Genomic DNA, 72089 nt, shown 5'->3' with positions numbered 1-72089 from the left:
GGAGCAGGCCAGCCCTTTAAAGTTTCCCTGATGCATCTGGAAATGTAAAATTGTGCTTTTCCTCTGGTAATTTGGAATCAATGTCCCAGTTTGTCTGTAATTTAGAGATTCTATTTTTGTTGCAGAAGCAGCATCCATCCCAGGTCTGGTACCCTCTTTGTTTGGGCCTCGCAAAAGCGTGAAATCGCTCTCAGATGTGATGAGGGCCAGGTAATTATTACCAGCAGAGGCAGAGCACAGAACTTGGAGTAAGTTCTCCGAGGGGAAAACAAGGTACTTCAAACAAAATGCAAAGAACATGTACAGGTCACACAAGGACAAATAAGGCACTGTCTGGGCTCGTTATTTCAGCACGGGGCCAGCAAATCTTTGGGGAATAAGCCTGTTGCTCAAGCAATAAGGAGTTGAAAGGTGAAGTTTTCTCCTACAGCAAATTCATTATAGAGCCCCTGAGACGGGAAGGCATGCTTTGCAACAACATGAGAAAATTCTACAGACAGATGATTGATAGATAGGAATATTAATACATAGACAGACAGACAGTTAGTTAGATAGATAGATAGATAGATAGTTGGTACCATTTCTAATAATACACAACAACAACAGCCAATCGTAGGTAACATATGCTAGCGTTGTTTGAATGCAGTCATCTGATATGGGCTATTATGGGTTACTAGACCTGGGGAAAGCGTGCCTCTCCAGTTGGCTTAGGGATACTACAAAAACAATAACACTAAATAGGTGACCGTATACAGACTGACCCATATGGTACTCTGAACAATAAGCTCACAGGCTCAATAAGAACGATACTGTACGAGAGGCAATACACATGTATTGTCAGCTTTGTATAATTCCAATCATTCACACAGACCTCCTTAACAACTTTAATAGCAAGAAGTGAAGAAGAATCCCTTCAAATGGAAATTTTAGTCTAAATGGACCTCTCTGACATCTCTCTGATACATGACCAAATGGTTAGACAGTATGGTCAAAAATGCCTTACCAAATTCAGGTTAGAATGGCCAGCTGTACAGAGCACAATTCAGCAACACAGCCCAATAAGTTTGCTCTATAGACTATACAGAGAGATATAATACAACTGAACAAGCAATGGCCCCTATACCAGCAGCGTCATACTGGCCCACTGGTGCTGCTACATCAGGGGCCTACAAACCCCCAGAACCCCCTCTGCCAATCCCACAGGCCCACTGCTCCAGCCACAACCCCGCCTCTGTCCCCCTCTCCATAGTCGGACTTGGGGTTCCAGGCCCACCAGGGCTGACATATCAGGGGCATATCAGGGGCCAACATACATCTGCCCCAGATAGGGTTGCCACCTGGCCGGAATTTTACCGGCCTGGCCAGTAAAAATGATGGCTGATCCCAATGTTATTAATAGGGAAAAAAGTTAAATATATAGAAAGGCCAGAAAAGGTGGCAACCCTAGCCCCTGACCCTCCCTCGGCCAACTTCAAGGCCCCCCTAACCAGCCACAAACCTCCTCCATCTGCCTCCCCCTATGCCCCCAACCAGCGCGTACCTGCTGTTCTTCTATCTATACCCAGTCCAACCCTGTGTCCGTCCAACCCTGGGGAGCCTGCAGCAGTGACAAGGGGAAAACCAGTTAGGGTTAGATTTGAGAAAAAAGCCTTCCTACTCTCAAAGATAAACTCAAAAGCCCAATGTGAAGGTCAGCAGCCTTGCCCCCTGCTGCCATATTCTATACAAAGAAAAAGTCACAGCACTTTCCTGTAACTGATACAACACAATGGAACAGGGTCTTGCAGGAACAGACCTGTCTCTGTGGAGCATTCATTTGTAATTGCAATCAGAAAATGGTAAGCGCTGGCAGCTAAATATCATGCTTTTTCCCTGGCCTGTAGGGCTGTGTGGGCAGATTGTGCATCTTGCCAGCTAACAGTGATGTTTTCAGGCTGATCAGCACAGCCATTCATTTGTACTTTGGGAACAAATATCACACAACACTGAGACACTTGTAGGCAGGCGTTCTGGTACTGCTAATAAAATAATGAAGGAAAAACACTGCCTCTGTGCTTGAGATCCATGATAGATACTCCTATTAAAGTTCTGAGGGCTATGGCATATGCAGCATTTTCATTCTCTGGACTTAATAGTAATAAGTAAATTGCATTTACCTGCCCTGGCTCCCTTTCCATTCACTGTAAGATTGTGCAGCACCTAGGTTTAGTGAATATGCTCCAATTTAAGCACCAATCATGGTCACTGGCATGTCCTGGGGCAGGTAGTAGTGTTATTGTCCCTTCGGTTTGCAAAATACCCCAATACTCCATAAGAACATCAAACCATCAAACACCAAACTGTTTTCTAATATAGAAATTGGTCAGAATACGCTCACTTAATAATCAATTTTCCCCAAACAACAACCAGCACAGGAACATTTGGAAAGCAATTCTCTAAATTGTATGAAATAACTGCAGCATAATAATTCTAAGTGACAATTTCCATTATTTATACCATGTCTAGATGCTGATACACAGTGTTGCTACTGAAGAAGTTACTAATAAATATTACAGACGTAATGAAAAATTCCTCAGTAAATCTGTGGCTAAATTGTGTGTAACAAGCATGTTCCCTAAATCATCCCATATCATTTCTAATGGTTTCATATCTCTGCTTCCTGCGTACAGAATATAATCCAATATAAATAGTTTGAGACACAGGGAATTTGTGTGGCTGCAGGTTGAGTTATACAGGGAACTCTGAGTATCATTCATGTATTATAAGGGATAATGTACCCACTACTGTAAATGATAAGCATATTAGAAGTCACTGAGGGGTTCTGTGACCATATAAAGACACAAGGCTGCAGGTTGAGTTATACAGGAAACTCTGAGTATCATTCATGTATTATAAAGGCTCTTGTACCCCCTACTGTAAATTATATAGTGAACCCCATTTTGTAAATTAGAAGGATATAAGTTACCGAAGGTCGAAGGCCTTTATAAATTACTGAGGCCGAAGGCCGAGTGTTTTTATACAGGTCATGGAACTCCGAGGTGACTTCTAATATCCTCATATTTTTCAACATGGGTACTTTATTTATTATAATACACAATTTTTAGTGAGTCATGTGACAAAAATGACATCACTACTCACCGTCAGGACCGGAACTAGGGTTAGGCAGAAGAGGCAGCTTCCTAGGGTGCAAAGATGTGTGGGCGCTGGGCAGGTACCTGTTGAAAAGTTTTCTGCCTACCCCTATTCCGGGTCGTTTGCTCCCCTGCTGCTCTATTCTCTCCTCTCCTCCGTCACTCCCCTCCATCACTACCTCAATATGCCCCTCAACATTCCCCTCCATCATGCACCTCCCTCCGTCAATACCCTGACCTTCCCTTTCTTCAGTCTCCCTCTATGGCGCATGCGAACTAGCGCATGCGTGCGGTTGCGAGCGTGCATGTGCGAGGTCGCGAGCGTGCGCACACTCACAGGGGAGAGGCGACTGGGTGCCTAGGCTGTGCATGCGCAGTAGTAGAGGGGAACGAGGGGAGAGCGGCTGTGACCATATAAAGGCACAAGGCTGCAGGCTGAGTTATACAGGGAACTCTGAGTATCACTCGTGTATTATAAGGGATAATGTACCCCTACTGTAAATTATAATGATATTAGAAGTCACTGAGGAGTTCTGTGACCATATAAAGACACAAGGCTGCAGGCTGAGTTATACAGGGAACTCTGAGTATCACTCGTGTATTATAAGGGATAATGTACCCCCTACTGTAAATTATAAGGACACTGAGGGTTTCTGTGACCATATAAAGGCACAAGGCCACAGGCTGAGTAATCTTGGCCATAGATGTGCAGATTATAGCCTATTGTCCATGCCAATCTTCCAAACTTCAACTAACCATTCAGATTAAGTAGTAAAGAGAACAATGCTTGGGCCATGTCGGGCCACTCCACACACAGTATCACTTGTGTATTACAAAGGAAAATGTACCATCTCCTGTAAATAATAAGTATATACCATACAATAGTAGAAATCAGTGTTATGTTAAAAAAGGATTGTATTGTATTGTATTGAATGTATTTATCAACTGTTATGCAACCACTTGGCTTTAAACAGTCAAAAGAGTACAATTACTAACTAAGAGGTCATGTATAGGATTACAGCATATACAGTAGTACTATACAAATGGTGCTGTGGATTCACAGAATCACCTCCCATCATAGAGGTAAGAGGACGCAAACAAAGCTATGCTGATAATCCAGTGACGATTATCTGAGACTTTAGAGCAAGCAGAGGGAGGCTAGAGCTCGAGTCTTGTTAGTGCAGTGTAATTGGAAGCTTAGATTGCAACAAGTCCGTAAAGTGCAGCCCTCATTAGCTTTCAGAACTTGTGAGCGATCACAATGATTAAGTAACGTGAGCAGCCCAGGTTTAATTTAGGATCCTTCAGTTTATTGTGTCCTACGCTATGTGAAGCTGCCAAGCCCCTCTGTCTGTGTGGCAACCGGCCCACGAGGAACATCGCCCAGGAAAATAGTGAACAGATGTCATGCTAGGAGGTTCGTAAATATTTAACGACAGCCTGTGAAAGTGCATTGTGGAAAGGGAAAAAAAATGGAAAAGAGAGAGTGAAATTGAATAAGGCTGCAAGAATGGATTTTATATAACAACTGCTGCCGGTAAATAAATAAGAGGTGCACTGTGCAATTTCAGGTACATTGGAAAAGGGACATCTATAGGGTATGATTATCTACAGATTACTGTAAACTGCTTGTACGATCTCCCTGAGATTTTATCCCTGAGAATGCTAAATTTGAAATTCTACAAGAATGAGGAATCTTTAATCTGGAAACCTGTTATTCATAGAGATCCGAAACCTAGCAATGCTGTTTCCCATAGTTCTCCATTTGTGACTGATTTGCTTTTTCTCTGTAAAATTGCGTCAGTACCTTATATTTAATGGTAACAGAGGTGTAGACATTTTTTTTAGTAGTATAACTCAGCCTGCAGCCTTGTGTCTTTATATGTTCACAGAACCCCTTAGTGATTTGTAATATCCTTATAATTTACAGTAGGGGGTACATTATCCCTTATAATACATGAGTGATACTCAGAGTTCCCTGTATAACTCAGCCTGCAGCCTTGTGCCTTTATATGGTCACAGAACCCCTCAGTGACTTCTAATACCCTTATACTTTACAGTAGGCGGTACATTATCCCTCATAATACATAAGTGATATGCAGAGTTCTCTGAATATCTCAGCCTGCAGCCTTGTGCCTTTATATGGTCAGAGAACCCCTCAGTGACTTCTAATATCCTTATTATTTACAGTAGGAGGTTCATTATACCTTATAATACATGAGTGATACTCAGAGTTCCCTGTATGACTCAGTCTGCAGCCTTGTGCCTTTATATGGTCACAGAACCCTTCAGTGACTTCTAATATCCTTATTATTTACAGTGGGAGGTTCATTATCCCTTATAATACGAGTGATACTCAGAGTTGCCTGTATAACTCAGCCTGCAGCCTTGTGCCTTTATATGGTCACAGAACCCCTCGATGACTTCCAATATCCTTATAATTTCCAGTAGGGGTACATTATCCCTTATAATACATGAGTAATACTCAGAGTTCCCTGTATAACTCAGCCTGCAGCCTTGTGTCTGATATGTCTGTTGTAGGTACCAAGACTTGCTCATAGTTTATTTAACACTGTGTTGAAAAGAAATGGAAGCATTTACCTTACAGTATTCGTTCCAGTTGCAGTTATGACTTTTCATGCTGAATGCACCCAATATTTTTGATATTACAGGATACATTGCTCAGATATAAATTGGCAGGTCCTGGGCAAGACACAGACACCAGTTACATGAGGAATGATAGATGCACAGAGGAACACTGGATGATTTATTGCTCATTTCAGATACTGTGACGTTATTCTAACCATGATTTGTTTTTCTTCAAAAATGGAAATTTGGAGAACTTTAGCAGTCTCTGCGCACGTTTGCTTATGAAAAGAAATGTATTCTTTGGTATTCACACTGCTGGTGCCTCTATGAACAGAACCAAACAATTGGTACTTACATTTGTGACATTTTCTGCCTTTGAATAAATAAACCTACAGGCAAACAGCACAGGGCTAGACCAACCTGTAGCCAACCAGATCATTCGACCAATCACAGGGCTAGACCAGCCTGTAGCCAACCAGATTATTAGATCCTTCACAGGGCTAGACCAACCTTTGGCCAACCAAATTATTAGACCCTTCACAGGGTTAGACCAAACTGTAGCCAACTAAATTATTAGACTCTTCAAAGGGCTAGACCAACCTGTAGCCAACCAGATGATTAGACCATTCACAGGGCTAGACCAACCTGTAGCCAGTCATATTATCAGACCATTCACAGGGCTAGACAAACTGTAGCCAACCAGATCATTAAACCATTCACAGGGCTAGCCAACATGTAGCCTACAAGATCAGTAGACCCTACACAGAGCTAGAGCAACCTGTAGACAGACAAATCATTAGACCATTCACAGTGCTAGAACAACCTGTGGCCAGCCATATCATTAGACAATTTACAAGTCTAGACCAACCTCTATCCAACAAGATCATTAGACCTTACAAAGGGCTAGAACAACCTGTAGCCAACCAGTTCATTAGACCATTCACAGTGCTAGACCAACCTGTATCCAGCCATATCATTAGACTATTCACAGTGCTAGAACAACCTGTAGCCAACCAGATCATTGGACCCTACACAGAGCTAGATCAACCTGTAGCCAACCAGATCATTAGGCCATTTACAGGGCTAGACCATCCTGTAGCCAACCAGATCATTGGACCCTACACAGAGCTAGATCAACCGGTAGCCAACCAGATCAATAGGCCATTCACAGGGCTAGACCAACCTGTAGCCAACCAGATGATTAGACCATTCACAGAGCTAGACCAACCTGTAGCCATCTGAGCCCCAGAACTTCAACAACCAAAAGGTAAAGAGAGTTCCTTCCAGTTGAAATAATAAGATAACTGTAATGGGATTCTGTTGCATGCAGCTTATGTACATTTAGATCATGGACTCATTGGACCAGTATTCCTTGTAGCTAAGATTGCTGCACACATTTCTCCCAACATACACAATCTGCCCCTCTCCTGTTAGGATTCCGTGCTTGCTGAGACTGCAGAGTGATGAGGAGCAAGTTTAGGACGAGCCTTTCATGGGACGAGAGAGTTTATTTTATATGAAAGCAGATCTGTTAGGAAAATAATCAAAGCCCCTTTCTCTCATCAGTGAGCGTCTGATTCACAGCTGGGCAATCATAAGGCTCCAAGTGCCGCTTTCCTGAAGGGTGCACCCCTCCTGATTCATGACATGTGGATGTAAGTGGGGGGTTGGCACACAAAAACAAACAGCTATGATGGCCTCCTAGTAACTGCTAAGTGGCTATTGGCCTAATTGTTAAAAAGGAAAATTTGATGGCAGATAGAAGGCACGTGGCCCACACAGGCAGGGCAAAACTAATAAACCCCCCAGGTTAAACAGCATTAAGCTATAGCTAAACACATTTTTATGATCTGGGATACTAGGATACACATAGAGCATCAGACTCAGCTCCAGCTTATGGGAATGGGTAGCAGAGAATTGTGGGTAAGAAGTGCTAGATGCAGATATTAGGAGACTCTTTGTGCATCTTTAACTACCCTGTGATTGCCCAGCCTTCCTGCACTGCCTCCTACAGGATAACCTTGGTCCTGCACAAAACCAACCATTAGGTGTTCTGGTATCCCAAATCCCCATTAATCGATCATTCCCAGACCCAATTCCCTTACACTTCCTTCTGGGAACTTGATTGCAGGGGTCAAGCCTTTAATTGCAGGACAGGAAACTCACAGAACAGCTGCCATAATGCCCCTGTGTTGGCTTCTATAGATCTATTGTGTTTGCTCCCTGGAAGCTGTATAATTATCCCAAAACGTTTATTTAGGAAAAACTGCCAGAGCATCACATTGGCGTGGGGGGTTGGAGAATGGATCCCCCTGTCACAGCCATAGATAATTAAACCGAGATTATGAGATGGCAGTTTGGGCCCCTGTGCCATCAAGAGAATCTAATACAAGACTGGTGAGCACCTGTGTAAAAAAATTAGAGCAAGTGATATATCTCCCCAAAATGCTCTCCCACCGGCAATAATGTAACTCACAGGTGGGAAAATATAGTTGCTTTGGTTTTCCAAAATCGCCCAAATTTGTCTTGCAAGGAAACACCTTGGAAAATAAAGCTACGCATATGATTTCCCACTGGCGATTTGCATTATTGCCAGGAGAAAGCATTTTCGTGAGATCTGTTACCCACAGTAGCTCATTTTTGGTGAAAAATCTCCCCCATTGACCTATAGGGAGCCCCAAATGTATAAGGTGTAAATTGTAACATTAAATGGTAATTTTGCAGGGAAAATTCATTTATGTGTGCATGTGTGGGCCGCTACCAAGCAATATATATAACCTGACTGTGAAGCAATTAAACCAATGACAATTGGCCAAAGCAAAACATTGGGTTCAGTGCAGAGTCTTATCTATATATCAAACAGAATGTATGCATTAGCGATGCTTCATTTATTAAGCAGACTGGCAAATATCCTTAATATTCCCAATCCCTGCCCATGGGCATGAGCTCATGCAAATTTCCCATTTATTTCCCAAGCAGAAAGCTAAGGGGCATTTCTTCATTACACAATTGTGCTGATCCAATGATCCAAAAGCTCCATGCGTCAACAGTTCCCATTTATATGTCGGGCACCAAAGCTTAAATCGTGAAAGGGGTCTGAGGTTAATCAGAAATTACCATATTTATCAATTTCTTCCAGTTTTGCTGCAGCCAATGGTTAATGGGGGATGCTGGGATCAGTAGTGCAGTTCTGGCCATTTACTATAAGGCATGCCCTAGATTTCAGACAGCTGAGATGGGGCTGTTCCTTCTGTAGCCCGCTAACACTTTCCCCTCTGGATGGGACCCAAACCAGTTGCTAATTTCCTACTGAGGAATATAAAAGTTCTGCCCTGGTTCTATAAAGAGATGGTTGTTTGTACAGGTGGTGTGAGTAGGCAGAGGGTTTAGAACAGGCTCCTAATTTTCCAGCGGCTCCCCCACATGCCCTGTCATTTAGCGAGTTAATAATCAGGGGGTTAAGTGCCATTAGTACCAATCTGCCTCTCTGCGGGGTCTCCATAATCAGCTTGGTGCTGAGTCAGCGGGGGCCATTCCATTCCATATGGTCAGGATGGCAATATGCTCAGTACTTTGCAGCAACTACTCAGCTACTTTACTGATCTGCGTTTTCCATTCAGGTCCTGTCTGGGGGAGCAAATAGAAATAGATATTTAGGGGAAGGAGGAAGCTTTGCTAGGGTTGGAAAAAAACAGTGGGGTCCCTATTTCATGGTGACTTCTTTAAAAATCAACTTAAATTTCCATATTTAGGCATTATACTGTATTTGCTTTTTTATTTGCTTTCCTATCCAGCTTCTTTAAATTTAAAATGGTATTTAGTTATTAGGGTCACTGGCCCTTAGCGACCAGGATGCAGATGAATCACAAGCCTAAATATTTCTTGTTTTTAAGCATACTCTGTTATAAAGATAGCTAGAATCTCAGCCATAAAGCAGGACATGACTGCTGCTTACAATGGGGATCAGAGAGGATTTCTGTCACTGTGATAGAAAGTTCTATTATAAAGACAGACAGGACCGCTGTTTCAGTGGGTTTGGGAAACTGATAGTTGCTAATCCTCGGCAAATATGGCACTAAATCTGTGGTCTCTACAGTCTAATGAGGCCCAGATCTGTGCTTTCCATCACAGGGCACCAGGGCAGCCATCAGGGGGGAGAATTGTAGGGGGCCCGAGGGTAAGGGGGGCCAGACCACACCGCACTTTCTTGATTAGCCGGGCCCCCATGCTTTCTGAGAGCTGCTGACTTCGGGAAGGCATTGCAGGAGCACAAGGGGAGGTATCTTCTGTCCATTACTTCCCCTTATTGGTCACTGAGTTTAAGTCCCGGTTGAGCTGCTCAGGGATTGGATAGCTGAGGTTTGAACTTCTCCTCCAGCTCATCCAATCACCATGCAGCTTTACCAGGACTTGAAATTCTGTGACCAATAAGGGAAGAAAATGCTGTCACTGGAAGAAGATGCAGCCACCTGTGCTCCCCTCCATCCTTCTGAAGTTGGCAACTCACTGACAGCAGGTGGGCCACACTAATGAAGTAAGTGTAACATGGTAGGGCCCCCCTAAAGGTAACCCTTTGTGGTCCCTGTTGCGTGAAGGGGCCCTGGGCACCAATTTTTTTTTTAAACTTCTGGGGGGAGAAGTTTTGTTACATGCACGTTCTGGGGGGAGAAGTTTTGTTACATGGACGTTTATGGGGGCCCTGGCCACCAATTTTTTGTTAACATGGGGGGTCCTAGCCACCAATATTTTTTAATTGGGGGTCCTGACCACAAATGTTTTTTTTTATGGGAGGGGCCCTGACCACCAATATTTTTTAATTAACGTGTGGGAACCATAGCCACCAATGGGTTTTTTTTTTGTGTGTGTGGTGGACCTGTGGGGTGTGGAGAACGGACCTATAGGTGGGGCTTGTGGTGGGTGCAACCCAGGGGGCCCAGGAAATTTTTTCATATGGGGGCCCTGCGATTTTCAGGTTCAGTCCTCCTGGGGCTTTATCGTGCCCCCCACTTTTATTCAGCAGAAGTCAGAAATTATTTCAGTTCTGTATGGACACTGGGGCTGTAACCTTAGACAGGTGTGGTCTAACCCGATCCATTGATCTTCTCTTCCTGCAAGCCCTATTGCCAGTAACTAATTAAAGTATCCCATTAATAACCCTGCCCAGATAATCAGTTAATTGGAAAGCATTAACCCTTGTCAATAACTGCCTCCCATGAACCATATTGTGATGCCTTTAACTCTGAGTAACAGTTACACACAGCTTGGTCCCTTCAGATTGAAACAGGAGAATGATGGGTGTTAACTGCATTGTGCCTCCATTGGGGGCCATCTGCCACTGGGCCATGTTGCTCTCCCAGAATCCTTTTGGCACTCAGTGGTGTGTGCATCATTGAGCATCTAACTGCCCTTTGGTATGTAAATGCCAGCAGTGTCCAAGCAGATGTGAAACATTTGGTTCTGTTCTTGTTCTCTTGTAAAGAACTAAAACATCCTATAAAGGCTCAATGAGAAAACAATGTTGGGAACAATGGCTTTCTCCCTTGGTGGGCCTTTCTAATCGAAATGATACATGGCCGGCCTGTGCCAAGTGTTTATGACAAGCTCAGCCCAAAGGGAAGGTGTGGTTCTAAACCGACCACTTCTGAGAACAGGACTGTAGCAACACAAATTCCTAGATTTTTGTCTCTTTGGTTAGGAAGGATTGCTTCCGTCTGAGGAATGTAGTTGTGTTGACTTTATATTAGCTGCACCTGGCAAACCCGCAGTATAGAACATAGGATCCAGCCAAGGTATTTTTGATTCACACACACATATTTATATACATCTATGTGCAAGCAATAGCAATACACAGGGCCACCATTAGAAATCACGGGGCCCCGCCAACCCCAGCCCCCAAGCACCACCCCAGATCTTGCCCACCCCAAACCACAGTAAAAAGGCCACACAGACATCAGTAACCCCCAGACAAATTATAAAAAGCCATTCATTGTCAGGACCCCCTTATAAGTAAAAATAAAACAGTGGCGCCAGGGCCCCCCAACAAGTTAAAAAAAATAATTGGTGACAAGGGCACCCCTATAAGTTTAAAAAAAAAACATTGGTGCCAGGGCCCCCCGTAAAAGTTTTCAAAAAATCATTGGTGTTTAGGGTCCCCCTACAAGTTAAAAAAGAACATTGGCGACAGGGCCCCCCATAAAAATGTTGTTTGTTGTCTTTTCTTGGCTTCAGGACTTCAACTTTGGGTCTTTTTGCGGCTTTGGCTCCGTTCGCAGCTTTGGGACTTCGGCTCTTCGGGACTTTCAGCTATTCAGGACTTCAGTGGTGCTGTCAAGGGGGTTATTTTAGATCCGGGCCCGGTATCTGAAACAGGTGCCCCCCCCAGTGTGCCCAGTTCGAAACTGCTCCCCCACTTCAGTCTGTGAGTTTGGGTGTTTAAAAGGGCCCACAGGTGTAGGTGGCCTGGAGGTCTCAAGCCATGTATTAAAGACACACACACATAAATATATATGATATATATAATATATAGCCAGAATATTCATGCCTATTTCAATCAGCCCTCCCAACAGCCTTAAGCCAACTCTGAAAGTGGGAGTATATAAGTGGGGTATATAACTTGGGCAGAAAATAAAGGGCTGGAGATGTCACTATGTGCAATATAAGATTTTTTGCCCACCGGGAAGGGCTTAGTGTGCACATTTTAACACTGCTGCCAGTGTGTGTCAGTCTGGTTTTTTTTTTTTTTTTTTTTTACAATTTAACGGAAAAAAAACTGATTATGGGTAATGGTAGAATTCCAGATTGGGGGCTTGTCCCACTAACCCCCACAGCCTGACTGATGCACGAGGCATTTGCATATAAATCACGCTAATTCATTTGTGTCAGCACTTGCCCAGTCTCGTGTCTGATTCACTCATTTGCCTGCGTATTGTAAATTATACATATAGATTACAGTCATGCGTTTCACTGCAAACTGATAAATTGCTTGTGAATTCTGCCTCTGAACATCCATTACTCCCGGCTCCTTCATTTAACCCTTAATGTGTCTGTGACAGTGCGCCCTGATGGGTCCAATGATGTGAGAGTATTTTCAGGGCAATGTGCGAGCACAGTCTAATTGGGAATATCTGAGCCCATATTTCACTCATCTGATGTGATTGTTGCTTATTTATGTGTGTGTGTGTGTTTAGCTCACACTGAAAGCTGAATATATAATAATTATGCAAATGACACCAACTGAAAGCTGAAAAAATATTGGGAATTGCTTAACAGTGCCAGTATTTGTACTTTCAGTCTGGAAGAGCTCAGCAGAGAATACTAACCAAGTATTTGAAGGCAGAATAATAAAGAGCAAGAATAGAAACACAGGCTATAAAATAATAAAATAATAACACTCTACTCTCATAAATCCTCTCCTTTTTGGCTGTCACATAGTACCTTCAGTGTAGCACTGAACATGAATATAAATGGGAATTCAAAGCCATGCATAGTAGTGGCTGGGGATATGAGGCCTTGCGTTGCAGTGGCTGGGGATATGAGGCATTGTAGTGACAAGTTATAAGTACATGTATAAGTATGTGTAGTACTTATCCCATACTTTATAATACTGGGAGGAATAGACACTCTTTAGTACAGGATGGGGACACCAAGCACAGTATATATGGCAATAGAGACTGGTGATATGAGACCTTGCATTGTAGTGATTGGGAATATGAGGCCATGCATTGTAGTGATTGGGGACATGAGGCCATGTATTGTAGTGATTGGGGATATGAGACCTTGCATTGTAGTGATTGGGGATATGAGGCCATGCATTGTAGTGATTGGGGATATGAGACCTTGCATTGTAGTGATTGGGAATATGAGGCTATGCATTGTCGTGATTGGGGATATGAGGCCATGCATTGTAGTGATTGGGGACATGAGGCCATGTATTGTAGTGATTGGGGATATGAGACCTTGCATTGTAGTGATTGGGGATATGAGGCAATGCATTGTAGTGATTGGGGGTATGAGGCCATGCATTGTAGTGATTGGGGATATGAGGCCATACATTGTAAGTGATTGGGGATATGAGACCTTGCATTGTAGTGATTGGGGGTATGAGGCCATGCATTGTAGTGATTGGGGATATGAGGCCATGCATTGTAGTGATTGGGGATATGAGGCCATACATTGTAAGTGATTGGGGATATGAGACCTTGCATTGTAGTGATTGGGGATATGAGACCTTGCATTGTAGTGATTGGCTATATGAGGCCATGCATTGTAGTGATTGGGGATATGAGACCTTGCATTGTAGTGATTGGGGATATGAGACCTTGCATTGTAGTGATTGGGGGATATGAGGCCATGCATTGTAGTGATTGGGGATATGAGGCCATGCATTGTAGTGATTGCTGATATGAGGCCATGTATTAAATTGATTGGGGATATGAGGCCATGTATTGTAGTGATTGCTGATATGAGGCCATGTATTGAATTAATTGGGGATATGAGGCCATGCATTGTAGTGAGTGGGGATATGAGGCCATGTATTGTAGTGATTGGGGATATGAGGCCATGCATTGTAGTGATTGGGGATATGAGGCCATGTATTGTAGTGATTGGGGATATGAGGCCATGCATTGTAGTGATTGGGGTTATGAGGCCATGTATTGTAGTGATTGCTGATATGAGGCCATGTATTGAATTGATTGGGGATATGAGGCCATGTATTGTAGTGATTGCTGATATGAGGCCATGTATTGAATTGATTGGGGATATGAGGCCATGTATTGTAGTGATTGCTGATATGAGGCCATGTATTGAATTGATTAGGGATATGAGGCCATGCATTGTAGTGAGTGGGGATATGAGGCCATGTATTGTAGTGATTGGGGACATGAGGCCATGCATTGTAGTGATTGGGGGTATGAGGCCATGTATTGAATTGGTTGGGGATATGAGGCCTTGCATTGTAGTGATTGGGGATATGAGGCAATGCATTGTAGTGATTGGGGATATGAGGCCATGCATTGTAGTGATTGGGGATATGAGGCCATGCATTGTAGTGATTGGGGATATGAGGCCATGCATTGTAGTGATTGGGGATATGAGGCCATGCATTGTAGTGATTGGGGATATGAGGCCATGCATTGTAGTGATTGGGGATATGAGGCCATGCATTGTAGTGATTGGGGATATGAGGCCTTGCATTGTAGTGATTGGGGATATGAGGCAATGTTTTGAATTGATTGGGGATATGAGGCCATGCTTTTAGTGATTTGGTATATGATAGTGAAGTTCCCTAAACCCGCAGGCCGTGGTGGGTTCAGGCTGAACGTTACCATGTGCCCCCCTCTTCTGCCACCCTTCTTTGCTTTATATAGGTTTGCACCTGCATGCCCTGCCCCTTCTGTGATGTTAGAGCATGGCAGGGCAGGCATATACATTCCGAAGCACACTGGGTTAAAGGGATGGTTCACCTTTAAGTTAACTTTAAGTATGTTATAGAATGACTAATTCTAAGCATCTTTTCAATTGGTCTTGATATTTTCTTTTTAATAGTTTTTGCTTTCTTCCTCTTTACTCTTTCCAGCTTTTAAATGTAGATCACTGACCCCATCTAAAAAACAAATGCTTTGTAAGGCTACATATTTATTTAATACTTTTATTACTCATCTTTCTATTCATCCCCTCTCCTATTCATATTCTAGTCTCTTATTCAAATCAGTGCATGGTTACTATGGTAATTTGGACGCTAAATTGCAAACTGGAGAGCTGCTGAGTAAAAAGCTAAATAACTCAAAAACCACAAATAATAAAAAATGAAAACACATTGCAAATGGTCTTAGAATAACACTCTCTAGTCTACATCGTACTAAAAGTGAATTGAAAAGTGAACAACCTGAACTCGACCCATGCATCACTAGTATATGAGGCTATGCATAGTAGTAAGTGGGCTTTATGAAGCCAGGCATTGTAGTGATTGGGCATATGAGGCTTTGCAGTGACTATGAGCCAATGCATAGTAGTGACAGGGTATAAGGACATGCATAGTAATCATTCCATACTGTATAGTATTTGGGGGGGTAGACACTCTTTCGTATAGGGTGGGCACACCAAGCACTGTATATAGTATATTGTGGAGAACACTGTATAATATAGTGTATAGTGCACAGAGCATGTATTATACAATAAGATTATTTCAGGCCTTGTACAGTAAATAGAGGTGCGACCTTTTCTGGAAAAAAATACCTGCCTTTCTATATTTTTAGCATTTTATTATTAAAGGAGACATATAGGATAAATGAAAAAAACTCTAATTTTGTAGGTAATTATAAGTAAAATATGGTGTTGCTTTTACATGGTGCTGAAAATGAACATTATCTTTAAAAATAGCCCCTTTATTGGAGCTCTCTATAGATGTTCTCTGGTCCTTGACTGTGTTTCAAATGAGGGGTGGCCGTGTAATAACAGTCCCTGCCAGAAGCACACTAGGAGGAGGACAGCCAATCACAGCCCTGCAGTCAGACAAGCACAGACAGGCTTCAATTCCCTATCAGGTTCTGCTAGCTGCTGATTGGTTCCTGTCCTACAGTGCAGTGAGCTGAGAGCTGTTGGTTCCCCTGCACAGCCTGGGAATTGAGGGAGCAGGAAGTGGAAGAGAAGGGAGGGATTATTAGGGGTTTTGCATAAATATTCAATAAACCAGCTTGAAAAACTACCTTTTAAAGCAAAATTCTTCTATATCTTAATGAGTATAACACACTGTTATATTCTTATTTTTTACACAAAATGTCTCCTTTAACATTGGTATTAAGCATCTTTTTTACCAGTCAGGCTGGCAAAACACTGGTCAAATGGCAACCCTAACCACTGGCGTAACTATAGAGGAAATAGACCCTGATGGAGCTGCACTGCTTCCTCTATAGAGTTTGAATCCTGCACCTGTGTGAGCTTGTGGCAGGGGAGGGGGGTTACAAACAGAGTGGGTTGTGGGCGGGAGTAGCTGTGCTCACCGGGCCCTCCCAAAGTTTTTCTGGCAGGGGGCCCGGCACGCGCTTATTACACCCATGACCCTATCAGTACATAAGGGTGCTTGAAACTTTAATTACAAGGTAAATCAGACATGAGTGAAATTCCAAGGTTCTTTATGGGATTTTTAGGTGCATATATAAAAGGATCACCTTTCACTTTCATCCATTGATATATAGAGGGTCGCTTCTGCCACGAGGCAAGGTGAGAGCCTTGCCTCATGCAACAGTGACTGGCCAATTACAATGGGCGGCAAAAAGCCATCTCTTGTAACTTTAAGAGTTGAATTTCTGGTTTTTAACCCAGAAATTTGGCTCCGCCAGCACAGAGAGTGCTATAGCACTCGTTGCTTGTTACTGACCCCCTTTGACCCTCTCCGACACTCAAGTTTTATGCGGGGAGCGGCAAAAGGGATATTGCCTCAGGTGGCAGCATGGTTCCTTAAAAAAGAATAGAATGGCAAAATCTCATTCTGAAGACTCTCGGTTAGCTTAATTTCACCTTTCAATATATGCCTCTTTATATGGCTCTGATACCATGTGGTTGGACAAGGCCTTTATGGTGCAGAACATGTGCAGCAGGTTGGGCAGGTGGGTATCAGGCTGGCCAACTGGATTTAAGTGCACGGGGGGAGGGTAATCAACCTGTATATTGGGCAGAGATTGTAACTTTCATATAGCTAAAGAGCCAATTTGCTGTTTAAACAGAATAAAGGGGAAATGATCCAAAACCTAAAATGGGCACACAAGTGCACTTGCTGCTTTAAATTCCCGGGCATCTCCACTTACCTTGTCTTTATTAATTCATGCCAGCACTAGCCTAAGTGCCCACTATCTTCCAGATGTCCCTTAGCTTGTGCCAAGTTCCTACAATGCCCGGCTGCCCTTTCTCTCATGGCAAAGGTGGTCTTTGATGGTTGGGAGCACAGAACAGGTGCAAGCAGCCCAGCCTGCTGGAAAGGGTGGATGTTAAGCGCAGCAGCTGAAAGGTTATTACTTCTTCCCTAAGCTGCCCTCCTGCTTCTCCGATTTACAGCTTCTAAATTCTCCCATTGTGCCCATTGCAGAATTATTAGAGTGTGACGCTGGATAAAATTTAACACCCCAGTCTTGTGTATCAAAAAGAGTCACATCTCTTCCTGGTAGAACAACTAGAGCAAACACACCGCTAAGCAATTAAAAGGCTCCTGGAGATGGAACAGTTTCCCCACTGACCCATTATTGTACCAAAGGAAAAAAATACAATTCATTTCACGTAAGGGACAAGAATTATTTGCTTGTAAAGCTAGACCATGCTTATGATACTGTATATATATATATATATATATATATATATATATATATATATATATATATATATATATATATATATAAGTTGAAGTCACCTTTCATTAGGTAGGCAAGTGTCTTAGGGCATGGACACACAGGCGGTTTTCAGCGCGGTTTTTAAAAAAGCTGACCGCCGCGTAAATATTAACCGTGTGCCATTGTCTAAGCTTTAAACCGCTTAGCCTATTTACGCAGCGGTCACTTTTTTTAAAAAGCCCGCCACATTTCCACGCAGTAAAACCACATGTGTGTCCATGTAGGGACCTGACCAAATGTTGGACCTGCCAGGAAGGCTTGAACTGAAATAGCTGTAAACTGCTTTACAAATAAAAATATACAAACATACAAATAGTCAGACCACACTGCTGTATACTAACAGGTGAGTGCCATGGTCATGTGATAATAGCGTTACACTGCAGTCTAATAAGTACCAGTTGACTGCAACCAGTGATGATCCCAGAGAGCAGTTCAAAGCCCAATGCAGAAATAATTTTCCTCTTTAAAATGGGGAGATGGAACCAGAGATACGGACCAGCTGTTGTATGAAGCTTTCCCTGCAACATTCTGAGGTTGATTCTGTTCAATAACGATGCCATCACTGATAATGTTTGCAAGGTTAATGATGATGATAATGACAAATCCTAACATGCAATTGGGGCTACAGGGCCAACCACATACCTTCTAAACACCCCCACACCCTTTCTACCACAACAGGTAGCAGAGAAAAATAACCCCCTGACACAAACCTCTTCCCTGAATTGGCTGCTGAGGAAGGACTGTAATTTAATCAGTTTAAGAAATTACACCATTTTAATTAAATCTGCGCTCATAGATTCCGGGTGCGTGTATTTATGAGAGGGGCCTGGGTACACACACTAATTTATTCCAATATCAGTCTATTCTAACAGCAGGATTAAAGTTGGAACGGCGCATGTTTGCTGATAAGGGACTGGTGAGATTGATCTCTGACCCAAGTTCTTCACTTGACTCAGCTATTTATTTAAGTGCAGACATTAATATATTGGAATTCATCTAACTGTTGCTATTTTAAATAAAAATGTTACATGTTCATGTTTATGTAAAGCAGGAGTGCCCTCACTTTACTAATGGGAGGTCTACTTTTAGTGAGGTTGTCCTATTATGATCTACATCCATAAAAGCATTGTTAGCATTTTGTTCCATACAAAATATTACTTAAATATTGATTTATGAGAAAATGTATATTGTTATATTTATCAAACAACTCTTTCTTATGCCACCTTAACATAATAAATATCTGAATGAAAATCATGAAATAGGAGGGAGATTTAGACAATCTGTTCGTTGACAGTGTCTTGAGATCTACTGATCTAAAGGTCTACTGGTAGATCCTGATCTACCTTTTGGGCACCCCTGATGTAAAGTATATAGACATGTCAAGGTGTGATTCAAGTTTTACCCCATCACCACCAGGGGGCGGTACAGCAAGGGTTTGTATGAGCCCCATTTATCTCCTTCTTGTCAGAGAAGATTAGTTAGGATTTCCCATATCTATATCTGTGTGTATTTCATTTATGCGTGTTTATTACATACCGAGGACTCCTTGACGGGTACATTACAATATGGCATCTGGTTTCCCGTAAGGCTGGCTAATTATGGCTCTTTAAAAACTCCTAATTCCCCTCTAAGTAGAAATTCTCTCATTTTGCATGACTATAAAATACCCAGTTCCCAAATATGCAGGGTTTTACATAAATTGGATGCCAGCCCAACTTCCTCACCTTCCAATATCTGTATTTTATGCTGATAGGCCAGTCGTACTTATTAATTGCTTGCTTGCAATAAAGAAAGGGGCATTAATCTCTAACCCGGATCCTTCTCAATCTGGGAAAATGGCATTATGAGACACACTGCGATGTTATCTGCTGGGTTAATGAGACAAAAAGAAATTCCAGGACTGACCCATCATGAGAATATTTAATTTGCAGCGTTCTTGAATATAAAGGCACCGGGGGGGGGGTAAAGAGATTGCGACACAGCAAATTCTCTATAGAGGGAAGGGTTAATCTGGTCCTCGCTTATTGCATTTCAGCGCCATGATGTTTTATAGGGGCTTTAATGCAATTATTTAGTAAGGTTTCAACAGGTACTCCTCAAAGGGGGCACAAGTTAGAAGTCCACTACCCATGTGAGCCCCAATTTAAAAAAAAAAAGTTACTGGAATACAACTCCCAGCATACCCAGTAGTTGAAGTTTAACAACAGCTATGAAACGTCAAGTTCCATAATAGATGGCCCCCTCAAGGGAAAAAAACGTTTCCATATGCCCCAGACTGTGTAGACATATATCCTTCCTTTCAGATGGAGGGTGGGGGTTACAACTCATACATAAATAGTGAGTCCGTCCTACCTCTCTTAATCACCTACCCCAGGGACTGACAGATATAGTAGGTTCCACATTGCATGGTCTTTATATAGTCTTGGAACTCTTTGGTGATTCCTTATATCTATCTATCTATCTATCTATCTATCTATCTATCTATCTATCTATCTATCTATATCTATATCTATATCTATATCTATATCTATATATATATATATATATATATATATATAATGTATACATTTATAATCTCTTTATACTACAATTATTGATCATGCACCTCTGATTTACTGAGGTCTGAGTGCGGACACTCTGGACATTTAAATATATAGGCATGGGACCTATTATTCAGAATGCTCTGGACCTGGGGCTTTCTGGATAATGGATCTTTCTGTCATTTGGCTCTTCATACCTTAAGTCTATTAGAAAATCATTTAAACATTAAATAAACCCAAAAGACTGGTTTTGGTTCCAATTAGGATTCATTTCTATCTTAGTTTGGATTAAGTACAAGGTACTGTTTTATTATTACAGACTAAAAGATTATTTGGATAAAATGGAGTCTATGGGAGATGGCCTTTCTGTAATTTGGAGCTTTCTGGATAACGGGTTTCCGGATAAGGGATCCCATACCTGTACAACATAAAAATAATATAAAATGTTTCATATGCAACACTCAATAGGCTCTGTAAGTTTGTGCAAGGTCATGAGTGCAGTTTCTGTATGAGTGCTGCCATAAATTTTTGTCTATGCATTAAAACAGTACCACTAGGGTCGGACTAGGTTCTGGGCCCACCGGGGCTGCGCCACATCAGGCCACCCCTCTCCCGCCAGCACATACCTGCTTTACGCGCAATTCTTTATTTGATTGTGTGGGGGGATCAAGACGGGTCTGGGCTGGCGAGGCCCAGGAGGGCTGGGGCTGACAGGGTTTTTTTCCTAGTGTCCCGTTTCCGTCGCTGTGCACTACCGTTATGGTTTTATAGATGCCAAACATTTTGTGCTTGGCTATAGGAGTAACAACACCCTGTATCTTCAGCTAGCAGAGATGGCTGCAGCAGAGAAGCTGTTTCGGGAAGGCTGCTGGGGTGTAATTTGCTCAGGATAGCCTTAGGGCACCCAGGGTCAGAGTTGTGTCAGTTCAAACACAGATAATTGAGGAGATAATAAAAGGGTTGCACTTTGGAGCCTGTCGTTAAATAATCTTAATGACCAAAACAATCAGCAAGCAAAACAATCAGCAAGGTAAACATCCAGATACACATGTTGGAAATTAGTAGTGTCAGGCCCTGTCACTGTCAGGATTATCCCTCTGGCTAAATCCATTAGCTCCACTCCAATACAGCAGGACTTCCATGTACGACATGTTCTGTTATTCCCATGTAAAGAAGAGTAAGCGCGGCACAGTTATGTGTCTACTGGAGAGAGCATTACAGTGTGTGTGAATGCTGTTGCCTCATCTGAGCAATCATGGCAGCTCCCACTGATATAAATAAACACAAATATACAGATGAACAAGGCTCCTTGTGACGATTAACCAGTGCTAATAGCTTATAGTAAATATTTATAGGGGAATAAATGATATGCAGGGCAGGATTTACATAGAAAGTGCCCCTAGGCCTGCTGTCATTCGTCACCCCCCATCCCCTCCCTTTTATTCACTCAAATTTTCATCATCGGGAACAGAGCAATGGGGAATGGCGCACGGGAAATTGAAAAAACTATTGTAACTCCTGTGCATGCCCAGTATTTATGAACCAATATGGGCGGGGTTGGGCAGCATGCCGCCCCTAAAATCCAGCTGCCCTATGCCTGGGCCTTGGTGGCCTCTCCACAAATTCCAATGGCAAAGTTACACGATGAAGCCCATGCCTGGAAGTGGGTACTCATTAAAGCTGATGCCAAAGGGGGTTGATATTGGCCTGCTAAAATACTCAGGCTAATGCCAATACACAGGCATTCGCATCCTCTCCTGCCTGCACCCGAAACCATTGTGTCAGCTCAGGTGCAGGCCACACCGGCTGATATTGGCAAATAAATGCAAGAGTTTGCACACAATGGTTCTGGGTGCAGGCAGGAGAGGAAGCTAATGCCCGCGTAGGGCCAGAATTCAACCACCATCTGGCATTAGCCTAATACTCTCCAGCTGCCACACCACAAAAATACTAAACTTCTTTTCAATATTTACTCATATATTTTTATATATATATATATATATATATATATATATATATATATATATATATATATATATATATATATATATATATATATATATATATATATATAACACAAAAAGAAAGGTAAGTCAGGAAATGCGGCCCTTATGCAAATGTGGCCATAGCTTCCCATGCAAATGAAGGCCGAGTATTTCCATAGACAAACTGAAGCATTAGGTGCCAGTTCCCCATCGTTCGGAGCCCCAACGAGTGCAATGTCGGGAAAACCTGTCCCTGCATTATAATGGATTGCCTTATTGATCAGGGCGTGCGTGTTTGCCTAATCCCACTCCTCCTACCCACTCCCCCCAGAGACACAGATCTCAGCTAAAGATGTGGGTGTGCAGAGGTGTAACACAGATGCACAGGCTGATAGAGAGATGGATTTAGGAGCTGTAAAATAAAAGGGAGATAGATAGGTATACAGAAAAGGAGAACTTGACATAAATGGGTGGGCAAATGGATAGAGAAACAAATGACACTTATAGAGATTCTGGCAAAGAGATAGAGTGAAAGTGAGTGAAGATACTTCAATAGGGAGGAAAGTGGAAAAAGAGAAAGTGAAGGAGACAAAGGAAGACAGAGAGGGTTACAGAGAACAATAGAGAGGAGAGAGAAATAGATTGAAAAATATATAGATAATAAAGACATAAATAGAGATGGTATAGAGATGACAGATGATAGATAGACAGATAGATAGATAGGAAAGAAAGAAAGAGAATACTTAGATTGCAATCTCTTTGGACCAGGAAAGCCCTTCTTCTTGCCTCCCTGGCTGCACATAGGCTAGTATGCACCTCCATTCTTTTTGTTGTAATTCCTTCCATTCTAATTTGCTCCCTCCTCTGTATTAAAGATAATACGAACATTTAGCATTGAGTCCTGCTATATTAATATGCAAGAGCAAATAAAGAGAGAGAGCAAGAGTCAGAGAGAATCAAAAAAGAAAGAGAGAGTGAGAGAGAGAGGGAGCAGCGCTGTGATGTGCAGGAATTACAAAGTCCAATAGGGACTCTGTATTTTGGCTTTCTATTCTATTTTCATAGAAGGTGTCTGGCAAGGGACACACCTCCTTTTCTCCTTATTGGTGAGCCCACACCCCCATTCATCTCATTTCCAAATCTAATTGGCTGAGGTTGTGCCTGTTCAGTGCTCTGATGTCATTGAGAGGTTTGCTGTGCTGGGCCCCACGTGCAGAGGGACTGACATACACAAGCAGCTCACAGGCAGGGGGGAAGCTCTGGGGCTTAGGATGCTGGAGGAGCAAAGTGGCAGTGGTACTGGCTTATAGGGCAGGGACGTGTAACAAACTCAGGCTGAAAAGTGCCAGGAAGCCCTGACAATATTCCCAAGAAGCCCTGGGAGCAACAAAAAATTTGTCCAGGGAGAAATCAAACCAGCATCACTGCACTGCTTGCTGCGGCTTTAGAATGGCCGAAAGAGGGGATTCACTAGATAACAAGTGCCGGAGAGCAATGGGACATGATATCTGCCTGTACTTCATCACAGTATGAACTACCAATGCAGCCGGTAGCAATTCACATCACTTGATCTCCTTCAGCCATGGCATGTGCTATACAAGTGCACAGAAGTGGGAAATATCACCTTGTTTTAGGGCCATTCTGAAATAGTTTGTTTCTGCATTTGGTCAATTCACTGTTCACATCAATCAGACAGAGGAGCTTGCAATCTACTTGTTTTTGTCCACAAGGAGTAAGTTGGGGAACATGAACTGCTGCAATAGCTACTAGCTTAGCATATTTGGTGCCTGGGAGACAGTTTCTAATGCTATGGCATTGGCACTCTGGCAACTTTAGCATGGCGAGCTCAGCATGCCTTCGGCTAGCATGGCACTCCCCACATCCCTGCCTGAGCCACTGCCCAGAAGCATTTTTAGGAAGTTTGTTATGATGCTTTGTTCCCTTCTCATGTCCCTCTATGTCTTCTACTGCCTGGCTGAGCAGTGCCAGAGCCTTCCAGGACCCATCATTCATGCCTCTGAAGAAGAGGAAGGTGGGTATCAGGAGTCGGATATAACCATCTGGCAGTCAGTGAAAAGGAAGAAGCTGTTGCAGAAGATGAAGGAGCAAAGATGGACACAGGGCAAGGGAGCCCCCTGGAGCCGACATTTCCTCAGCCGTGCAGTAGTCTATGCCCACGCTGGGGTAGAGAACAAGGCAAGAACACCCATGCTTGATAGCACCCTGATTCCCTTGGGAGAAGGCAGCAAGAATCTGCCCCAAGCTATCATTATCGGAGTGAAGAAAGGGGGCACCCGAGCTCTGCTGGAGTTTCTCCGGATCCACCCAGACATCAGGGCGGTTGGGGCTGAACCCCACTTCTTTGATCGGAATTATGACAAGGGACTGGAGTGGTACAGGTGAGTTGGGAGGAAGATACATGTATCCAAGCTTTACTGGTTTGTGTGTGAGATGTAGTGAGTCTCCAGTGCCACTCGCTGGCCAAACACAGGAGAAGGCACAGATAACTGGAAGTGTTGGATCCTACAAGACCCATAGAAACCTGACTCTTGTATAATATACAGTATATATAAGTGTTTTGGAATCAGTACTGTTTTCTTAGAACTTATTCTCTGCTTTCATCCATTGAAGCCTACTGGTACAGAATATATATATATATATATATATATATATATATATATATATATATATATATATATATATATATATATATATATATATTGGAATAAACACATTCTGTTTGCATCTAAAATGATCCCGTGAGTGTCGCTTCTCGTACAAATATTGGTTTTCCCTAGCTGGCACCCGGGTCCTTACTAAGTAAACGGAGTGCACCTTTGGAACTGGTATATATATGTATATATATATATATATATAGATATAGATATATCCAGCCTGCAGGCATTGTCATTAATTCATCCACACACTCATATTATCAGTGAGTCAAGAGTTATACGGACAAGTACAGCACAGAAAGTATCCCCATTGTACAGATGCACCTATGCAAAGGTAACATTTGGTATGGTCCGATATTAGGAGAAAGAGAGACAGCTGCTAATAATGCGTCTAACAAATGAACAGGTGTTACTCTTGAAAAATATACACACATCAATATTAAAGAAGGTATATTTACTTACATAAACTATAGTATGTATAAGTGGTCTGTCTGTCCAGTGAACATTCTGTCTCTGCATTTAGCTTGTTACACCCTTTATACAATTTATACATGCAAAACGGCAAAAAATTTGAATTGACTTGAATTTTGACGCCTGTGTCAATTTTGACGCTGGCGTTAAAGTCAATGGGCATCCGAATAGTGTTGACTCGCAACGGTTTTGACGCAATTGACTTTTTGTGGAGCCGTCGAATTTTCGCGGGAGTTTCGCGAATTTATTAGTCGGCTGAAAAACGACTACACTACATGGGTGTGTTTGTATATTTAGTAATACACCAGAGTCAGCAATACCCTACATATTATATCCTTATAAATGGAGCTAAGTGATGTAATTTCTGCCACGACTCACTTAAATGTGTGTATTATAATAAATAAAGTAACCTCTTTTGGAAAATACTTTGGAGTTCCATGACCTTTATAAAAGCACAAAGCTGAAGGTGACAAAATATATTTTATATATTCCAATAGGGGTACTTCACTATATAATACACAAATGAAAGCTGTCTATTATTAGAAATAAAGTATGCCCTATTATAAAAAATAAGGACACTTCAGAGTTCCCTGTATAACTCAGCCTGCAGCCTTGTGATAAGATCACAGAACTCCTCAGTGACTTCTAATATCCTTATAATTTACAGTAGGGGGTTCATTATCCCTTATAATACATAAGTGATACTTAGAGTTCCCTGTATAACTCAGCCTGCAGCCTTGTGCCTTTATATTGTCACCGAATCCCTCAGAGACTTCTAATACCCTTATAATTTACAGTAGAGGGTAAAATATCCCTTATAATACATGGGTGATAACTAAAATTTGTATATAAAAGCATGTTGTAAAATATGATCTGTGTAAAAGTGTTTAGCCATCTGTGTGCATGTGTGGATTTGTGGATATGGGTGTTTGTGTGTGTGTGTGTGTGTGTATATATATATATATATATATATATATATATATATACATATATATATATATACATATATATATATATATATATATATATATATATATATATATATATATATATATATATATATATATATATATATTTAGTCAAAGTCCAAAGAGTGTTTAGCACACCACATTTATGAAACAAATTACCCCGGGCTATCCATTACAGCTGCATTCAAAAAACAAGAAATTGAGGATGCACACAGGGAATTTTGAATAAGTTAAAAAATTATACTTTTATTAAATTCATCTTAAAAGGCAAGTCCAGACCTGCTTTATAAGATGTATTTAATAAAAGTATCATTTTTTTAACTTATTTAAAATTCCCTGTGTGCATCCTCAATTTGTGTATATATATATATATATATATATATATATATATATATATATATATATATATACACACACACATATATATATATATATATATATATATATATATATATATTTATATATATATATATATATATAATTATAACAGTCCCTTGTACTTGATATAGAATGAGACATTATAACAATTGTTTCATGTGTATTAGTTCTGGCGCCCTACCCTAAAACTGCCCCAGAAATAGTCCTGTAGCTTCGTATTTTGGGCGACAGAGAATGGGATTCACGATGCCACAAGTGCGACTCATGAGCAGTTATACTGGCAGCTCCTGTATTATAAGAAGGATCTCATCACGATGATGCTGAACAATTTGATTTTAGTGCCTCACTTAAAGCGCCGGCAGGAAAATCAATCTAACAGGGCTTAAACTGTGCAGGATTTTTCTGACAGCGACAGCACTGAAATTGCCTGATTTGTCTAGAAAAAAAACGTATTCAGCAAGTCAGAAAAGATTCCAAGCGAGTTAAAGTGCAATCTGTAATTACGGAGTGACATCATTTTGTAAAATATTCCCCAGCCATTCGTCAGCAGGTCGATTCTTGCATGGTTTTTCTGGGTGATTCGAAACGTTACATTTCTAGGATTTATGGATTTTGCGCCATAGGGATATTGTTATAGAAGTAAATCTGAGATTTGTTTCCCGTTGATTTTGAAGTGGAATTGGTGAAAATTGTTCTGTGTGAGGCTGAAAGCTCTGGGGGGAAATTTCCTTAATGAAGCAGAGTGATGGAACTCTAATCTGGCGATATCCGCCGACGCACTTGTAACATATGACTATGGGCAAATCAAAACAAGGTGAATACTGGAAAATGTTATGGGGAAGGTCGAGGAAGCATTGTGTGCTGCATTCTTTGTAACAGCTGCGTCCGGCTGCGAGTCTGCAGCACAAAAGGCTTATCCCAGAATCCCTCTAGCAGAGAGCAAGACAGGAAACACGAGAGCCTACTGGGAGGCCAGATGTGGCCCATTGTGTGAGCCTGTATGCTTTCAAAATGTATAGGTGCCAAGATAAAGATCCAGCTTGCCCCAAGGTCCCAAAATTTCACTTGGACATCATGGACACTAATCCACAAAAAACTCATGTGGTCGCAGCTCAGCAAATTCAGGTTTGTTTTAATAAATGGACAAAAGGGGCAGTTGCCTAGGGTCCTCAATTTAATCAACTGCAAAAATACACCAACCTTCAGATACCTTCAGATCTAGGGGCATCTTGTCCACCCCTGCTCCACCACCAACCATGCCCCCATTCCACCAGAACACGCTCCTGTTCTACCCAGGCCAGTGCTACAACTGATTATAAGTATTCAATGTATTTCAATGGCGGGGTAAGTTGAGATTCAGTTACTGACAGTGGGTGACTTGGCTGTGAATGTGGGTGACCAGGCAAAATGGTTAAGTCAGGTTGTTAATTAGATATTTCCAAAAAAAAACCTTTAATAAACCATTTTTTGGCTTGCGATGCCCTTATGTGTAGGTGGGATGTGAGGTTCAGCTTGTATTCCATCAGTGAGAACAAAATGAGGAGATCTCTTGGAGGCCTGTGTTAAAGTTCACCTCATTGATGGTTGTCCTGCCACATGAGACAGAATGAGTTAGAAATGTTTCTTCTACTTGAGTCAAATACAAGAGTCCTCTGCACTCAACCCATTATCAATATATTTAAGACAGAGACATTTTGTGCATACTGCTACTGAAAAATGCCTTACCCTTTAAACAAAACAGGGATTGTTTGTCCACAATCCCTGTTTTGTTTAAAGGGTAAGGCATTTTTCAGTAGCAGTATGCACAAAATGTCTCTGTCTTAAATTTATTGATAATGGGTTGAGTGCAGAGGACCTCTTGTATTTGTCTATATGTATTTTGTGGTCACAGCCTCATTGCACCCCCGCCTAATGGTTGTAAAAATTTGTGGTGAGCACAACTTTCCCTTGTTTCTTCTACTTGAGTGCCATATCCATGAACTTTGCAAGTCCTGCGCTTGGTCTTTGGCTTTGGAAAGGTAGGGCTAGTCTTTCAATTAATTGCAAATAGAGAGATTGCAATCAAGGCATTCACTGGCAGATATACACATACCTAGAGTATCTATGAAAAGTGGTTAGAGAAAGAGAGTGCAAGTGTGTCAGTTTATCTAAAGACTGGGCAGTTGATGACAGCTGGACTAAGTCCAAGTGGGACCAGATGGCCTAGTGATGGCCACTGAAGAGTAACAACAACAGATAAACCGTAGCTCAATATATAATGTACATAACAATGGGGTCAAGGATACCCCTTGGTACTAACAATTGTAATCTGCAATCACTGAGAACAGTTGCGTTCAGATAAGAAAGACTTTCTGAGACAGATTTGTTTTCAGGGGAGCTTGTGTATCCTCTTGCCAAGTCTGTGGAACCTTGTAGATAAAGTCCAGAGGAAGCAGTGGGCCAAAGACGCAGGGTTGAGATTAAAACCAAAAATCTGTATATAAAAGTCCTTTTCAAATTAAACATGAAATCCAAATTAGTTTTTTTCATTAAAGCATCCATGGCTGTTGTAAACTCATTTAAAAATCTCAGCTGTCAATCAAATATTGCCTACCCCTCCTCTATGCCTTAGGCATAGAGGCGAGAAAGGCAATAACTATCACTTTCCATTCAGCACTTCCTAGATGTCACTGCATTCCCGATATTTCCCCTCTCTCTTTTCCATTTAATTGTGTAGCCAGTACATGGGGATGGAAAATCGGGTTCCCCATTCTTGTGCACAAACAAGATTCTGAGATGATACAAGGCTTGTCTTAATAACAGTGTCGACAAAATGACTCTTGCCTGCTTGCTATAATTATGAATTCCCAGACCGAAGGAAACAATATTCAAATAATTTATACAGTGTAATTAAAGTTTATTTTGCTTGATGAACATGATAAAATCGGATTTATATTAATTTTTCCGGGTGACAGGTCCCCTTTAAGGTTGCAGTTATCTTCTCACAAGCTGATTTCAAGTTTCTGAATCCTCTAAAACACCAGCCCATACCTTTTTACTTTCTTTATATCCGTATTCAGTAGCAAACAACATAAGTGTTCAGGGCCCAGGTTGACCATTAAGCCCAAGCCACTTGTCCAGGAGAATTTGGCATTGACTTTTTCCTTCTGCTTAATATTTAATAGGAAGCTTTCTCTGTTCACAGCCATGCTAATTTGAACAAGACATTGACCGTTTTTATTGTAGGTTGAAGTACTTTTTAATTAAAATGCTATGCTAATTTCTTTCACTCCGCATAGTAAAAATCTTGAGTCTTCTTCTTATTAGATTGATGCTTGGCATTTCCCATAGAGACCTATTGACATTGACCCTCTGAAAGGAAGTATTGCCAATCGAAGCTTTCATCTAACTTACCTATTCATCCTCTCACTAACCTCTGGCCTATCTCCTTCTGCTGCTTATCACACTTCTAATTATACAAATCTTATGGAACCTTCCCATGACCCAGATACTAATTACTGCTTCTGTCTTCCTTTGTTCTGATATCTTTCTGAGCACCTGAGATGATTCTATTGCTCCCATACAATTCCCTGCTTTTGGCTTTGTATGAAATATAAATGACCCTTTATGAAAGAGTGTTATAATATAAAAAGGTTGAGATCTTGCACAATGGGCTACAGATGGTTTTAAAGAACAATGTCCACAGCCATATATATAAGACCATAATGACAAAGCAAGAAAAACCTTCTTCAATGGAAGAGGAAGAGCATGACAAGAGATTTATATCTATTTATCATGAACGGGTCATGAAAACCAAAACAGAAATAAACAATATAAGCTATTTTTAAGCACAAGCCCCAGAGGTCATCAATGGTTCCTGATAAGTTTGAGAGCCTTGATGGGTATCAGTCACTCAGACAATATCACATTGAGTCCCAGGAAGATTGCATGTTTCTGTAGAAGATTTACAAGCTTTTATTGGGAGTTGATACATCCTGCATTTACTGCACTTCACTTCCTAAACCACAGAGTGATATCTTTAAGTTGTTTATGGAAAACATATCTGCATTATTGCCTTGGGAAACCTTCATAACTCATTCGTCTTTCTCAGACACAGAATGTCAAAATGGCTACGGAAATGGGTACTAAATACATTTTCAGATATCAATGACTATTATAAGGCAACTATATAAATATGAATGGGTAAAGAGACACAAATATAGAGAAATAAATCTTAACACCATCACATTCTATTTCTTCCTTATTCCATCAGTGTTGGTGCTGGTCTTTACATACAGAAAGGAGAGCATTGGCTGGATTCCCTGTACCTGCTCACAGGTGCGAGTAGGTTCCCAGTGATTGATTTAATGACTATTTAATCTGACACCTGTGGGAATGGGGTGACAAGGTAATCTGTCCTTCTGGCAGATAAGTAAAAGCTAAGGTGGAGCAGGTCTGATCCAAGAAGAATAGCGGTTGAACAAACATAAGAGTAAACGGATTGAGTTCCTTTGTATTCTGCCGCTTTGGGCCTCTATAACCTGTAATTAGCAGCTTTTGTTTGACCTAATCACATTGCCTTCATGTCAAGCAACTATTAAATCAAACACAAAATCGGATTAATGTGCTTTAAAAGGAGCGTGTAGCTATTGTCAGCCTGGGATCAGAGAGCTGTGTATTTACAGGTTTAAAGGCCAATTTCCCTCGGCTCGTGCTACCTGAAACCCAGCATCAAAAACATCCACGCTACAATTAACAAACGTAGGAATATTATGTTTTTATATAAATAAAAAAAGTCCTATAGTCCTGCATTTCTTTCCTAAGCAGTTTTCCGTCGGTTGGTTGGCCGGCAGATCTGTACATATGTCTGCACTGGCACTAAAGGGCACAAGAGCTAAATGTGTAAGGAGAGGAAGCTTCTGTGATCTCAAAAGATATGGTACCAAAGGAAACAAGCATTTACTGTCTCCATATTCTCCTACTGACATAGTCATGTCATGATGGCTCAATTTAATTTATTCTGTTATCTTACTCTACTGTTTCCATCTTGCCCTACTTTTTCCATCTTGTCCTACTGTCTCCATCTTACTGTACTATCTCTATTTTATGCTACTTTCTGCATCTTGCCCCACTGTCTCCATTATGCCCTACTGTTTCCATCTTGTCCTACTGTCTCCATCTTGTCCTACTGTCTCCATCTTGTCCTACTGTCTCCATCTTGTCCTACTGTCTTCATGTTGCCCTACTGTCTCCATTTTGGGCTACTGTTTCCATCCTGTCCTACTGTCCCCATCTTGTGTTACTTTCTCCATCTTGCCCTACTGTGTTTATCGTGCCTTACTATAGGCATGTGATTCCAACATTGTTAATTGCACTTCAAGCACACACTATGTCCCGGGTTTTATGTAATCATCCCTGTTCTGGGCTCTACTCATTCAAAGGGTCCCAGAATAGGAGGAATATGCCCCAAACAGTTACCCCAGCCTCACCTTTTGGCCTTTTTCCAAACCAACAGTTTCCAAGTTTTTGCTCCATCTGAAAATATATTAGCTACCTCCTAATCAGTCCATTGCCCAGGAATCATCTGTTCAACTAATAGCAATTATCACTTATTTCCCGAGGCTGGCAATCAACCTGCCTGATCTCAGGTACCACTCACTGCTCCCCATCTGCTTTCTGACATTCATATGCCTTTCACCTTATCAGACCGAACCTGAAGCGCACGGCAGTCTGCTGCCAAATCAGGGAAAACTGAGAATTTGCTATTTATCTCTATTTCATCATTCACCAGAAACTGATTTTGATCTTAGAAAGTGCTGAAAGGGCCCAGTGCGCTGAAATATCCCATTCCCCCTGCCTCATACTCAATGGAAAGGTTAATTGTATTTGGGCTGGGGATGATTTATTGAATATTATTCAGCATCTGCAAACAGTGAGCCCAGGTACTGAATAATGATGTGTATATATCTATGCTGGGCTGCAGGTGCTACTTTCTTTCTTCTGCTCAATATAACCTGGTAAAGGCCAAGTAGATCTTTAAATTAATGTTTGCCAGTTGCAGATCAGTGTTGTCCAGGACCAGTCATTTCACACAAGTTAGAGATGTAGACCTATCAGTATCAAACAAAATATTAATTACAGCTGCAGTTTACTTGTGTGTTATAGTTTAACTAGCCCTTGGCAGGGACATTTGATTGCATTGTACCCGCACGCACCAGCCTTATCCGGGGGGGAGTTGCATTTATTCTGTGATTGCTCACCTGAGGAGCAGGGGCTTTCAAAGCATTAATATCTACTTAAAATTTTGCAAACATAAAGATCCTAGATCCCAGATCAGATCCAGACTGAGTACACGGCAATAATACTTGGCCCAGCACCCCTCCAGAAACCCTAACACCCTGCCCCCCTCATTCCCAAGCAGGTCCGGACTTTAAATTAAAATAGGCCCTGGCATTTCGGGTACACAGAGGCCAAAACAGCCTCCACCAGCCCACTAAATACTGACTTTCTATGGGACCTTATAGCAGCCCCTCTGGCATTTGCCAGAACCCACAGATTGCCGGTCTGGGCCTGTTCCCCAGCTGCTCACCTCTCTCCTCTCTCTGGCTCTTTGCTCCCACACTGCTCTAATTTTTGTTGTATAAAATATCAACATTCATAGTTTCCAGAATCAGGAGAGCCATGCCCCCCCCCCAGAAACCCCTTTCCTTCATTCCATACTTCAACCCCTCTGATTCCCAGCCCGGTGTGATGTAATAACCAGTCTAAAGACATTATCCACTATATAAATGAGCTGGTAGAACCAGCAGGTGGTTTGTCAGCTGATAAAAATATTTTAGACTTTCCCCCCAACTTGCAAGGATGCAGCTAAGCGCGTTTGGGAAAGCGACAGCTAGAAACCCGTGTTATGCTCTGATATGTGTGTTCATTAAATCTTCTGATGGCTCCCGTCATTACTCCTCTTCTAACTCCCACCATTAAGATATCAAGTTCATTCAGTTACATCCATGCTGGCAGTTCAATTACGCCCGGGCACCCTTGGCTGTTTTATTCACGCACTATCTCTGGGAAGCCTATCAGTGGACCTCCCTGTAGAGGTGCAGTGATAACGGTTTGTGGCAGAGGAACAGTGAGACCGTCCATGCCCAGGGTGACAAATACACATAGTTTTATTAACCGAGCAATCATTCCGATCCATTAACAGCACATACATCAGCAGCCTTTGGAGAATATTATTACTCACATTCATCTCTCCATAAACAGTTATCCGACAGAGTCCGGAGGAATTAATGGCATAGACTTGGGAGCTGCACGGCTTGGCTAGTATTAACCTCTAGCAGAAATCAGGGGGCATCCGGGCACTCAAAAAACTCCACAAGGACCAATAAAAATATAATTAAAATATATTATTTATTGTAGATTAAGTTTAAAAAGGTCAACTTCTCCATTGTTCCTACACATTTTGTTCCTCCCAGGGTACTTAGCCTATGACTATGAGGGTCTGGGGCAGGTGTATCTGGACCACCTGATCTACGCGGTGAGATATGCTGATTCCTGTCCTCTTATTTGTTGTTTCATATTGATTCGAATTAACCCTTAAACAGGGTACCAGCATTACCTGCATCAGTAATTACATGCATCGGAATAGTCAGGCCTTTCACGTGACACTGACGAGTATGTAAATATGAGTGTGTTAAGTTATCCATAAATGAACATGGCGGCAATTAACAGAAGGGCTTTGAGGGTCCTTACAAGTTGCTTCACTGAGATAACTGTTTTCTACATTAAGGGCAGCTTAATTAACTGTGCAGCACAGCAATGGATATTGATTTGTTCAGTCGACTTGGAGTCAGAATGAGCAATAGAAGGGGGGGGGTCTGTGACTTGTGTGACAGATTATGATGATCTATCAAATGCACTTTTTTAGGCTGTGGCACTTTGTCAGCAGCATAATCGTCCAGGTGATTATAGTGAAAGTCTATGAATCGGCAATTTTAAACATTATTCCAACTGCCTGCCAAGCTGGAAATCACACCGGCGACACTTTGTCCCTTTAAACAAACAGTTAAAACACAAGTAAATTCATATGGTTTTTGCAAGAGCCCCAGCAAGCTGACATATTGAGAAATGATAGCATGGTGCTTAGCGCACTCGGTGTGACTAACGGCTCGGCATAGGAGCACATGACACAGTGTATTTTATTTTCTATCCAGAGAGAGAAACATTTTATATCATGCTGGGGGAAAGGTGTGATAGAGATCATAGGATGTAAAGGATTATGTTCCATGGGTAATGGCAAAAGCAACCTTTCCATCAGTGCTGTAAGAACCCTTGCGGGTGGGGGTGGGGGATTCCTTATAGACTGCCAAGAAGTTGCTGCCTTCCCCAGTGGTGTCATGGGAAGTTATTGGGCCTCACAGCAAAATCATTTTAGGGTTGCTCTAAATGTTGGGTTTAGACAATGTATGTTTTTCAATCAGTACCAAACTGGGCCCCCAGCTGTTAGAGGGCCTGCTTTCTCTACAGTTATGCTCCCAAGCTAAAAAAAACTATATTTTTGCTCCATTGTCCAACATGTTATCTATATGGAGATACTTTTCCTGCTTTTAAGGAAATTCCTCTGCTGCCTGAAATGTGTGATATCTGCTACTCCAACGCAATTTCCTTGTATAAATACGGCACTGGATATTTGTTTTGATTCTTTGTTAGTCTAACCCAGGGGTCCCCAACCTTTTTTACTCGTGAGCCACATTCAAAAATAAAAAAAAGTTGGGGAGCAACACAGGCATGCAAAAACTTCCTGGGTGCCAAATAAGGGCTGTAATTGGCTATTTGGTGGCCCCTATGTGGACTGGAAGACTACAGGAGGCTCTTTGCCACAGTACACCTGGTTTTTATGCAACCAAAACTTGCCTCCAAGCTTAGAATTCAAAAATAAGCATCTGCTTTTAGGCCACTGGGAGCAACATCTAAGGGGTTGTTGAGCAACATGTTGCCTGCAAGCTACTGGTTGGGGATCACTGGTCTAAACAGTCCACAATTTCCATTCTTGCCAGAATGGGTATTTCCCTGTATTAATCACAATTTAGCAGGAGCAGCCCCCTAAGTTTGCTCATTGACTGTACAGAGAGATCCCTTAGGGGTCACTATATGACAAAATATTCCTTGTATATATGAATAATTGAATTGCATTGGTAACAGAGTAAAGATGTAGCTCTGAGAACACTGTGGTGGGTTCTGAGGGCGGCAAAGGGTTAAATTATATTAGCATGACTAGTTTGTGTCCTGCCAGCACTTATGGGATTAGAATCAGAAATGTGGCAGAACTTCATCTCTTCAAGGAGATAAATTCCCATTCGTATAACCAGACAAGAGGAAGCAGGAGGGGGACAGGCTAATAGGAATTTGATGTTGATTGATACATCTTGATGAAAATTTATGGTGGGGAATCATTGATGGCCACAAAGGCAGGGGCGCACAGAGGGATTCTGGGGCCAAAGCCAAGAAATGAATTGTGTGTGTGTGTTGTCTTTAGATGATATAGAACATCTCAGGGTATTGGGATTCTGAAATAAAAATCGCATGTGCAGAATAGATTCCATATGAGACTATAGAAAGAAATTATTGTTCGGGCTGGGAACCTGCCTACTGGTTGTCTCTCCTAAATTTTTTCCCTTTAACTTGGCTGCGGAATAGATATATTTTAATGCTAAATTGTTACAGCTTTACGAAGAAAATACAAATTGGTATGATGGCACGGGTATCTCCAGGGCAGACAACTCATGACCACTGGCAAGTATCACTTGATTTTGACTGACAGTAGCCATGATTATGGGATTTTTTAGGACGATCTCGATTGACTGATACTTGCTAATGGTCATGGCTTTTTCTAGGAAGAATCGGCTTAATTGATACTTGCCATGACAGCCATGGATTCGCTGCAAAATTTGCATTTCACCATATGCAAATTTTTTCACGCAACTGCGGCAAAAAGGCACAAAAATTTGGCAAGACAAAAAAATTATAATAAGGGGTCTTTTAACTAAAGATTGAAATATTTTGAAAAACTGTGGAACTGGCTGAAATATTTATTTTCCCTTATTCAGTGGCAGAATTACCGGGGGAGCAGAGGGTGCCCCCGGCAGCTTGCACACTGCCGAATTCCGGCCGCATCGGCCAATTTCAGGGCAGATATTCTGGTACGGAGGGGGGCAGGGGCCCGGCTGCACGTCCTGCACCAGGGCCTGCCCCCCTCCAGTTACGTTACTGCCCTTATTCTGCATATTTATTTAGCAAGAACCTTTGCTTAATTTTGTGACAATTGCATTTGTTTTCAATTGCCAGATTTTACTTTTTTTAATCTTTATTATTCTGCATATTTATTTAGCAAGAACCTTTGCTTCATTTTTTGACAATTGCATTTGTTTTCAATTGCCAGATTTTACTTTTTTTAATCTTTATTTACTTTTTTTGCCTTCAAAGATGGGTTAAAATCAATGGGAACAAGTATATTCAACCCCAAATGCTATTTTTTGAAACAGGCGATAGAAGAAATTTTTGGAAATTTTGTCACGAATGTTTTGCCCGATTACAACCTCAGCCCCTTGGCCATGATAATGAGTGCACCCTTACTCAATGGTGGGAAGAAGAAACAAAAGATTTCTGTATTCCTAGCTATGCTGTAACATTTTAAGGCAACGTTTAGATTAATGTTGGCTATTTACGCTGTGCGGAGAATATTCATGTAGAAGCCGTGCAGTTCAGTGAGACATCATTCACGCCCCGGGGTTGAGTACACAAATGCATAACTGTGAAGGCTACAATCTCCTACTATTCACTGGCTGAAAGATTTATCTGAAAAGAGCTCCACAGATTCTCTCCGTCGCCTTAGCTGTGGGACATTCTTTTGGTGAAACCCTGTTCAGCTGTGATGTTCTGATGACAGATTGTTTTGCCTGGCCAAGATCCCTATCTGCCTAACTCCTATGAATCTTCCAGTCAGTCTTGAATCATTTGGCGCAGTTCCCTCTACAAGACAAGAACATCTAGTGGATTTGTGGCCTTCAATATTGGTGCCCAGTTCAGTGGAAATTCCTTGCACTCAAGAAATTGGCATTCGCTCTGGGACTCGTAATTCTTTCGTAGAACCATCAAACTGATACTGCGTATTCTGAGCACAAAGCACATTCTTATATTATTTTTATAAAAAACTAGGTGAGCAGAGTGTTGTACTGTGTTAGCCATTGATCAAAACAAGAACTAATGAGTAAGTGATTCCTTTCATTGATAGGGATGTAGCGAACTGTTCTGCTGCGAACTAGTTCGCGCGAACTTCGACCGTTCGCGTCCGCCGAATGTTCGCGAACGTTTGGGAACGTTCGCATTTTGAGTTCACGTTTGATTCGAATACAAGTCGTTCGACCATTCGACCATTCGAATTCCTTCGACCGCTAAAATCGAACGATTTCCATTCGTTCGAACGATTGTAAGCATTCGATCGAATGAAAAGCATTCGATCGAATGGCTTCGAACGTTCGATTCGAATGAAAATCCTTCGATCGAATGATTAAAATCCTTCGATTGTTCGAATCGAACGATTTTAGCGGGTGTTCGAAGTTCGCGAACTGTTCGCGAACGTTCGCATTTTTTGCCGGTGTTCGCGAACGGCGTTCGCGAACACCAAATCGGCAGTTCGCTACATCCCTATTCATTGACTGGCTTAGTAAATTACGAAATTCCAACTTTTGAGCATGCTCCAACATACATAATTTTTGATTGATTACAAAGTTTGGTCATTTTTGGTCACATCGCTCATACATTCAATATTACATGTAGTAAACCAGGGTGGACTGGGCTTATGGGACAATGGGAAAAAACCCTTGTAGACCCAGAAATGGAACTAGAGGGGGGGGCGGGCCCTGGCGCAGGACGCGCAGCCGGGCCCCCGCCCCCCTCCGTACACCCGGAACTGGCCCGTGAATATGCGCCGCGAAGCGGCGCGCGGACTGCCGGGGGGCCCTAAGGGGGTGCGGGCCCTGGCCCGCTCGCACCCCCTGCTCCCCAGGTAGTTCCGCCCATGTGTAGACCCCTTGACCCAGGCCCACTCCCATCTTTGAGCCAGATGCACCTCCTCCACCCCCAATAGTGGCTACAACTAAGAGGAGTGCGTGGAGTGCGTGGAGCGGAGGTTTAGGTTATGGTGGTTATGGTGGTGCCAAGTTTTTGTTAATTGGGTGGGGGTCCCTGAGTACACAGTGGGCCCGAGGTACCCCAGTCCAACACTGTAGAAACCTCAAAGATGCACTTTGAGGTGTAATAAAAGTCAACTTTTTTTGAGTCAATAAACCTGGAAAATCACCTGGAATGCCACTTAGATACACATGTCACAGTAAAGGAAGGACAGAATACTGAGCAGACCAGAAAAAAAATGCATTTTCAGAAGCACAGATCATATATAGAGCTCAAAATTGTAACTCTTTACAATATATATATTTTTTTATTTGTGGTTTAAACATATGACAATAATTAAATGTACCTACCGGGAGTTCCCAGGGTATGAGCTATTTTTGGTACAGTAGATGTCATTACACAAATAACAAGAAATAATACAGCATCCTGCTTAAGTAAATAACTCAAGTAAATTAAAATAAAAATAAAAAAGGTGAACACAGCATGGGTGTGCATATACGCTGATCTGGAATTTTGGTAATACTTATCAAGTTTCAAACTGTAAGGTTGCTTTGGTCTTTGGCAATATCATGTAAATTCAGGTAAGTTCACATAAGCAGTCCTTGAGAGATAGTACGGTAGCTTAACTAGGGGCTCCAAATTCTATTGTAGGCTTTGGTCTGACCAGTTTCAATACTAGTAAGCCTTTCCATAATTAGCAGGTTGTCAAGTCTGGTTTTCACAAATTGGATGTCCAATGTAGTCGTTTTCCAGGCTTTAGCTACTGTATTGTCTGTTTTGCTGCAGAAAAAAGTAACTAAACGTCTGAGATAATTGTTGCCTCCTGGCACATGCTTATTTAAAAGAGCTTCGGCAGGGTTCTTCTTGAGTGAGAGACCTGTTACGCTGGCTATTAAAGAGTAGACTTTGATCCAGAAATGTCACTGGGCAGTCCCACCATATGTGTAAAAAAAACAATTTTGATTACATGCCCTAAAGCACAACATAGAGGATGTGGGGTACCATCGGGACAGTCTTTCTGGGACTAAATACCATAGATGTAAGGCCTTTTGGAAAGTCTCTTGTATTAATACATTTACAGAACATTTAACAGTGTCTCTATATATGTCATTCATGTATTATCATCAAAACATTGTCGTAATACCTTTTCCCAATTTTGTACAAATTTTAGTGCATTGACCGGGGCTGCAGTATATGAATCATATTATCATACAGGTAAGATAATGTCCCTTTATTAGTGAGGAGTTGTAGACATAACCTTTCGAAAGCAGTGGGAAGAGGGAAAGTAACCCCTTCGTAATTATTTGGGAAAAAGTTTGGGGGAACTTGTATATTTTCAGAACCTCTTGTAAGTTAGACCATGAGATAATGTCAAAGGCTTTTTCCAGGTCAAGGGAAAGAAGCATTGAAGGGGTAGTGCTATGCTTGGCTTCAATCTTCTCTACCTCAAACTCTTGATGACCAAATTGTTTTATAAGGCATCCTAGTGTCCCCACAATTGGATGCTAAGGGGCCCATTTATTAAACCTTGAATTTTTCTTGTAGAGTTTTGAAAGGGGAAAACTCGAATTTTTAAAGGGGAAAACTCGAATTTTTATTATACCCCAAAGCTGCTAAAAATCCGAATCAGAAAAGACTCCATTTAAAACCTGTCCAGGCCATGTAGAAGTCAATGGCAGATGTCCCTGAAGATGTTTATTAACATTGGGATCCATGCTGGTTTTAGTCCGTTGATCCAATAAATAAGAGTTTTTGTGGCGCCAATCGTACAAATTAAATTGACGCACAAATTAGTTTTTGCTCTGACTTTTTCAAGAAGAATTATTGGTAAATGAGTTCAATTCGTGAACGGGAGTTTGGTTGGCTTTGTTTTAATAAGAAAATTAGATAAACTCAAGTTTTAGTAAATAACCCCCTAAATGTCCAGGTTTTGCTGTACACTTTTCAGTTTTGCCTCAGTAATTCATCAATATTTCAAATGTAGAACATTGTCGGTTTTTGTTTTTGGCCTCAGTGCTTTAAAAAGTGAGTCTGGCTTATTGCATTTTTTGTTGGAGGCTACATTTTTAATCCTTTTAATTTAGAAAAATCTGGAAGCCCTAACCATATGCCAAAGTTCCTCTTTGTGAAGAAAACCAGCCTGTGCATAGCAAGATCATGTTATATCATCATGTTATACTATATACAATTTTGCAGCAGATATAGATTGGATTTAGTGTCTATTTTAATAGGGTTTTAAAAAATGGCTTAAAATTACATTTGGAAATAAAACTATGAAAGGCAAGCTCACAAGCTTGCTAGACTTAAATAAAGTTTATAGACAGTGTATTAATTTTGCAGCATAATATTTTGCACAAGATAGAGTGGTAGGATACATCGTTTGCTCCTTGCAGAGTAATGAGAATAATCTTTGAGCTCAGGATCTGTGTTTGGGGTGCAGGAGTAGAAGAAGATAAGTATTAGATGTTTAGAACCGGAGATGTTCTCAGGAAACCTTGGTCGGCTGTTGAGAGTATGTGACAGCAACAAGGTAGAAAACACTTGTCCATTAATGCCGTTTTGTCTGAGAAAGTTTGCACTCAATAACGCCGTGTCCAAACAATTACCAACAAAGCAAATATAAGCTGGGGTTGTATTGAGCTGTTAAGATTATACAAACTGTAGAGGTTTTCTTGTTAAAAGGAGAAAAATCAATGGACGCCTCAGTTAATGGTATGGAAGGTCTTATCCTTGTCGATAGCACTTAAGCACTGACAGTATCCATGACATCTTCAAGCACAATTCCCGTTAATGTCTTCTTTTTCTTTGTACTTTTTCCCCTTTTTCTTTATTGCATTCATGAGTCTCATCTGAAGACCCAGCCAGCGGGGCTCCCATCCATACCACCGGGGTTCAATCAGCCCAGGGACATTAATCATACTTATCTACCAGAACTAATCAGGGTATTATATACGTTATGACATTCAAAGGCATAGCAAAATGTTTAATTTGCACTTTTACTGATTATTTTTATTTTTGCCATATCTTCCCACTGGCCAGATGATCTGGTTATCAATACCTATAGACGGTATTAAAACAAATAAATAGATGTCTGTAAAAATTTGTATCTTCTCAGTGAAAATGAAACATATTTCTGCCATCAAAAAGGAGATAGTTGTATTCCCCTGAAGGCAGAAGTTGTTATTCTGAAAGGGCGCACCCTACCATCCAGTCATAGGACAACAGCAGCAATACTTTCCTTAAAGGAGAACTAAAGTTTAACTACAGAAGTAGCTAGAAATCTTGTAAATTATGTTTTGGGGTTCTGTACCAGCCCAAGGCAACCAAAGCCCTTTAGCAGTAAAGATCTGTGTCTCCAAAGATGCCCCAGTAGCTCCTCATCTTCTTTTCTGTTGATTAACTGCACATGCTCTTTGCTGCTGTCACTTACTGAGCTTAGGGACCCACTCACAATATACAGTACACATAGAATAGAAATGTCACAATATAAGGCTGATTAGTAATTAATACAGATAATTACTACATGGCAGCACATAAACCAGTGCAACTAACATCAGAATTTAATAATCAGTCCTGTAGCATCAGCTTATATTACAGACCAACCTTATTTTCTGCCGGATAATTAGTGAAGACCCCTAAGCTTAGCTTCTCAACAGCTGCTCAGAGCCCACTGAGCATGTGAGTGTCACAGACACTTTCCAAGATGGTGACCCCCTGTGACATGTTTGAAGTCCTGGATCATTGCTGCTATTGACAAGCTGAAACTTTAGGCTGGTGCAATAAGTTCAGTATATAAAATATGCCATTTTTAGAAATATTCATTTTTAGGGTTTAACTCTTCTTTAAGGGGCTGCCAACATATGAATAAGGAAAGAGAACCCAGGACTGTGGTGTAATGATAGGCGAATAAATTTGTCAGACATGAATTTGTGGCAAATTTCACCGCAAAAAAAAAATCCACCACATAAAAAAGCTTATCCAAATTGTTGAAGCGCATAAAAATTGTTGCACGTCAAAATGATTTGGATGTCCGTTGACTTAAATGCATTTGGACCAAATAGTCGCACGTATAAAAATTGTCATTCACGTCAAAATTATTTTGACGCCCCTTGACTTCAATGCGTTTTTTTTTCAGCGAATCTAAACTGCACAGATTCGCCCATCACTACTGTGGTGCTATAAGGTATCTCTGGATAATAAGCATCAGAGCTGAGCAGTTCCACCACATACATCATTAAACACCGATTATAACAGGTGACATCACTTAGAAGCATATACTGTATATAATCATGTTATTCCTTATTCAGCTTTCTGTTTCTATGAAAATGTTCCCAGATTAACATATATGCCTTTTTATTCTCTTGAGCAAGACATTCAAGCTTCAATAATTCACTAATTAGAGAGAAGTGATTATGGGTAATTAGGGTTGATAAAAGCCAGTAAAGACACCATCTTCTCCTGATGGTCCCTGGTGGCTTCTCGCTTTACAGTATGGGCAGTGATCCCCAACCAGTACCTCGTGAGCAACATGGTACTCACCAACCCCTTGGATGTTGCTCCCAGTGGTCTCAAAGCAAGTGCTTATTTTTGAATTCTTGTCTTGGAGGCAAGTTTTAGTTGCATGCAGGGTCGGACTGGGGGGCCCTGGCCCCACCGGGACTGCTGTCTAGTGCCCCTCCGCTGGCCCCTGCCCCCTACTGTGATGCGCCGGCTCAGCTTGAGTTCTTCATGGAGCCGCTAGACGCGCATGCGCAACGGAGTCCCTCGGAGCGTATGCGCAACAACGTTCCTTCACGCACATGCGCAGATGGCACTGCGCAACTCTGGAAATTTCTTTTTTCAAATCCCGATATCTGGAGAGGGGGTCTGGCCCAGCAGGGGCCCATGAGGGTCGGGCCCACCGGGTTTTTTCCCGGTGTCCCGCCGGGCCAGTCTGACACTGGTTGCATAAAAAACAGATGTACTGCCAAACGGAGCCTCCTGTAGGCTTCCATGCTACATAGGGGCTAATAATAGCCAAAAACAACCCTTATTTGGCACCACCCAGGAAGATTTTTCATGCTTGTGTTGCTCCCCAACTCTTTTTACATCTGAATGTTGCTCACAGTTGAAAAAGGTTGGGGATCCCTGGTATAGGGCAACTATTTGTGATGCTGCTTTAAAAGGAAATGAAACAGGAAATCTCATGACTCTTTGTATCGGTTCAATATCATCAATGTTCTCCTATTATATAAACATACTTATAAAGAACCAAACTGGATGTTGTTATGTAAAACACAGTGCCTATATCAATATTGGGTGAGATCCATAGGGCAGAATGGGATGAATTAACAGATGTGCTGCCATGTTGTGGAATGCAAAAAGCTGTCCTACACAACATACTGTATATCAGTACAGTACCAGACAAAGTCACACACATAGTAACCCCCCTTTTCAGATTCTCATAAATAAAGAGCCCATGTTGTAAAATAAAAGGGGTGTCCCTTTAATTCCCCAGTAGAAGCTATGCTTCTGGTACGGGACCTGGTGCTGAATAAAAAGGCTTTGTCTCATATCACATAAAGCCATGAAATCTACATCTGGTTCGCATGCTGCTGCAGACTTGTACGCAATGCTATGTGGTTTAATTACTTCAAAATTAGAAAACAAAGGCGAAGGCAAAGACCATAATTGGAATTAGGCACCAGCCATAACATTATATAGCTGCAGATTTCAGAGAGCCGCCCAGTCACAGTGGAAAATCTCAAACTGTGATGTTTTATATTAACTTTTGGCTTTTAATTGTGGAGTCCTTTGCAAAGTTATCTGTAGGACATTGTAATAACTTTTTTATGCATACTTTCTTACTTTTTCTTTTTTTTTATCCCTGCACCAGTGGGACCTTTTTAATAAAGGGGAAAGTTTCCGTGAGCGAGTTGAGTATATGGGTTGGCTTCATTGTGTTTGCAGAATATTGTGCAATTGTGTCAGGGAAATAAGAGCGGATCAGAATTTGTAGGGCCCTCTAATCCTATTGTACTCTGTAAACCCTTGTTTGTTATACACCATTTATTCCCTGTTTGTTATAACTAAGGTAAAGCACTGCGTATCTTGTTGGCGCTATATAAATAAATGATGATGATCATGATGATGATCAAAAGTGGGAAGAGCATAGGGAAAAAGGTATAATGGTCATGATATAGTGAGGATAGGAAAATGGATGAGGCCTATTATCGCAACATATCCCAATCATGTCTTTATTATAAAGATAACTCAATAATTTGATTAATAACATAGTAAACTGAGACACCCACCTAAAGAATGAAACCAACAATGAATCTGAGGTTTACAAAGTTACATTATTTGTGCTTTTATGCTAAACATACTTGTTTTATAACATTGATTTAATTTTGAGACAACTTCCCTTAGGATTTCTTTACTACTTATCCTCTAATTTCACACTTTCCTTTATTCTCTTCCCTTTGACTTTCTTTCATATTTACCCATTTTCTCACTCCTTTCTACACCATTTTTGCCTCTGTCTTTCTTTCCTACTTACCCACATTGTCTCACCCTTTCCACCACTCTGTTTCCCTACCCCTCAGTCTTTATTTCCCATACAAATCCTCTTTTCTCACTCTTCATACTCTTTTTTCTGTTCTGCCTTTTTTCTTCTCCTTCCCTCCACTCTCTCATACAGGAAGGGATAACAGCCATGGCACAAACATAGAAGGCCCAATGGTTGGGAGATCAGAATGAGCATTGAAATATAATCCCCAGAATCCATCCTGAAAGCCTTCTTGATACTTATGGAGTTATGTCGTAAAATGCACTCGTTTGCCCAGGGGCAATAACCCATAGCAACCTATCAGCAGGTAGCATTAACTGGTCACCTGTTTAAAAGCAAACATCTTATTGGTTGCTATGGGTTATTTCTCCTGGGAAAAAGTCGTGCCTTTTATTGCATATGGGGGATACAGTTGCAGCTGAACCAAATCTAGAGGGACTTTGGGTAGACATCTCTATATAAGCTGTGTGTATAGCTGATCCAGTCAATATGCAAGGCAGGTACTTGCTAAGGACCCATACTCCTCCCTTTCATATACTTGCTGGCAGCACCATGTGACAATATATCAGTGGAAATCACTCTGCAGTTGGCTGACAATCAGGGCAGGTCACTGTATCTGCTTCCAAATTGCTGATGGTTTAATTAAGTCCATTTGCAATAGATGTTCAGGACACTTACCAAGGATCATAACAATGTGCTGAATCTTCACACTTTGACAGACAGGGGCCCTGAACCTGCCCTTGAGTTGGGTCTCTATTAAAGGCAGAAAACTCCTGGAAGGTAAAGAGAGTTAAATGTAATGAAATCAGTGACATAAATACACAGGCAATTGTCACAACTGGAAGCAGAGCCTGTAAAGTACGATTCACTATTGCATTAACCCTTTTTATTATTTCCATTATCCAGAAATGTCACTGCAGACTGAATACATGGGGTGGGAACTGTCAGAAAGTAGAAAAGTAAAAAGCTCTATCACCCTGTTGTACCTCACTTCCTTTACCGGAAACAATCATTTGTTATGAAAATTCCTATTACTTTATACTTCTTTCTCTATTCTGATTTAAGTGTGACTAGAGACCTTGATTAAATAATCCCACACAAAAATGGAGTGCTCACCTCAGATAATATATCCTTTCGGATCAGGTGCTTCTAGCAGTATTCGATCACACCTGCCACGGATCCAAACCTCAATTGTAGAAATCCAATATACTGCAGCACACTGTAATTCGTGTAAAATTTGAAGGTGTACTTTATTGGCTCAAATACGAGCAGACATGTGGCAACATTTCGGGCCTCGCAGGACCCTTTCTCAAGGCTTGAGAAAGGGTCCTGCGAGGCCCGAAACGTTGCCACTTGATTAAATAATCAACATACCTTCCATTGCTGTCCCTACCCTACCTATGTTATAACACACAAACCCTATGACTATGGCAAGGAGTCCAGATCCGGGCAGGAAAATCTGTATTGAAGGCAACTTGCTTTGCCTTAACCAGTGGGTTTTTCTAATAGGATAATTGATAATTAATAGGATAATTGTTTAGCTAGTGTTAATAGATCAATTTTGGACAGGCTGTCAGATGGACGATTACATAGAGGTGCTGAGAAAGCATTGGCTTTTTTATGAGATAACATCAGTGGTGCGCTTGGTAGTCTTGAACATTCTGTAGCCCAACAGTTTGGAACCTTTTGCTTAAGGTGGCCATAGACGCAAAGATCCACTCATTTGGCGACATCGCCAAACGAGAGGATCTTTCCCCAATATGCCATTAACGAACATGGAATATCGGGGGTAATCTGATTACGATGTGCAATGGGATTGGTCGGGTCAAAATCAAACCTGTCCGATCGAAGAAAACAACTGATATCCGCCGGACGAAAGATGTCGGCACTCTCCACACACGATCCGAAAATCTTACGAATCCTCGATTTGTACGATAGGATCTGTGCGTCTATGGCCAGCTTTAGTGGTAGTGTTTTCTAGGGAAAGAAAGGTTGATTGAGCTTAGGGATGGCTCATCATATGATATAGTTCTGTGTCCTTTTGGCTCCGCACCTTGGCTTGAGGGAGCAGAAGCAAGAACTTGGAAAAGAGACCACAAAAGACAAGAAAAATCCAGTCTAGATTCAAATAACTATCTATAGTACGGAAAAGAAGAGGTTGGGTTAGAGGACCAGAGGCAGGTCAATGTAAGCAGACAACCACAGAGATCAGTGGTTCAATCACAATTTTAGCTTGATAGGATTTGTCGCTGAATAAGTAAATGACCTGTCCCCTGTCTGTATTTTAGGGAGTGATGGCAGATGCAGGACACAATGGGACCATTGGCAAGTTTTAAGACCCAGGGCAGAAGTGCTCTCCTGCACCCCCTAGTGCTCTTTTACTTCTGCCCCAGGTGAGGTAAATGACCCCTCATGCTTATTTGTGAGTTTCTCTGCAAGTCTAAAGAGTGATAGCAGAAACAAGAGTAAAAATTGACTCCTGCCAAGTGTGCCAGGTGAAAAAAGCTGCAGGCAGCATTTGCCAGTTAGTAATTTCCCCGGTATACACAAACTGATGTTAATACAAGTAGGTGACTTGGCATGTCCATGTTTGCAGCAGGACAAAACACGGTAGGCTGTGTCTCAAGAACTAGAACAAAAAGCATATTTGGGAGAGATTTACGAAACACTCTATGATAGTTCCCGTTTAAAGAGCACTAAACCGTACTTGTACAGCCATGAGCTCTGTCTGTTCTTTTGCATTATGCATACCATTTATCCCGCGGCCCCTCAGAGCAATGCTTTAGCAGTGAGGCCCCAGTCCAGGTGGAGCAGATCATGCTGCTTGGTTCCAGCACTCAGCACAAAGTGAATTGTAATTAATTGATGGACAACAGAGAACTGTTCTTTCCAATAAAGGCCATTGCCATTAGCATCGGTGATGTAGCTCGGAGCTAATGAGCCGTGGGTGCCAACGGTTGGAGAGTGCAGATTGGAACAATGTAACGAGCAGCCGTTTTTATTCACGTCCAGTATGTCATTATCATTTCCGACGCAGGGGACTGGGGAAATGCTGAAAAGGCAGCTCTTTCCAATAAACCTGATCATGACCTCATTCCTCCCATCAGGTATAACGTCTTGGCTCCTAGGTTCAGTCACTCTGGTGTTCAGTTTACATCCCTGGAACAGTCAGAGCTTTAGCTGATTTTTAAAAGTGACAATAAAGACAGTTTCTGGTATTTCAAAAATAAAAAATAAAAAATGCCACTTATGTCATTGGCAGACTTTCTCTTGCATTGTTTAACTGACTTACACCTAATGAACCGCACGTCAGTGTTGTTTGAAGCCATTGTGCATATGGGAAGTGACACCATTTGCCCACACAGTGCCTCCGCAAAATAGTGTTTCCCCCACAGGGTCCCATTAGGCAGCCCTGTCGGTATCTCCACTTTTCTCTTTGCCCTGTGCAGTAACCTCATTGCTTGTTATCTGTTCTTCCTTCAGCCACCCAGCTGCCAAAAAAAAGGCTTATTATCCAGGCACTTCATGCCAGGGAGATACTGCGGAAAATCCCACTCAAGAGTGGCTCTTGTGGGTAATACTTTGTGCTCTTAAAGGAGAAGGAAAGCTCCATGACCAAGTTTATTGCCAACATATTAGCCACAATAGTGCAAGCTAGAATGCTATATTTATGCTGCAGAATGCTTTACCATACCTGAGTAAACAGCTCTAGACACTGCTCACTTACAGCTCTGAGCTCAGAGTAGTGGATCAGTCCAGCATTCTTTTAATTGTAGTTGTGCAAACATTTTGGGCACAAGGGACCATTGGATTTTAATTGCACAAAGCATAATTGGGTGCAAGCATTTACTGGAGAAACACTTAGAACCTGTCAAAACAGAGGGACTACCTGCTGAAAACAGCTGAAAACAGGAAGTCTGATACAAAAGCCCATGAGTACACAATAGAAGGAAAGAAATGAGGTGTTTCTTTTAACAGAGGACTCAGAGCAGCATTACTTTGAGGGTTTACTGATGTATTTATATAGACGTTTCTGATAAAGCTTACTTCATTTTAGCCTTTCCTTCTCCTTTAACTGCAACAAAGGAGATTGTGAATTTCCAACCCAACCTCCAGCAGCCCAGTAGGGTCTAGATGAACCTAAAATAGAATTCCCAAAATCCTCAGCCAGTCAGATCAAATAGACTCCCCCCCCCCAAGTTATTCAGAAAGCATGAGAAATGGGTAACAGTGTTATTTCCAGCGAGAGGGACAAGCACAGCAGGCAGTAAAAGCATTCTAGTCAAATTACAATTCTCTCTCAGACACCAACACTAAAACTAAAAAGGCAAAGCCACATAATCAGCATGTTTGTTATAAAGCACATCCTGAAGCCTAGTCTAGGACGAGACATCTATCTAGTATAAACTTTATACTGCATTCCGTACTTGGGTCTTGCCCGAGGGCCATCCTTAGCAGTGTTGGGGCCCAGGGTTTTGGAAAGTAGCACTATTCAACTTATGGCATTTCAAATGTCAGTTGGTTGTAGAATCAGACTTCAACTGCTCTTCTCTTACTGCTGACATCTTGTCCTACTGTCTCCATCTTGCCCTATTGTCTCCATCTTATCATACTGTCTCCATCTTGCCCTATTGCATCTTGTACTCAGGGTTGGAACTAGGGGTAGGCATGTGCCTAGGATGCAAAGCCAGGGTTTGCCAGTCACGTACCTTATCTGCCACCTACCCCTAGTCCTGTCTCCACTCTCCTCACTGGTGCTGTGATGTTCCCTGTATTGAAATAGATTGTGTGCCTGCGTATCTGTTCACGTGAGCGCACCTATTCGTTCATGCGTGCACACGCCTTTTCATTCATGACTGTGCACGCCTATTCACACGTGCTCCATCTTGCCCTACTGTCTCCATATTGCTGCCCTACTGTCTCCATCTTGCTACCCTACTGTCTCCATCTTGTTCTACTGACTTCATCTTGCCCTACTGTCTCCATCTTGTCTTACTGTCTCCATATTACTGCCCTACTGTCTCCATCTTGCCCTACTGTCTTCATCTTGCCCTACTGTCTCCATCATGCTACCCTACTGTCTCCATCTTACACTGCTGTCTACATTTTGCTGCCTTACTGTCTCCATCTTGCCTTACTTTCATCTTGGCCTACTGTCTCCATCTTGTCCTACTGTCACTATCTTTCTCTACTATCATAACCTTGCATTGTTACTGTTTTGCCCTAATGTCTTTTCCTAAGCTTTGATTAGGTGTATGAACAGTCAAGCATTAGATTTTGGGTGAAACTGAACACGTTTAACATGATGTCTCATTCATGAATACGGTGCAATGGGCATAGTGAAACATTCGGATGCAAATTGCCATGTTTTTTACAAACAATGCAGGTTTTTTTCCTCTGGTGTCGATGCATGCAATAGTGCAATTAATCAGAGAATCTTGCACGGGTGGTTGCAAAAGGAGCATGCTTGGACTCAAGTACTTTTGTGCATATTGCCAATGTGCACTAATAAGGAGTACAATGAAATGTAGAGTAGTGGATCAGTCTAGCATTCTTTTACACAAAGCAGAATTGGGTGCAAGCATTTACTGGAGAAGCACTTAGAACCTGTCAAAACAGAGGGACTACCTGGACATCATATGATACAATAAAAAAGGTAAATAAAAAAAAGAAGAGAATTATAAGAAAAGAATGCCTATGATTAAAGCAGCAGTCCAGCACTTGAACATAAGGACAGAGAAATTCCCAGGTACTGGCCCAGATACAATCACCAAATTCCTCTGATGTGATATCAGCTCTGTAACATTCCTAGTCATCCTAGGACAGCTATGAAAGAGAAGGAGTATAATCTCTATATAATCCTTTTATTAAATATACAATACATTCCTGTCCATGAATCAGACTCTTTCAAAACCAATGTATCCCTCTAGAGAAGCTGCTTGTCTCCAGCCCACCCGTTACTTATTCTGTTGGGGTTGGATCTGTTATCGGGTGGGGGGGGGTGAATGTGAGTTGTTTAATGAATGAGAGAAGAGGTCCCCCAGTGTGATAGACAATCTTTCTGCTAAAACCAGTAATAGAGTCCATATAACTACTGCAGGGCATTCCTAATAAACACTAATGTGCTGCCTAGATCTCATGCTATGGGTTCATGTAATTGCTTCATTAGAAGACCTTTAAAAAGCCTATACAGTAATATACAGCTCCGCCGCTGCATGTGTTCTGCAACCATGGGAAAACTAGAATGCAAACATTTGCTGGAAATTTACACTGAGGACCCAGCCCCAATGGCATTAGCATCTCATGGATGTCACATGGGTGTCCAGTCCTTGCTATTTTATAAAGCACTCACTCTACATGTGTTATACATGTCAGGGAACTCTGAATATCACTCATGTATTATAAGGGGTTACCAAGGGGTTCTGTGAACATATAAAGGCACAAGGCTGCAGGCGTTATACAGGGAACTCTTGAGAATCACTCATGTATTATAAGGTATAATGTACCGTACTCCCTACTGTAAATTACAAGGATATTAGAAGTCACTGAGGGGTTCTGTGACCAAATATAAGGCACTCGTTCTACATGTGTTCTACATGTCAGGGAACTCTGAGTATCTCTTATGTATTATAAGGGATAATGTTCCCCCTACTATAAATTATAAGCACATTATAAGTCACTGAGGGGTTCTGTAACCATATAAAGGCACAAAGCTGCAGGCTGAGTTATACTGAGAACTCTGGGTATCACTCCTATAATAAGGGATATGCTACCCCTGTTGTAAATTATAAGAATATTAGCCTTAGCCGGCTACTATCTGGTGAATCTTCGTCAATTCAAAGGCCTTTATTAGAAGTCACTGAGGGGTTCTGTGACCATATAAAGACACAAGGCTGCAGGCTGAGTTATACAGGGAACTCTTAGTATCACTCATGTATTATAAGGAATAATGTACCCCTACGGTAAATTATAAGGATATTAGAAGTCATGAGGGGTTCTGTGACCATATAAAGACTGGACATTTACACAGAGGACCAAGCCTCAATGGCATTAGCATCTCGTGGATGTCACATGGATGTCCAGTTCTTGCTATTTTATAAGGCACTCGTTCTAAATGTGTTATACATGTCGGGGGAACTCTGAGTATCACTTATGTATTATAAGGGATAATGTTCTCCCTACTGTAAATTATAAGGATATTAGAAGTCACTGAGGGGTTTTTCTGTGACCATATAAAGGCACAAGGCTGCAGGCTGAGTTATACAGGGAACTCCGAGTATCACTCATGTATTATAAGGGATAATGTACCCCCTACTGTAAATTATAAGGATATTAGAAGTCACTGAGAGGTTCTGTGACCATATAAAGACCCAAGGCTCTGAGTATCATTCATGTATTATAGAGGATAATGTATCGCATTTGCAAAATATATTCTTTCATTTCAAATATTTGAAACAAAATGAAAGAATACGTGTTGGCTTTTTAAGTATCATTTTAGTATTTCAGTATTATAATGACATAGACCTGAGTATTACACTGATATGATTCTATTCACACTTACCATATCTCAGTATGCATTCACCTTTGCACTGACGGAGGTAACACAGAGGTCTGTTTAAGAAACATAATGACCCCAAATATTTTGAAAGTGAGAGATTTATTTCTCCCATAGAAGGGCCCCTCTCCAAGCCGAGGTAGCCAGTCCAGTTAATGAATTTCTTTTAAATCAGTTAATGGATTATCACTGGGTAATCTAACCCCTTTACTTACGAACACACGGGACTGGTGTGGTGAAAATAAGTCTAATCCTTTCCTGCTAATGCTTTGGGGTTTATAAATAAGGTCCCTTTTGTATTTTGTCGTTCAGCTGGTGAAAAGCAGCAGAGAGTCAGTTCAACAAGGAGTCTGCCAATTCGTACATTCAATTCCATCTCCTTGCACAGTCCTGCTCACAAGTTGGAACTGAAATTCAGTTCCTTTTGAAGTCCCTTAAGGGCACACTAAATGCTTTTATTCAACCAGCTTCCCACCCAGAAAGCTTTTGGAATCCACACTGAGAATTGGCCATAGCGACCTTTCCTGCTGCAACAGCAAAATAGCCAGAAAAGGATACAGACTGCACTGGCCCGGCACTCAGGAGACATTGAATGAATAGAACGTGGTAGGTTTTTATCTATTAAAATCTAAACTTACATTTTGATAAATTGCCCTTAAGTTTGTCCAGGTGCAGTAACCCATAGCAACCAATCAGCAGACAACATTGACTGGTCACCTGTTTAAAAGCAAGCATCTTATTGGTTGATATGAGTTACTGCACCTGGACAAACTTAGTGCCTTTTATTACATATGGGAGATAGTATTTAGGAGTAGTGGGGTTTGGGGCAAAGAAGACACAATATTTATATAAAGTAGAACTTTCTGGTCTGTGGCCCTTGAGCTGTTGTTGAAATACAACTCCATACAATACAGATTGTCATCTTGCTCCACAGACTCCATTCTGTCCTACTGTTTTTATCTTGCCTTACTGTTCTCTGTCTCCAACTTGTCACAATCTTTTCCTAGTGTTTCCATCTTGTCCTACTGTCTCCATCTTATTCTACTATCTCCATATTGCCCTACTATCTCCATCTTGTCCTACTGTCTCCATCTTGTCCTACTGTCTCCATCTTGTCCTACTGTTGCCATCTTGTCCTACTGTCTCCATCTTGCTTTATTGCCTCCTACTTTCTACATCTTGACCTACTGTCTCCATCTTGTTCTAGTGCCTCTATCTTGTCCTAGAATCTCCATCTTGTCCTAGTGTTTCCATCTGGTCCTAGTTTCATTGCTTCATTGTCTCCATCTTCTCCTACTATTTTGATCTTTCTCTACTGCTTCCATCTTGTCCTAGATTTCCCATCTTGTCCTATTGTCCCCATCATGTCCTATTATTTCCATATTGCTCTTCTCTCACAATCTTGCTCCACTATCTCTATCTTGTCCTACAGTCTCCATCTTGCTTTACTGTTCCCCATCTTATCCTAGTGTCACCATACTGCCCTTTTGTCTCCATCTTGTCCTACTGTCTCCACATTGTCCTGATCTCATCATCTTGCTCCTCTGTCTCCATCTTGCCTAACTAAACCTGCTATGCCCCAAAATTCCTACCTGCAAACTTCTTCTCTATGGGAGTGCCTTATCCAGCCACCCTAATTAGGATGCAGACCTCAGGATAATGACAGCAGAAATCTGATTGGCTGCTATGAGTTAAAGAAATGGGTCAGTCTTTGCCTGTATGTTATAACACAACTACCTTTCTCTGATAGGGCAGTTGGGGTGTGCTAATGTAATGTACGGAATAGAGCAGTGTGTTCCCAACTTGTTAGCAGCAAGATAGTTAAATGTGAGTCAGAGGAAGCCCAACCTCAAACATTTTATTACCAATTCATTTTCATCTTAGAATTCATTTATCAGAATCTCCCAGTACAAAACTTAAGTGCCCCGCTCCAAATGAATTTAAGACAATTATAGAAGCCTGCAGAATTCAGCTTATTGATAAATCTTACCCAGTGTTGTTTTGCAGAGATACTGCAGCCATGAGACTGATAAATGGAACCAGTGTGTAGTTAAAGCAGATTTTTTTTGTTGATATTAGCTGAGTTTTAGCTTTGATTCAGTGCCGCTTGGGAAGCTGCGCTTCTGCATATCAATCCCCAAAAAAGAAGCGCATTATAGCATGTCAGGAAATCAAAAGAATGAATAATGGGGTCTGTTTAATTCCTTGTGTTCTGCACACAGTTCTGTGGAATTAGTCCAACTATTTGTCACTGCGAGGCATCCCACATAAGGGTTTTTACTGATATGAGTTTGTGCTTTTCAAGGCACCAGAAAATATTGTACAGGGTTTTTTAAAGCCTGATAAATATTGCTCAGCCACTGACTCGGCTATAAATAGAGTTTAGCTTCCCCTTAATGTTTCCGTCACACTAACAACTTTCGGAACAGTTGCTGCCGATGTGACAAATTGCTCCCTAAGGGCCAATGGGCATGAACTAATGTCAGCTGTGATACACTTGTCCACATTCCCAGACAGAACCCCCCAACCCAAAGCAATGGATTTCTCTACATAAAACTATGCAACTTTGCACTTTCATCTGGGAAACCTGCTACATGCTCATCTGGCTGCCACCATAGGGGGCTCAGTTATACCACTGCCTAATGCTCTACATCCCTGTGCATATTGCATATACCTCATACTGTGAAACCACAAATTTTAAAAAATGCATCAAATCAGGGTGCAGAGACTACCGAGACAGTAGATGAGCTTCGCTCTCCAGAGGTGGGGTTTGGGTGGATCACTGGTAGGAGTATGTAATACTACTGATTGGTTCTTGAGGTCTCTCTTATTCCCCAGTGGTGCACACAACTGAAACTAGGTCCACTCCTTGCACTTCAACATAGTTGCTCTTCGAGGTAACCAGGTTAGCCCACAATTATGGGGAAAATTCTCCATTGTGGGCAGAAACCTATCTGAATCCTTTAAATCACGTGACTTTTCATCACAAAAGAAAGAAGGTTTTGGGGGTGCGGTTGAATCCAGAATTTTGGATTTGGAACACCCCTACTGTCATTGCTTACTGTCTGTATTAGAACCACAGTCAGCGGAGCAGGCAGGGGTCCTGTCTCACTTAAACCAGAGGCCCAGACTGCCAAGAAAGTAGCAGTAGATCCACTGTTTCTCTTGGTCCTTAGCTAACACTTCTACGTGATTCTCTTGAGGTCTCTCTTTTCTCCAGTGCTGTACACAACAGAAACTATGAGCCCTGATAATTAAAATTGGCTTTTAACTGTCAATTCTCCCCTTTCTCCTAAATCAGCATTGTACTTTATTTTCCTTACACTTTAAATGGATACTGTCATGGGAAAAAAATGTTTTCAAAATGAATCAGTTAATAGTGCTGCTCCAGCAGAATTCTGAACTGAAATCCATTTATCAAAAGAGCAAACAGATTTTTTTATATTCAATTTTGAAATCTGACATGGGGCTAGACATATTGTCAATTTCCCAGCTGCCCCAAGTCATGTGAATTGTGCTCTGATAAACTTCAATCACTCTTTACTGCTGTACTGCAAGTTGGAGTGATGTCACCCTCCTCCCTTTCCCCCCAGCAGCCAAACAAAAGAACAATGGGAAGGTAACAAGATAACAGCTCCCTAACACAAGATAACAGCTGCCTGGTAGATCTAAGAACAACATTCAATAGTAAAAACCCATGTCCCACTGAGACACATTCAGTTACATTTAGAAGAAAAAACAGCAGCCTGCCAGAAAGCATTTCTCTCCTAAAGTGCAGGCACAAGTCATAAGTTTTGAAAAAAAACATGTTTTTCGATGACAGGATCCCTTTAATGTAGTAATTTAATTTATACAGTCAATGGCGTTAATGTTCCAAATCTTCTATTTGCATGTTTATATTACTATCAGTTTGCAATAACATTTAAGCTGGGAGTTACATGATGACAATATTCAGTGCTGGTTTTAACCCTTGCGGTTCGATGGTCTGTTGACCAACAAGGAACAGAACTCAGGGGCGATTTCTCTCACTGCTCACTAGGACTGCAGAAAGAAATTGCTGTGGCATTCCAGTACCCAGATACAATAAAGCTTTCATGACATTTATAAGAAAGTGCAAATGGGAGGAATAAACGCTTTGCAGTAAGTGCAGGAAGAAACGATGATTAGCTGCAAATCTTTCCTTAAAAGACCAAACGGAGCAGGAAATTGGAAACATAATGTCCATCCAATAATATCTGAGCTGGAGCTAATAGTCAATGAGCAGAAAGATTTCAGCCTGAGATAGGCATTACACAGCACTACAATCAGATGGCATTGGAATTTTCCACTGAGACAGTAATTGTGTTAGTTGCAGCGATTTTCTGCAAATGCCTGGATTACCATCGCCTGAAATATTCATCACACCCACTCCTTTATTTTCAGACAAACATTCCCTTTCTGCAGCTCATGTTGGGCTGTACAGTTACAAGAGGGGCATTTGCACAAGCAGTTATTTATTACTAATCTTGATAAAGATGACGGTATGGGAAACCATAAGTGTAAGGAACCTGTGACTGTGACATCAGTGTCGTTTCGCTGGCAGATCCGGATTTACAGCGTCTGTCCCTTTAATCACATGGTAGATTTGGCTTTGGGAGATGACAGGTTTAGTCAGAATAGGAAATTCAGCATGTAATGAACTGTATATATTGTCATTCTAAGGCTTCCTCTACTTGGCTTTTGAATTACTTATGGGATTATTTATTGGTTTACTTAACTGGTGGTCATCCAGGATTGGGGGGCAGGCAAGACTTTTCTCAGGGACCCAGACTGATGCAAAAGAGCCAGAGTTTGGGCAATGGATATGGGGATGGATCATGTTTGTGGCCATGCAGGCACACATGTCCTCATTTAGATTTGCCAATTTTTCTGGATGCAGTGATGCACGGGTTGACAATTTGCCAACCTGCCACCAACCCATCTGCATCCAAACCCAGCCCGACTGGGCTGGAAAGTTACTCCAGTTGCCATGTAGATTAGAAATTGATTGACACTGATGCATCAATATGACCTTATCTTTCTTTCCTATAGATAATATTGGTATTAAGCATCATTGTTACAGGGCAAGCCAGTAAAATACCATCCAGGTGGTAACCCTAGCCCCATCATTCCTTGCAGCAAGCTTGCTGGGGACATAAGTGCAATAAAGAGTGGATTGAAAAAAAAATGGATTTGGGCGCAACAAAAGGATCCAAATCTTGTAAGGAAAGAAAAGTTCAGAAAAATACTGAAATGCTAGAGATGGGTTATTTCAAATGGGCTCAATAGAAACAGGTCTAACATCTCACTATAAATGTTCAATAAACGATATCAAGAGAGTCCATTGCGATACACTACACACTTGTTGATAGTCTCAGTCCTATTCCCTTTGCCACGCCTTTATCCATGAAACCATGGTTTCAAAGCCACACCTGCTTTCGGGATGAGGCCAAATAAATCTTCTGATGCTGCTTGGTATTCTCATGGCCTGGATTCTGCTGGTGAAAATGGTCAGTCCCAATCAAATGTTTAAATTTCACTTCCATGATCTCGTTTCCATGTATTTCTCTACCACTTTTTTTCAGCTTTTCAAAAATATTCCCATCCTCTGTGTTTAGCAGTTACAGCAAATACAGCCTGCTAGCTATTTGAAGGCGCTCTTTTCTAATATATGACATTTTCTTTTCCCAAAGATAACCCAAATCTCATTGCTTCATACCATGCGAATCTGCCGGATACCAGTTGATTTTGTTATCTGGCTCCGCCGGGGACTTACTGCGCAATCTCTAATAAAAAAAGAACAAATGCAAGTAAAAAGGGATAAGGGGAATGTTACATTATCCTGCAATGTCAGACAGGAGTCTGGTATAAATCACAATAATAACATTATATCATTTCTGCTTGCTGTTCCCCCCCCCCCCCTATTTCCCTCGCTCCAATATTGATATACTTCATCCATCTGTGTTGTGCGGAACACATTTACGTTATCTGCTCGGCTCACATATGCAAAGACTTGATAATTCTGCATTAAAAAGACATCATTTTTAACCTGCAGCCATTCCTCGGCAGGAGAGGCAAAGCAAGATGAAGCTGAACTTAATGTAATATGTGATTAAATCATTTATTAGCCCCGTGTCGTTGGCAGACTGATGAAGACGATAGCGTTATTTACATGGCGGGTCCCTGGATAAAAGACTTTACAAAAAACAGGTTTGAATTTCCATTCTCCGTGAAGCTGGATAACTGAATGGGCCAAAACAGAGTGTTGCTTATGGCTGACCTGCCCATTTTTGGATATAATACAAGAGGGTGAAGCGAGACAGTGGGCAACATGGAATCCCAACCAGTAAAATTTCAGGGCCTCAATCATCCACCAGTCTATTTGGTTTACTTAATGTTTACATGATTTTCTAGTAGATTTCAGGTATGAAAGATCTGTTATTCTGAAAAACCCCAGGTACCGAGCATTCTGGATAACAGGTCCCCTACCTGTATCTGTGGGCAGTGGTGCTTCTTGGCCCATTAGCCTGTTTGCTGATGGTGAATTGAGACCTGACCTGAGTTCAAATCAACGATGCACTCCACTGTGGCATTGTACAAAGGGTGGAATATAGACCAGAATCTATTGGGAGTTTGCAAGAGTGTGTTGTGGGCGCTAGAAGGAAAAAATGGCAACTGCTATTGAACAATAATTTTTTCATTCTCTATGATTAATGTCAGATAAATTGCTGTCACAACTGAAGTGCACATAGGTGGATACAATGAACAAATATGTGTACTTGGCTCACAATTGGCCTGGATAGGTCAGTATGAAAGTCTTCTCGATTCTGCGGGCCAGCAAGCTCTTTCAGGACGTGGAAGTTCCAAGGTTCGGAGAAGAAGCCTCCTTGGGGAGGTTTATTGGCACAATGGTAAAACAGAGAGTGGGATCTGAGCTCTGAAAATGATTAACGCATCAGCCAGCGAGTAACCGGACAGGAATAATGTGCAATGTCTGGCAGCCCTGATAACATCTGAGTATGTGTGCACATTTGGAAGAAATAAAGATAGGCCATCCAAAGTGTATGCAGGAAGCAGCCTGACACCAATCCGCTGTGTCCTACAGAACTGATAAATCAAACAGCATTGCTGGAGTCTGGAATAAACCCAAGAGGACGAGTTCTGGAATTATCCTGCATTGGCAGGTTAGGAGGCACATTTTTAGCTTGTTCTTCCTAGAGTGCTCGCATGGAACAAACTTAAGGGCAAGCAAACTGTAAAATTCTTATTTGCCTGGGATCCTGCCTCTTTTGGAGGAAATGTTACATGACACCTATAAAATTTTAGTTTTTAACTAAAATTTCCCTAAAACATTTTACTAGCAGTTAGCATCCGCTGATCTCTCTTCGGGGCAAATTCACTAAAGCACGAAGCGCCGAACGCTAGCGTTAATTCGCTAGCGTTGGCCATTTTCGCTACTGCGCAAATTCACTAACGAACGCTGGCGTAGTTTCGCTAGTGTTACTTCGCAACCTTACGCCAGGCGAATCTTCGCTAGCGACGAAACTACGCAAATTCACTAACTTGCGCAGTGTAGCGAACGCTGCCTTTTACGCTAGACTTCCTTCGCCACCTCAGACCTGGCGAAGCGCAATAGAGTAGATAGGGATTGTTTCAAAAAAAGTCAAAATTTGTTCTAAGTCCCAAAAAACGCTGGCGTGTTTTCTACATGACGGGTGATAGGCTGAAAAAGATTGAAAAATTTTTGGGGCTCCCCTACCTCCCCCCTACATTTCCTGACTCATGGCAACTTACCTAGACAGTGGGCACATGTGTAGGGCAAAATAAAATTTTTATTGGCTGATTTGAAGGTTTTCTAGGCATTTGTACTGCAGATACGCGTTCCTCCATTGAAATTTGAATTTCGCGCCGTATGCAAATTAGCCTTCGCTAGCACAACTTCGCTTTATATAGCGAAACAACGCTAGCGCAACTCCGCAACCTTTCGCTACCCCTGTGCGCAACTTCGCATTTTAGTGAATTTGCGTAGCACTGGCGAAAATTCGCCTGGCGAAGTGCGGCGAAGAGCGGCGAAGTTGCGCCTGGCGCAACTTCGATTCTTAGTGAATTTGCCCCTTCAGGAGGGTCAGCAGCAATGTAGGGTTCCAACCAATCCACATATGTTGGGTGGGAAGCCAGGTGCCAGTAGCCTTCTGGAACTTAAAGGGAACTGCAGAACTGCAAAGCTGTGATCGGCTAAAGTTTCAGTGACCACATACAACAATATCAGACTGATTAGTACAAACTTACCACAGATATGGATGGATTTGTTCTTGGGCAAACTAATCTGATTGCTGTTGGCCCCAGCGATTCAGGTTGGTTGATGCCCCATTACATTCACTGAAATAGGTCACTGATCACATCAAATTTCCATTTCAGCTCTGGAGCTTTGGACCTCCTCCACTTGCCTCTTCTGCCTACCTCTAGTCCAGCCCTTCGGATTGTTCTTTGCTTTTATAAAATGGACATTCAGAACTGAAGTCCCTGCACATTGGACACAGTTTTGTTTCATTAATGAACCTACCAGCAGCCTTTAGAATTGTGGTAAGAACCTGACACAGACACACAAACAGCAACTAGATAATGCCCCCACTTGGAACTGAACCCAAGATGTCAGAGTGGTGCCTTTATGCTATCTAGAGGAAGCCCACAAGAACATAGATTGTCATTCAGTTATTTTTCCCTTTCGCACTATTTTCATTCCTGGCAATGAACATTTTATTTTTTGCATTAAGGTAAACGAATGCGGATAAAGCAGTAATACCACAGGAATTACTTCTGGGCACCAGGCTTGCCATTTTTATAGGCGTTTATATTCTAATCTGAATATTACCCAATAGTTTAAGTGAGCCTGACAGCAGGACATCTGCATCGAGGTGTTATTCTATTACCTGCTCCTAAGCTCCACATTGCTGTCATTTATGGAAGGTTAATGCTCTGTTCTGGCACCAGGCCCCGGGCATGGTCTCCTCACATCCCAAGAAGTGTCACCTACTGTAATTGATTGATAAAATCTAAGCTTGGCTAATGCCTTCAGTGTCCCATCTGTTCCCCCCCAGCCCCATGCACGCAAAGACTCCGACACATTACTGCTTTCAATTAGACAATTGATTTAACAATGGATTACGGCAGGAGAGAGTTTTCCAGGAGGGAGAAGAAATGCTGAAAGTTATTAAAGAGGAGAGTTATTAAAGGGAAAGTCACTTAGTGGGTTATATGAGAAGTAGAGGTTGGCCAAGAAAAGACAAAAGTGTCTTCTGAGGATAAGAAAACTCACACATCAACAGGTTTAACTTCAAGCACGATTGGGACAATCAGATTGTATGGTGTGTCGTCTGGCTGAATGCTATCAACACTCAACTGTTGATTTCTCAGCCTATGGAAACACAAAGTTGTGCCAATGTTGAATTGCTTGGCCAATGAGATACACCCAATTGTGCCAAAGTTGCATTGCAAAACCCAGGAGAGGTGCATTGGTCAGCCCATGTGAAACATAGGCAAATGGAAGTCTAGGGCTCATTTATTAACACTGGGCAAATTTTCACCTGGGCAGTAACCCATAGCAACCAATCAGTGCTTAGCACTAGCTGCAGGTTGAGCACTGAAAGCATTTGTTTGATTGGTTGTCATGGGTTACTGCCCAGGTACAAATTTGCACATTTTGTGTGTGTGTGTGCATATATATGTGTGTGTTTCATAAGGGATTGTTGTTACAGTGATGATACATTTTTTCCGACATTTAACTAAACTTCAAAAAGATAACACCCTTGTCCTAAAAAAGCCTCCCACCCCTGGGTGCTCCGGGGCACATGATAGGTAAGCCTATAGCAATGCTTAGTCAGCACCATGCCCCCTGGTTTTTCTTTATCTTGGCTACTTAGATCAGTGGGTTACATAGACATCATTATTCCTGCCGGAGTGACACATGCTATTATACAGCAGCCAGGAATAACATTTGGGATAATGTGTCTTTCCTGTGCAATAACTTTTCTCAATTGCCTCTCGCTAAATCATTATTTTAGTATTTGTTTCCTTAATTTGTGCAGCTGCTGTGATGTATCATGTGGTCAGCCTCGCGCCTCCAGCTGCCATATAATTATTCTTAGGGCAGAAAGCTGAGACATTAGCCGGGTTGTCACAAATAACAATTTTTTTTTGGTTTCCTCGGCAGTTAAAAGGTCAGGATAACACCCTTTCTTCCATATCATGTAACTATTCATACATCATGCAGCTTCACTCACACAATGTTGGCTCCATACTTCCAAATAATGATGGTCCATAAGGAGACAGCACAAAGAGGTGACACCACTGTGACTGTAACAGGCATGCATCTGTATATAAGGGTCATGTGTCAGACACACTGCCAAACATTAGGGGATTCATATAGGGGTAAATTCCCCAGGCCCTGCAGAACAACAGCTGTAGATTGGAAGAATAGGGGGCAGCAGGTGTATTAGAGCAAGACAGCAAGTGTAAGGCAATATAATGGTATAAAGTGGTAAAATGGTATCATTAGGGGGTAGAGACAGAAATAAATAATGTAGACAACTGGGCAGAATGGTGACAGTAGGGAAGGATGGAGACATAGGGCAAGGTGGCAACAGTCGAGCAAGGTGGAGACAGTAGGGCAAGATGGAGGCAGAAATACAATATGAAGACAGTAGGGCAAGATGTAGGCAGAAATACAAGATGGAGACAGTAGGGCATGGTGGAGACTGTAAGACAAGGTGGAGACAGTAGGACAATATGGAGACAGTAGGGCAAGGTGGAGACAGTAGGGCAAGATGGAGACAGTAGGACAATATGGAGAAAGTAGGGCAAGGTGGAGACAGTAGGGCAAGATTGAGACAGTAGGGCAAGATCAAGGCAGAAAGACAAGATGGAGACAGTAGTGCAAGGTGAAGACAGTAGGGCAAGATGGAGACAGTAAGGCAAGATGGAGACAGTATGGCAAGGTGGAGACAGTAGGGCAAGGTGGAGACAGTAAGGCAAGATGGAGACAGTAGGGCAAGGTGAAGAAAGAAGAGCGAAACTGAGTGAGTAGGGCAAGATGGAGTAAATAGGGCAATGTGGAGACAGTAGGGCAAGATGCAGTGAGCAGAGCAAGATGGAAACACTAATGCAATATTGCGTGAGTAGGATAAGATGGGGTGAGTAGGGAAGATGAAAACAGTAGGGGCAAAAAGAGACATCAGGACAAGCTGATGACATTACGACAAAATGGTGACAAGTGGGCAGGATCATGACAGTAGAGCAAGAAAGCAACAGTAGGACAAGATGGGGGCAGTGGACCAATTGTGTTAACTAACCTGTGGCAAATAGGTTGATTTTATTACCCCCACCAGTGATCTTCACCCTTAGCTATACCCCCCTAGTTTATTTGTACTGGCTACAGTACAGAGGGATAAAATGATCTCGCTCTGTACGCTTCTTTTGTGCACCCTTTACACGAGACACGATACACAGCACAAAACCTTCATCAAGTTCCTGAGAGAGGGAAATATTTCAGGAGAAATGACAGATTTGTAACATTAACAAATTGGGCTAATTATCTCTGGTGCCCGGGGCTTAGGGTGTCAGCTGCCGCCATGCTTCATTATTTCAAGGGCTAATTGAGTCTGGGACATTTGGTTCTCCTGTACGTGTGCTGAGAGGGTCCACACTCCCCCATTGTCACTGGGAAACTCATGAAGCAGCATGTAAAACTCAACAGCATCCGACAGATCACAAGATTTTCCTGTTTTTTTTAATAATCCGTTTAATAGTTTACAGAGGTTCTGTGCCATTAAAAAGTTTCATATTTCATATTAATGTAAGTAAAAAAATCTGAGGTTTAGATTTCAAAGGATTCACTAGACTCCTCAGAGTTTAATCAGTCTCAGGCACCTGCATCCAGCAGTCCTGCAAAGGAAAATAAGCCTCTCATATAAAGAATGCCTGATTCTGTGCTGTGTCTTGTCAGATTACTCGTATAATGTAACATAGTGATGCTGTTAAAGTGGACCTGTCACCTACACATAAAAAGCTGTATAATAAAAGTCATTTGCAAATAAAACATGGAACCCAAATTCTTTTTTTTCATTACAGCATCCATACCTGTTATAAAAGTGTTTAAATATCTGAGCTGTCAATCAAATATTACCTGCCCTGCCTCCATGCCTGAGGCATATAGGTGGGGCAATCAATTACTTTCACTTTCTATTCAGCACTTCCTAGGTGTCACTGCCCTCCACACATTCCTCCTCCTTCCTAACACTATATAATTTGGTAGGGTACTGTGCATGGGCATAAGGTCCCCCATTCTGGTGCAGACATAAGATTTTGAGGTGATACACAATTTGTCTTAATAACAGTGTCCAGAAAATGGCTCCTGCCTGTGTGTTGTGATTGTGTAATTCCAAGTAGGGATCGGTTCGGGATTCGGCCAAATCCTTCTGCCAGGCCAAACCGAATCCAAACCCTAATTTGCATATGCACATTAGGGGTGGGGAGGGAAATCACATGACTTTTTGTCAGAAAACAAGGAAGTAAAACATTTTTCCCCTTCCCACCCCTAATTTGCATTGCATATGCAAATTAGGGTTCAGATTCGGTTCGGTATTCAGCCAAATCTTTCACGAAGGATTCGGGAGGGTTCACATTTACGTTAACTTTTAGTATGTTATAGAATGGCCAATTCTAAGCAACTTTCCAATTGGTGTTTATTATTTCTTTTCTATAGTTTTTGAATAATTTGTCTTCTACTTCTGACTCTTTCCAGCTTTCAAATAGGAGTCACTGAACCCACCTAAAAACAAATGCTCTATAAGGCTACACATTTATTGTTATCGCTACTTTTTAATACTCATCTTTCTTTTCAGACTCTCTGCTATTCATATTCCTGTCTCTTATTCAAATCAGTGCATGGTTGCTAAGGTAGTTTTGACCCTAGCAACCAGATCGCTAAAACTGCAAACTGGAGAGCTGCTGACTAAAAAGCTTAATAATTTGAAAAACACAAATAATACAATATTAAAACCAACTGTAAATTGTCTCAGAATATCACTCTCTACATCATACTAAAAGTTAACTTGAAGGTGAACAACCCCCTTAAAGGGAACTCATCACCTAAAAAAAATATTCAAAATCCTATTTTATCACATTAGTCAAGCAAAATTAACTTTAATTACACAATATAAATGATTTGAATCGTGTTTTCTTCAGTCTGGGAATTCATAATTATAGCAAGCAGGCAGGAGCCATTTTGTGGACACTGTTATTAAGAAAAGTCTTGCATAATCTCAGAATCTTGTTTGTGCACCAGAATGAGGGACCCGATGTCCATCCCCAGGGCCGCCATCAGGGGGGGACAGGGGGGACAAGCGTACCGGGCCCGGGCATGAAGGGGGGCCCGGCAGCGCTGCATTTTTTTGAAGATCCGGGCCCCCCTTACGAGCGCCCGAGCCGTACGTCATTCCTCTTGAGTGCCGAATGCGGAAGTGCCGAAAAGCCGAAGCCGATGCGCCGAAAAGACCCGAAGTCACGGAAAAAGCCGAAGTCACGAAGCGCCGAAAAGACCCGAAGTCACGAAAACAGCCGAAGCCGAAGTCCTGAAGCAGCGCAAAGACCCGAAGTCACGAAAACAGCCGAAATTGAAGTCCTGAAGCGGTGAAAAGACCCGAAGTCACGAAAGGAGGCGAAGTTGAAGTACTGAAGCCATGAGTTCAATTCTACTGAACACCAGTTTGTGGTTTTTTTTTTTTTTTAATCCCCTGGCCACCAATGTATTATTTTAATATTCTATAGGCCCCTGCCACCAATCTTTTTTTTAAAACTTTTTTTTTGGGGCCCCAATTTTTTTTTTAACTCGTAAGGGGCCCCTTGCCACCATTGTTTTTTTTTGGTTTTTTTTAAAAAAAAAAATTAATTTTCTTTTTGGTGGCCCCAAATTTTTTTAACTTGTAAGGGGGCCCCTGCCACCAGGTTTTTTTTTTTTTTCAAAAAAAAATTATTTTTTTTTTAAATTTTTTTTGGGGCCCCAATTTGTTTTTAACTTGTAAGGGGGCCCCTGCCGCCAATTTTTTTTTTTTTTCAAAAAAAAAATTAATTTTTTTTTGGGGCCCCAATTTGTTTTTAACTTATAAGGGGGCCCCTGCCACCAATGTTTGTTTATTTTTTAGTTTTTTTTACATTTTTTTTTGTTGGGGCCCCAAGTTTTTTTTAACTTATAAGGGGGCCCCTGCCACCAATGTTTTAAAAAAAAATTTACATTTTTTTTTTTTGGGGCCCCAATTTTTTTTATAAGGGGGCCCTGACCATCAATAGCTTTTTACAACTTGTGTGGGGGGGGTTACTTTTTTAGCGCTGATGTCTGTGTGGTCTTTTAACTGCGATGTGGGCGGGATATGGGGCGGAGCTTGGTCGTCAGTGTGGGCGGGGCCCAGGGGGCCCCAAAAATTTTGTTGTACGGGGCCCCGTGATTTCTAATGGCGGCCCTGTCCATCCCCAATGCCCTGGCTACACAATTAAATGGGGAAGAGAACGGGGGAATATGTGCAGAGCAGTGACATCTAGGAAGTGCTGAATGGAAAGTGAAAGTAATTGTCTGTCCCGCCTCTATGCCTAATGCATAGAGGAGGGGCAGACAATATTTCATTGACAGCTGAGATTTTTAAATGAGCTTACAACAGCTATGAATGCTTTAATAAAAAATAGAAATTAGTTTTCATGTTTAATTTGAAAAGGACTTTTATTATACAGATTTTTGTGTCTGGGTGACAGGTCCACTGTAAAGGAAGTAGAATGCAGTGGCAATGCCTCCTCCCCCTTCCGCTACATGATTAAAACTCCAGTGTTGGATGCAGGTCAAAGGGGGTCTATAATTCTCTTTGCACTAGCAGAGCCAAATTTCTGACTCAGTCATCAGTACTTCTTCTTAGCCCTTGGGTTATGAGTTCAATCCCAGCCAGTTGCAGAATATGTTGGCCCTATATAAATAACAGGAAATATATCCACCACTCACTGCCAGCGAACAATGTGTGATTTAAGCTTTTGGGAAGGAGGGTTTGGTTTCAATGTATGTTTTGGCCCTCCCTGAAGATTTTTGTGATGGATCCCAGCAAGAACAAGGTACGTCACTCAAAGAAGGGGTCACAGCTATAGCTTGACAGCTATGGTTACACAATGCTGGTGCAAATTTGCTCCCTTGAGGATTCAAGCATGCAGCCCTTGCAACCATGGAATTTGCCAAAATGTGTAAATTGCAGTGTTGTCGGTTGAACACAGCCCTGAACTTATAGCTGGGTATAGACAGGTGTTAGGTATGTGGCCCTACTGTGTCCTGTGCTCACATACTTAGTAAATGATGGCTTTTATATATGCTTTTATGAATTTAATTCTTGCGGAGTGGCCCTTAGTAAGAGGGCCAATTCCCTCTTTTTACCCAACCCTGTCAGATATTTCCACCCCATTGCCCCCCCCCACCCCATATGAAACAAGGGCACCTGTTATCTCTAATCTGAGATTCTGGTACCATTTAGGCCTGGTGCTATATAAGGTGCAGCGCCAGCATTCAAAGTACAATGTGTATATTAGTTAAAGTGTCCCCCTGGGGTATTTCTGCTACAAGTTTATTTTTATACATGAATAACGAGCCCAAGTTGAATTTTCAGTTCTAATCTTTTCTAAATGCTGGGGCTGCTCAGGCAGCAGATGAAAACATTTCTCCAGCACGGGATGCCCCTTCTCTGCTACACTAGACTTTGAACTGGCATAAAGTAATAGATGGCACGGGTTTCATTGGCATCCATTATAGAGTCAGTCATTCTGCTTTCACACAGAGAATAAAACCATGACTTTAATGATTTAAATAAAAACATATTTTGCAAAGCATTAAAAATTCAGTTGCCAAATAGGCGACAGCGAAAATGTGAGCCTGTTCGTAGGGCACCCTGTAAATGACTTGGCCATAACAACACAGGAGGTATATGGTCCGCTTTTTGGAAAGGGGTTAAAACGTTATACAGGAGTGGGACCAGTTATCCTGAATTCTGGAATGCTACAAAAGATGGCATGCCAGAGAGCCCGCAACCCACTCCTGTAGCTGGGGGTTTTCCAGATTTCAGAGCAGGTTGTGGGTTCTCTCCCCCTTCCTTCTCCCTAATATGTAAGCATAGCTAAAAACACTTCTACAGGAACAATGGAATATAATACCCTTTAACAGGAATACATTATTTTTTGTATAGTTATTATTTCAGTGATACAGGTAAAACATATGGCTTATGATATTTTAAATCTTCTGTTTTCTAGGGATCTGATGCCCAGGACACTGGATGGTCAGATCACCATGGAGAAGACACCCAGCTACTTTGTAACTAAGGAGGCTCCAGCACGGATCTCATCCATGTCTAAGGAGGTCAAGTTGATTGTGGTTGTTAGAGATCCTGTAACACGAGTTATCTCTGACTACACCCAGACCTTGTCCAAACGGCCGGACATCCCTAGTTTTGAGAGTCTGACTTTCAAAAACAGGACTACAGGTCTTATAGACACATCTTGGAGCGCCATACAAATCGGCATCTACGCCAAGCACTTGGAGAACTGGCTATTGGATTTTCCCATTGCCCAAATACTGTTTGTGAGCGGAGAAAGGCTCATTACGGATCCTGCCGGAGAGTTAGGGCGGGTACAGGATTTCTTGGGGCTAAAGAGGATCATCACCGACAAACACTTTTACTTCAACAAGACGAAAGGCTTTCCGTGTCTGAAAAAGGCAGAGGGGAGCAGCAAGCCACATTGTCTAGGGAAAACTAAGGGTAGAACTCACCCCAACATAGACCCTAAAGTGGTGCAAAGACTGCGGGAATTCTACCGGCCTTTTAACATGAAGTTCTACCAAATGACTGGACAAGACTTTGGTTGGAATTATTAAAGAGATAAAGTATAATATATATATCTATTTTTCTAATACGTAACTGGAAAACAAATACAATGCTTGATGCCTCTTGGAAATGAATGGTCAACCCCAATGTACCTCTGTTGTATGTTAAATTCCTCGAATGTAAAGCAAACATGGAGTTTAAATGATTTCCAGGACACTAAGGGCAAGTCTATTGCAACATGAGACTGTGGTCAATGATGTCTAGTGTATCTTTTATTTCTGCAGCCAGTACCTATAATTGCTCTGATAAATAAGTATATATGTATATCCCTGTTATAGTTTTCCAAGAGGAGGAGAAAGATCAACAGCAAAAGTTCAAAATTTCATTGAGCTGTTTTATACTAGAAAAAGATTTAAACCTCATATTTATTCTTTCTGAAATTAGGCTATTTTTATATCAGAATTAACATGTTTCATAATTAATCACTACCCCCCTTCTGAAATGCCCTTTTAAAAAAAAATTGAACCCATTATATCTCGAGTGCCAGTTTCAATAAACCACATTTTTTTTCCAATTTTCAGATTTCATGTTTTGCTTCTCTCAGGGGCAACTACACAGGGAAGTAGGTGTCACTATGGTCACATGACCCTGAAACCAGTGACACCCATGAAAGCAAATAATTTGATCTTTATAAAGCACTTTCACGCTATTCAGCTGAGGGGGTGGGATGGACACACTGGAGCTAGCAAAAAAAGGGAAAGTTGCACTCACCACTAAATTTTAAACCAATAGGCGGGGTGCAATGAGGCTGTGACCACAACATTTATACAAAGACAAGAGGTCCTCTGCATTCAACCCTGACGCAGATGTATGGTTGCTCAGTCTCTGCACAATACACAAAGCTCTAAGGCTGTGTAAATTAAGTCTGCTTTGAAAATAGACCTATTATGATTGTCAGAATCTGCAATTTCCATGCAGGCACATCACATGCATCGCAGCTTTTTAACAGCCTCTTAAAATGTAGATTTCTTTTTACATTGTCGAAATCATAAATATTTGAACTGAAGATAAAAAGAACACTGACATACTGAGTCACATTTAATAAGGTGGGCTGGGACATGTTAGTGCAGTAAAACAGCCATTAATAGGCACACTTTATCTGGATTATCAACTGCGCCCGGAGATCCAGTGTCGTGCTGAAAGGCAAAGCAAACCCAATTTATATGCAGTGTTTATCTTCCATTTGTTCCTTTACATTTTATGGCTTAAACTTTCAGTTCCCTTAGTAAGCACAGAGTATCTCACTTCCATAGATCAATATTATAAGTAGATCTGTATATATATATATATATATATATATATATATATATATATATATATATATATATATATTCGATGTTGGAATATTGCTGCTGAGATTTGCTTTCATTCAGCCACAAGAGTTTGGGCACTGTTGTTGAGGATTAGACCTGGTTCACAGTAGGGGGTACCAGTTTGTCCAAATGGGTTTTAGTTGGGTTGAGGCCAGGTTCTTCAGTCCTGGTTTTTGCATGGGGTATTATTGTGCTGAAACTGGAAAGAACTTTCCCTTAACTGTTCCGCAAAGTAGGTATGAATGTCATTGTACCCTGTAGCCTTAATGCTTTCACTGGAACCAGGAGCCTAAACCTTGGAAACAGCCCCAGGACAATATTCCTTGTCCACCATGGGCATTATGCATCCAGGCAGGTAATGTTCTCCTGGCACCTACCCAACCCAGAATTTTCCATGGTGGTGAAATATGGAG

At 41.6% G+C, this 72089-nt stretch overlaps 1 protein-coding gene across 1 annotated transcript; it reads left to right on the top strand.

The window, feature by feature from the left end:
* Positions 1–23830: 23830 nt before the first annotated feature.
* On the top strand, positions 23831–70877 carry LOC108701173 (heparan sulfate glucosamine 3-O-sulfotransferase 3A1). The gene is made up of 2 exons (XM_018235452.2): positions 23831–25024; positions 69732–70877. The coding sequence occupies exons 1-2, from the start codon at positions 24477–24479 to the stop codon at positions 70351–70353; spliced, it is 1170 nt and encodes a 389-aa protein (XP_018090941.1). The 5' UTR covers positions 23831–24476; the 3' UTR covers positions 70354–70877.
* Positions 70878–72089: the final 1212 nt, after the last annotated feature.

This window comes from Xenopus laevis, chromosome 9_10L, assembly GCF_017654675.1.
Source record: "Xenopus laevis strain J_2021 chromosome 9_10L, Xenopus_laevis_v10.1, whole genome shotgun sequence".
Lineage (NCBI taxonomy): Eukaryota > Metazoa > Chordata > Amphibia > Anura > Pipidae > Xenopus > Xenopus laevis.
The sequence above is the reverse complement of the archived record's forward strand: the minus strand, read 5'-3'. Positions and strand labels throughout refer to the sequence as shown.

Bases quoted from the DNA above. Each gene is read 5' to 3' on its own strand.
- LOC108701173 (XM_018235452.2), top strand. From the start codon at position 24,477: ATGCCTTCGGCTAGCATGGCACTCCCCACATCCCTGCCTGAGCCACTG. The intron at 25,025-69,731 runs GTGAGTTGGGAG...TCTGTTTTCTAG, and splicing joins AAGGGACTGGAGTGGTACAG to GGATCTGATGCCCAGGACAC.